Source organism: Motacilla alba, chromosome 1 (genome assembly GCF_015832195.1).
Source record: "Motacilla alba alba isolate MOTALB_02 chromosome 1, Motacilla_alba_V1.0_pri, whole genome shotgun sequence".
Classification (NCBI taxonomy): domain Eukaryota; kingdom Metazoa; phylum Chordata; class Aves; order Passeriformes; family Motacillidae; genus Motacilla; species Motacilla alba.
In genome coordinates, this window is record NC_052016.1 from 7590461 (window position 1) to 7662327 (window position 71867).

Consider the following 71867-nt stretch of genomic DNA (forward strand, 5'->3'; position numbering starts at 1 on the left):
TTTCCTTTTTACCTGTTTTTTTCTCCTCTTTCCTCAGTGTGTCCCTTGCCCCTGTTCCAGCAGCCTTGAAAATGCCCCCAGCAGCCAGGGGTGACACCGCTGTTCCCTTGCTCATCCCTCCCCGCCCTCCTCTCCTCAGGGATCCTCCAGCAGACAGAGAAATCCTCCCAGGAGGGAAGTGGCAGTCTGTAGGTTTGCACAGTGATGCATGAATGCAATCAGCCCGGCCTTTCCAGGAGCACAGGGAGCGTGTGGTGAGGGGGCGCAGCCTCCCTGGAGAGATTATACCTGAGACGCATTAGAAACGGCTGCGGGGAATTTTTAAACTAGCAATCAAGAGACAGCTTGGAAATGAAAATCAGTGATGGGCAAAGAGGCCAGGGGGAGGCAGGGGCTGCCCTGCCCCAGAGCTGGACAAATCTGAGTGAGTCACTGTCCTCTTAGCAGTGAGGGACGAGACCTGTGCTGGAGTGAGGGGGGAAACTTGGCTGGGAGCTCCAATGGCTCTGAGATTTCTCAGCTACAAAGGGCTGGTCTCCTCTGACCTGCTGGATGACAAAGCACTTCTCAATCACCTAAAAAACTCCAGACAAGGAGAGAGAGGACTAGGAGGGGGACAAAGGTCAACAAATGCAGCATGTTCCATCTTGGTGCAAGCTTCCCCTGAGCTTGGGCAATGGGTGCTCAGCTCTGGGAATTAGACACAGGTTCCAAACAAGCTTTGTCTCCCAGCCTGAAGATTGCCTGCTCTTCCCAAATGCACACAGGGAGGGGTGTGAAGTGTCATGTAAACTGGGTCTGCTGATCCAGAATTCTCTTGCTGGATAAAGCAAAGCAAGGGAGAAAAAGCCGATTATAATGCTGCCAAATTAGCAGAGCTTTACATGACAGGTATGGGAAACACCCGCAATCCCAATCCATACAGTGCAGCATTTTAGGAGTGGTAATTACAAACAGCTCTGCAGGATGCACTGCCCTCCCCTGCCTACACTCCCCTCTACTCTCATCCATGGCCTTTCCCTTCCCCCAGCTGTGTCAGCTCTGATGTGTGGTTGTGATATTTTGTGAAAATCCCTTTGCTAGGATTTTCTTCTCCTGAGAAGCTGAGAAGGCCTCATCTTCAAGTGTAAACAATTTGTTATCTGCTGCTGTGGAATGCAGCAGGTGCTTCCTCGATTGGTCAGTGTGGGATGTTTCTACTTGGTGGCCAATCGAGGAGGCAGCAGCTCTCGGACTCTCTGGGAGTCACAGAACTTTGTTATTCATTCCTTGCTATTCCTGTCTCGCCTTCTGAAGATTCTTTTCTCTCTATTCTTTGTAGTATAGTTATAGTGTGGTCTTTTTTAATGTAATATATATCATAATATAATAAACCAGCCTTCTGAAATAGAGTCAAGATCTCTCCTTTGCTTCACCAAGTCCTGACTGCCCTAAAGACCCATGGTAATACTGATGAGTAGCTTGCACTGCTCCACACCAGGAGGATCCTACCTTAGTGGCTTTTCCCAGTGCCGATCCACATTTTGGAAGACAGTCAAATCCTGGAGCTGAATCTGCTCCTGGCCTTGCTCTAGCCGTGTGGCTAAGGGCGATGCCAGCAGTGAATCTGGCTGGGAACAGCCTGCAGTTCCTTCAAGAAAAGGGAAGTTAAAAAAATCCCAGCCCGGCGCGGCGCAGGGGAGCCGTGCCCCCGGCAGTGCCAGCTGCACGCTGCCTGGGGCAGGCCAGCCAGCACGGTGGACAGATGGCTGCTGCCCATGTTAGCATGCTGCTCTTTCGAGGAGGGACTCGTGCTGTTCCTCCATTCACCTCTGCATTTCAAATATCAATTCTCCATCCCCTTCTGTGTTTTCAGCTTGCAGCTTGCTCACAAACCTTGGGCTGAACCAGAGACATCTCTCTCCCCAAGGCCAGGGGTGCCATATGGCACACTTCCAGCCTCAGAGACCAAACAGCTTGCTCAGGCACATGCTGGGGCATGGGTGTCAGGGAAGGGACCGCATATCTGGAAGAAGCCTCCCCAGCTCTGCTGTCAGAGGGTTATGACCTTATGCCTGCTCCTCACACTCCGCTGAAACGCAGTGCTGCAGCCCGTGGCTCCCCACGCTGGGCTCTCCTGAAGCCATGGGCGTGGGGCTCCCTGCTGCTGGATGTGACCTGCCCCATGCTGGGGCCCGGGCTCCAGCCTCAGGTTTGAACTGAGTTGTCTCCCAGTCCAGGTTTGGGAAGGTGTACAGGAGAGAGGAGAGATTCCTCCTTTGCTCCTCCTCCCCCTGCTGCCAAGGCACTCCACGCCTTTTGCAGTGACACAGAAAGGCTGTCTAGTGTCCATCAGCAAGAGATGGGACCCTGGCACCCATGTTGCAAAGCCAGAGCTCCTTGGAGCCCTGAGCAGCTGCAGAAGACTGCAGCAAGCCTATTTCCCTTCCCTCCTGGTTACACGAGCAGTCATGGACACCCTGTGGGGCAGGAGCAATGGCCTCAGAGCAGTGTGGCAGAGGGTGAGGGTACAGCATGGGCAGAGGAGCTGCAAGGCAGTGCTGGGGAGAAGTGGGACTAGCATGGAGAAGGGAGGAAGGGAGAGAAGTGATCCTCGTGGTGGGCTTCAGGACTTTGCTTGACACACGTTGGTAAGAAACTAAAAATAAGAGTGGCACCTGCAAAACGTGAGTGAAAGCCTGGCGTGAGGGATGAGGACTTGCTCAGTGATGTTGTGAGGGTTTGGAACCTTTGGCTGGTGGAACCCCAAGCCGTATTTAGGTGCCATAAGGGGTGTTAAGTGCAGTGGCACAGAAGCAGGAGGCTAATTCTCATTCTTCCACCAGTCCTGGGAACATGAAGCCTGGGCCTGACCTGGGGGCTGCCTGCCTCATGCATCACTCAGATGACAACAGAGTTATTTTTTCCCTGACAGGACCCAGAAACCAGGTCACTCTGCATGTAAATCTGTAACAAATCTGGCTGGGATTAGGCGGGCCGTGGAGAGGTGGCAACAAGCAGCATTCATCAGCTGTGCCTGCAGTGAAGGCTCTGCGCCGCTCACAGGGAAGGGAGCAGAGGCACATTCTTTCTCGAGCAGGGGGGTTGCTATGCCAGGAGCTGCCATCCTGGGCTGGAGGATTTGGGCCACGATGGCCTCGGCAGAAACAAACACTGCATTCCAGGGAGGCCAATCCTTGAGAGCAATTAAATAATAATAACAACATGATAGTAATAAGCAGATCAATCAATCCCGCCATGAGCTGAAGGACCCTGCAGGGAGGACTGGGCTTTTCCCAGAGTAAACTAGGACCAGCTCTTCTCCAATAAATACAAATAATACCAGTAACAAACCTCAGATCTCAGGCCAAACTTTGGCTAATGGCTCCCGTGCAGGATGTGGGATGCACGTGGGCTGGATGGACACGGCTGTAACTTTGCCTGTGCAGCAAACACTGTCCTGGGCTGAGGGGAGAAAGAAGCAGCATGGCTGCAGCAGGCAGGGGCTTGTGATCTGTTTCCTACTCCTCCTTTCTTCTTGAGGAGGTGAGCACAGGCGTATGGGATGATTACAAACCAAATCACATCTCTCCAACAGTGTGCCTCCCCGCTCCAAACTAATCAACTGAACCTTTAAGGGTTAAAGAATAGCAGCACTTGTCTCCATGGGCATTGCAAGACCTATTGAAAAATCCCGACCCTTTGGCTCAGTTGCTGAGGGAATTTTTCAGCTGAAAATGCCAGGGCTCTGGGAACGGTTAAACCCCACAAACCCTAGATTGCTTTTATGCCTGCCCCAGGCTGCAGCCTCGGATCTTTTCTTTTTCCCTCTGCAAACTGCTGGGTAATGAACCCTTGCAGCATGCCAGCTCACCTCCCCTTCTCCCAGCTGGCAGCCCAGCTCCACAGCCATGCCCTTTTGTTCCACCGGTGCTGAGATCTGCAAACTCATAGCTAATTACTGCATCTGGGGCTTCCAGCTCCAGCCACAACGCCAGGACTTTCTTCGGGCTCCTGATGGCCAAAGTTCATCCCCTTGCTTATTTCCTTACCAAAGACCATTATCTCTCATTTACATCTAAACTAGTTTTTTATACCAGTTTAAATGCTGCCCCTCCCCCTGTAATCTCAATGCAAATGAATTAAAAGTTCATTCTTCCGATGCTCAAATCCTGCGCACTTTCTTTTTCACTTCTTATTTAAATCACACACTGTTTTGAACTAAACCTTTTATTTCCTCCCAATTATTATTTCTGGTGTGTTTTCCAGAGCCTTACAACATGGCATCTGATTATACACAAAGCTTCGGAATAAAGCCCTGCTTTTTCCCTTCATTAAGGACACAAAGGATTCCTGTGTGAGCCAAGCAGCACTTTGGACACTAATACAGCTTTACACCCCAAATCACATCCTGGCTCTCTGCAGAGCAGATTGGGGAGTGGATCCCTGCCTCTCCTTGCTGCCAGCATCCTTTGCAGGCTGCAGCCAGCTCCTTCCCTCCTTGGAATGAACATCCGATTGAGCTGTGCCAGCGTGTTCGCCCACAAACTCCTGTCCTCTGGCTCTGCCTACCTCACAACCGGGTGTGTTTGCCAGCTAATCCTGCCTGCCTGGATCCCCTCTGTTTGCCTCTGTGTCACAAGTCCAGAAGCTTGGTGGGTCCACACAAGATTTTGCTGTTGTTGACCATTTCCCACAGAATGGGAGTTGCATAGAAAGCCTAATCTGTAAACCCCACAGCCCTTCCTGAAGCCTAAAATTAATGAACTTTGGGCCAAGTGGTGAGACCAAGGACACGAAGGCAGGCAGTGGCAGGACTGCTGGTAACCCCTACAGACAGTCACCACATCCCTCCTGGATCTGAGATCTTGTCATCTGAAAACTGCCTGAATCAAATCAGCAGCACAGGAAACCACTCTGTCTGCAGCACGTTTCCCTTATTTAACATCAGCATGCAGAAAGGAATAATGTATGCCATGTTTACCAAGCAAAAAGGGGAGAGCTTTCTATCAAAATGATGCATTACTGAGCTGATTAGCTGCACAAGAAGTCTCTAAGCAAATGGGTTTTATCCTGTTGAATATTCCAGCATTTTAAAAATAAACCGTTCATTCCTGACGAGTTTCAAAAATACTTCTGACTGGCGGTCACCTGGAACTGATAAACATTTAGAACCATGGGGGTTCAGGACAGATTTCAAAAGGAGTTCATAGGGTGTGAGAAGCAATTTGCCAAATGGACACAGGACAGGAATTGGATCACTGGTTTCCCCCAAAGGAGACTTTCAGTGTAAAAAGTTTTGTCTAACAGGATTTGCATGGGTCTGTAAGGTGAGGAATACTAGACCTGCAGCTCTGATATCATACCATGCTTCTCCTCTGGGACCTTGGGCAATTCAGATTATCCTTGCTGCTATTTAACTCTCTATCTGTTCAACTCTCTATCTGTAGAACTGAGGTTTTGCTTGCTGCCTGCAGTAAATATCTGCAACGTGCTCAAATCTGGGGGTTATTACTGTTAAATATCAGTGCAGCTTTCACCTCTGCTGCACTGAGAAGCCAGCCCATACCAACGATCCTCTGTCTGGCAGAGTGGGAATTTCATGGTACAGGAATGAGCATGGACTGAGAAACATGAGGAAAGCCAGAGCTGCTCCATACCAGGAATTTTTTTCATTAAATATTTGAAATCTGATGTAATTAGCTACCCTGGCCACTGTAAGCTTGCCTTAGTTTAGGAAGAGCCAGGCCAGGCCACTTCTTCCTTGAGTGCCAAGCTGTCTTTCCGACCTGCTGAGGAGCAATGCATATTCCCAAACGCCAGGCTGGCCACTTCTTCCATCCCATGGAAAGTAAAATTAACATCTGAATCCCAGTGATCCAGGTCAACCCGACCCCTGAAGAATATGCACCACCAGGGAGGTCATGAAAGACCACAAAAGCCATGAACAAAACCACTAATTGGCTTCTTTTCAGCCGTACCCCTGTGCCACCAGTCTTGCCCTTCTCAAACCACCCTATGCTGCCTTTGGACTGCCGAGACACAGCCTATTTTTGCAGGGCCAGAACAGTTAATGATACTTTGTGTTACTGATTCTGTGATTCATATTGTTTGTGCTGGCAGGGAATTCCCCATGACATTTTATCTCAGCCAGTCTACTCTGGCTGTTTAGAATATTTGGAATTATTATTTCTGGCTCACGGGTCCACCCTAGGTGGACCCAGGATTATTCCTGGGCTGTGCACAAACACATGGCCACTCTCCCCAGTGTCATTGGTCTGGAGTAGATGGGACATACAGGATATACAGGAGATATCAGGGGTGGTGGTTGGGGGTGTGCAAAGTTTATGGTAGATTGGGAGCAGACAAAATTAAGGTAAATGGGTTTTAAGGTGTTATCCTGGCTGTTCTGGGGCCAGTGAAAGGGGTACTGGACTGGGGGACTGGGGAGCGGAGGGTCCATGGAGTGAGGTGGGGAAGCTGATGGCTGGGCAGGGGGAAGGAAGCAAAGGGGCAGAGCAATGCTGGGGTGCTGCTCTGGGGTCTGAGTGTCCTCTGTGGGGCAGAGCTGGGCGTTTGAGCTGCATCTGGGGCCGGAGCGTGGTTTGGGGAGAGCTGTCTGTGTGTGTGGGAACTGGGGAGCTCACACCAGTATGAGGACACAGGGGTTGAGGGGCATCCCCTGCTCAGCTGTGTGCTCTGCTGCGGCTCTGCTGCTTCCCTCCATCAGCTGTGCACATTCATCAGCGCCCTGCACGCCGGCCCCTGGAGCTGCCAGGCGTATCACAAAGGGCACATTTTAAACACTGCTTTTAATCCCACGATCCTGCGCATTTAAGCCTGAACTGCCTTGCATTTGAACCTCTGCAAATGCCTCTTGCAGCAGCCCCCAACCCGCAGACCACTCCAGAGAAAAACTAATTAAAGCTGCCCGACAGGCTGCTAAATATTAAGAGCCCAATAACAGTGCGAGCACGGGGACATCATCATCTGAATGACACAAGCCGGTAGCCAGTGGTTGCTGACAGGCAGAGGGCCCGGGCAGGCTTGTGCCAGCCTTGCCCAGCCGAGCATCCCAGAGCTGCCCTGGGAGCGCCATCCGCCGAGACCGCTCCGGCGCTTCCCGCTCCCCATCCATCCATCCATCCATCCATCCATCCATCCCACGCCTTTCAGGGCCGGACTGAGGCTGGGCTCGCTGCCCATTCACGTCACGAAAAAGCGGCAGGGCCAGCTGGCCGACGTGGGCTGTGGGGTCCTGACCCTCATTTCTGCCCTTCCTCCAAATATTCTGCAATTACGCATCGATTGCTCGGGGCGGGAGAAGAGCAAACACGCTGTGGCTGTTTGCTCTCAGCGGCTGTGGCACAGGCTGCTGCTAGAGAAGAGAGTGGGTGACGGGCAGAGCTGGTGTTTTGGGGTTGTTCATATCATGGAAAGCCCAAAAGACCCTCCAGGATGACTATCCACAGGGACAAGTTCCAGCTAGTGTGAAACCACCCCCCCCCCCCCCCACCAAAACAACATCCCAGGCAAAAAGGAATTTGAAGGAGAAAAAGGGAATTTGAAATTCAGCTAAATCACACTTCTCTCTGAAAATTTCATTCCTGCAATTGTTCTGAGTAACACATACGATTACTCCAGCTGAAAGAAATGATAAAAAGCATTTCGTTTTCTCAGCTCGTTTGCTTTCTACATCTGGCAGTGCTTTGTGTGCAGACAGCCTCACCGTGTTCCTGAGGTAGAGTGCTTGGAAATGGAAGCTGAGGAATAACAGTGCAAGATGGATTTTTTTTAAACTGTTTTGCAAACGCTTCTGCTTCTAACGACCAATAGATGAGCTAAAGCCCTTGGCAAAAAATGATATTACAATAAATAACGCAGCAGTTTGCAGTGTTATTGTAATGGTGAGGAAACCTCCACACTCTTTATTTAATATCCAGGTACTACCTTGCAGTACAGCAGAGTAGAACATGCTGGCAATAACTTCCCCAAAGAAAAGCTGCCCTTTCAACCATTGCTGTCCACAGCCGTGCTTTCACCAAGGGGCTGGAAGGGAGATGAGTTTACCTTGGGTACTTCCATGGAGATTGCCACATGTCCAACCCCTCAAAGCTTCAAGTCCTCCAGGGGAAGAGGCATTAAATGAGCTGGGCAGCAGTGCACTCTCCTGATCTGAGCTGGTGCTAGGGAGATGCTCTGTGATTTAGGGGCCTAATGGCATGGTCTTCAGTGAGCAGGGTGCTCTGAAGGAGCCCAAGACCCAGCGCACAGCAAACTTGCACATGAGGTATGCCGGGCTGTGCATTGGCACTTGCAGCACACAGGCTGCTGGATGAGGATGTTGTGGCTCTGGGGTGATGTGTGGGTTCAGAGCTGTGGTTCCCACATGGGAAGTCTTACAGGAGTTCAGCTCAGTTTGCTGGTGCCCCAACAGTAAGGGAGGAGGGAGGATGAACACATGTGGAGTGAAGCTGTGTAGCTGGGGCACTTCAGGACCAGAGGGATCCGGCCCTTCCAGAGTCCTGTCCTCATCTTTCTCTTTGTGGCAAGTCACAAATAATAGAGGCACAAAGGAATGTGCAATTTGAAATGGCCCATAAGCATTTTGGTGTTAGGAAGTCAAAATTTAGGGGGAGTTATCTTTCACACTGGTGAAAAAAATAATAAAAAAACCTGCCGGGGAAAATTCGGGTGAAGTTTATCTGCCCTTTAATGTGCAGGTGTGCAAGATCACAGCTCCAGTCTCAACAAGAGGTCCTCTTACCTGCTGCACTCTCCCTCTTGACCATACTTATAACCACAGTCCCATCTCTTGGCTGGTCAGCCCTTTCTCCAGTGAAGCTGAGGAGCTGAGGGAAGCAGGACAAAACTGCTGGAGCCATTTGCCATGTGCATTCTCTGCACACCCCACACATCTTTATCAGTGCCCCCACACATGTACCAGCAGCACTGGGGGCTTGCACACAAGTGTTTGTTCAATCCATCCTGGCTAAATGATCACAATGCTCCCCACATATTCTCCAGGAGCTGTTTCCCATCCCCCTTCCCTCTCCTGATCCCACTGGATGAGAAAGCAGGAAAAAAGGTGGATGGATCTCAGGGACAGGGCTCCTGCTCTCCAGTCACCCCCAGGTCAGAGGGTGTTGGCAGCCCAGCACAGTCCCCAGTGCCTGCAGATCATGCATCATCCAGAGCTCTGGGATGAAGCCCAGCGTGCTGACTCTGGCTTGCTTAGAAATTTTTGAATAAAATGGCTTTTCCATGAGACAGTGCAAGCTCATCAGATCTGATCTGTTCCCCAGAAGAACAGCAGCTGCTATAAACTTTCACCGAGAAAAGGATGGAATTTCTGCCTAAAGCCAGAGCTGGAGGAAGATATAATATCAGGCCTGCCTGGCCAGTAGCCAAATGATTAGGACAAAGAAAGACTGAGTTCAAGTCTTTTAGCTGACCAGAGCTTGACTGGAACCTGGGTCTCCAACACAGTCAGTGGGTGCCAGCTCTCCAAGAATTGTGGTGCGAGACAGGGAAGGCAAAAGAAAGCAAGGCATGCAGCAAAAACAAAAGCAAAAAACCCCCACCCAAACACAACCCCAAAAACACATGCACAGACACACAAAAAACCCAAAACACAACACCCCCACAACAGAGAGAGGCTGGAAGCTGTCATCAACCAGGGAAAATTTCCAGCTATGAGCCTGCTCTCAGCTATCCTTATGCTGAACTGCTCAGCTAAACCCCCCAAGGGCATCTCCAAAGTCTCCTTTTCTCTTCCTTCTCCTTTGAATACATACATGGCATTCAAACATCATACATACATACATAAGCTGTAATCCATAGGACATATTCGAAGTATTTTACATACCAACTACTGTTTCCATTAAACCTTCTGGGCTTTGTGCAGTACCTGCTAGAACATCTGCAGCCAAGTGGAGATTTAACAAAACCCTCTTCGTATAAAAGTTTGAGTCACGGAACCAAATTGTGTTCCACACAGGGGCACAAAAATGGTACAAAAATCAAGATATTAATTTTAATGTGATCTTAAACATTGGTCCCAATTAGGCATATGCCCAAGTCCCATTGGAATTAAGCACATCATTTCTTTGCTGAGCAGGGAAGGCTGCTGAATCAGGACTCCAGACTGTAAAATTGCTCAATTGCCTTCAAATTTCTAGGGAAAAAAATAGTGTGCTCTGAAAGCAATCACAAAATACATTTGGTATTCAAAGAGTATAAGTGAGTGCAGGGCTTATAATTAAATCCTTATCTATGAAGCTGCTACTGAGTGACTGTACATTCTGGGTAATTTTTAATGGCCTAAAACTCAAAAACCAGCATAACCAAATTTTTAATTTTTTTTTTCGAAGACACAGCTAGTTAGCTATAATTCTGCAACAAATCCATTGCTTCAAAACAAGTCCCTGATCTTGCAAGCATGAATGCACTTAATTTTAACGATGCAGGAGTACCAGGGGGGAGTCATGGCAGAAGCTACCAGTGTTAGTATGGAGCAGCATGCAAAATATAGAAATAAAAATATATAAATACCTATAAATAAATAAAATAGGGGTGGGGTCGAGCCCTGAAACATGCATTGGAGCTCTAGCCCTCATTTTCAGTCCCACAGCTACTTCTGCTCAGGGCCTGGGAGAAAGCCCATGGCAAGGTGACATGTGACACTGGGAGAGACAGCAGCAGCAACCAGCCCCAGGAGGGCTGAAACTTCTTTCTCACTCTTTACCCCTCAACTCTTTAATTATGCCATATCTTTTAAAAAATAGTTTCACAACTCTTTTTACCTGGGTGAAAAACCCTGTAGTACAGTAACAACAGTCAAGTAAACAAAGTCCCACATCAAAGAAAGGATACAAAAGGCAAGTTTTCAAAGAGGGGTAAGTGATATTTTTTTAAAGCTTGGTGACTTAAAAGACAACTTGTCCAGTTTTGCTTCACCTTTTGGGGGAATTCACCATGCTTTGAAGCCAAACAAGTTTTACATCAAGTAATAAAAATATGAACTTAAGGTTCAAAAAGGAAACAGTGGGTTAGCTTGCTGGAGAAAGGCTCCTGTCTTTCCCAAAAGCACAGGGAGACAGAGGATGAGCACTTCGGCTGTGCCATTTTCTGTAACACTGTATTCTTTAAAATACAAATCTTGCCACAATTACAGGATCAAACATGAGGTCTTGCCTGAAATAAAAGGTCGCATGGCTCTAACTGTAAATAAGTGTTATAAAAAGCTCTTAAGCAGGTCAAAGCATAGCAGGGACACTCTCTGCAGACCAGCTTCCTCTCCTTCCACAGCTCACCCCACTGAGGTGGAGTCTTGGAGCCACCAGACAGGCTTCTCCTGGTGGTGTAAACTCTGAGGATTACACAGAGGCCAAAATAGCCCTTCTACTTATAGACAGGGTTTTTCTCAGGTCTCACTCCTGCTGCCCTGTCAGCCACCCATTTGTGTTCTCAGCTCCTTCTCCTGCCACTACCATCCCAGCCAGGTGAGCCAGGGGAGCTGGGTCCTCACCCAGGCACTACAGAAGCACTGCCCAGAACTCAGGGATGGCCAAGCTGTGCCACAAGGCCACTGCAAGAGAGCTGGGGGCAGGTTAGAATTTGTGTCAGCACCCTGGGGCTGGTTTGACATCCTTCGGCTCACTGCATGGCCATCAATTCTCCTGCTCACACCACTGCAGGACTTTGGGGATGCAATATCTGAGCTTGTCTTTCATGGTTCTGGCCTTTGTTTTTCTTCCCCTGGATGTTGCCTATCTGTACATTTTACTGGCTCCTGTACATCGGTTGCTAGGTAGCTCCCACTCCTACTCCCTTCTGTGTGCCCTTAACTTACTGCTGATCTCTCCAGTAGTTCCTGCATCTTTTAATTACATTAATACCTGCTGCAGTCAAATGAAAAGGCAGAGAAAAAAAGAAGGCAAAAAACGCGCTCCGGGAACAAGCAAAGGCCAGTCAGCACAGCAGGCTTCCATCTTTTGGCTTTATCTTAATCCCCCCTTCCTGCTTTTTCAAGCAGACCCCCTCGAATCCTTTTCCTTCTCTTGAGAAAAGCCCAGGCATCTCTTGAACTCATTTCTGCACTTTGCCTCAACCGTCTCCCCTGTAACTTATTCCATATGTTTGCTTGGCTTTGCCTTCTGCCACAGTTCCCTCTTTACTCCCAGCTCCCGAGCCCTCAGATCACATCACTGGGGCGCTTTGTTGACTTAATTGGATCATCACCCTGGCTGTAAAGCTTCCCCAGCCAACCCTGCTTCCCTCTCCTGGGCTGCTGCCCCCGCCCTGAGGCTGGAAAAAAATGTATTTCTCTGCTGGATGTATAAATAGATGATGTAGGTTAAATTTAAAATATATTGAAGCTGATAACCACAGGTGCAGGGGCTGCAGTTCATCCACTGCAAACAAATGGTACTTTCTGGCAGGGTGGAAGAGGAGGAGGGGACCCTGTGGCTTGGACAGTGAGGAGTGTTCTTCCCCTCCTGTTCTCCCCTTGCTCCTCTCCTGTGCTCTCCCCTCCATTCCCCCATCCCCGACTGCTTTCAGGCCTCTCCTTGTGCTGGGAGGGCAGGGGTTTCAAAGGCCCGTGGAGGAGGTCCTGGCTCTGCTCCAGGCTGCAGGATCAGCCAAAGTGCAGCATGTCTGCTGTGCAGGGTGCCCAGACGGGGCAGGTGTGGGGTCCAGCCAGGCACCTCCACCCAGCGGGTCCCAAAAGCTGTCTTCAAAAAACACGGGGTGGGGCACTATGGGAGATAAGATAGAGGTACAATGGAACTGATAAAGGAATCAGAAACCATGGGAGAGACAGACACAGATAACTACTCCCTGGAGTAGAAGTGACCAAGAGACATGTGAAACTTTGTCATGATTACCAGGTACTGATGTCATGAAGTATGTATAACCAACGGGAAATTGTCACCAAAAATAATTCCTATATAAGCACCATACCCATAATTTTGTATTCCCAATAAATTTGGCTTCTGATCCAGCTCATTTGTCCCTGTCTCTCCATCAGGACAGGGCACCTGTGTCCATCTAACTCACTTTTTGCCCGTCTTACACTGGTGTTGGGATTGGCTGTATCTTGACACATCAAACCCACATCAGGATGTACCAGTGTACCCTGAGCTGCTCCCTTTGCCTACTGCATCCCTCTGCACCACAACAGCCAGGAGGAGCAGCCATCACCCCCTCTCCTGAGTGTGGGCACCTTGGCCTCCCACCGTGGGAAGCTTGTGCTGATTCTGGTGAAAGGAGCAAGCAGTGGTGAGAGCAGCAGCCAGCACACCCCAGCCAGGAGGCTTCAACTGCTGTAACTCCTCCTTCCTCCCAAAATGAATGGCAGGTGTGGACTGTGATGGAATAGAGGAGTTACACGGCTGAAATGCTGATAAAGGCCACTCACTGGCAGGGAGGGAAAGGGGGGAAAGGGAATTTTAAAACACTGTCTTTCTGTGTTGTTTAATCCATGTCATGGCTTGCTGCAGGAGGAAAAGCATGGCAGTTAGGACTAATTTTTCTTCCTGCAAAAAATACTAAGAACCCTGGCTATGTTCATCGACAGTGGAAGTTTATCTCAGCTGCAGTGTCATACTAATAAAAAGGCTTTCTTGTTCTCATGTTTTACTTTATCACATGGGAACTTTGGAGTTGCTGTGAAACTCTGCGTCAAGGGAGCCCTGCTGGCAGCTGGAACCTGGGGGCAGTCGTTCCTGTCCCTCAGCCATGCAGATCTCAAATGATCCAGAGGAGAAAGCACTTGCCCTCCTCTCAGTCCAGACAAAACTCTCCTTGAGATTCACACATCTGTGTGCCTTCAAGCCTTGAGCCAGAGGCTGCCAGCTGCAAGACCTGCTCAGATCACACTGCTGCTTTGTTTGAGCTGTAGTTGAGCTGTGCTGTGGAGCAGGTCTCTTGCTTGGACATTCCCAGTTTCCTTGGCTGGTTTGAAACCAGTACACAGCTTTCTGCTCCCAAGTGTCCCTTGAAATGCTGCCCATCATTCCTGCAGAGTCCAGCTGAAAAATGAGGGCAGTAGAACCTCAGGGAGTTGTGGCTGAACCACCATCCCTGGAGGCATTCAAAAGCCATGTAGATGTGGTGCTCAGGGACATGGTTTAGGGGTGGGCTTGACAATGCTGGGTTAGTGGTTAGACTCGATGACCTGAAAGGTTTTTTCCAACCTAAATGATTCTGTAATCAAATAGGTGACTTTTCTCCAACTAGGCGCTGTAGACACCCTAAGCACAGTGATACCCACTGTCATATTATGGTTTTCTCCTTCCTGCCACACAATAGCTCTGGGCTGCAGAAAGCTCAGTAAGAAACCCACCTGACTGGACACATGCCTTTTCTGTGCTCCTGTCTGCCTGCCACCTGCACGAGCACTGGGGCTGAGAGGGTGTCCCTGGGCTTTGTGCACCATGTCCCTCCCTAAGGGCATCTTCCTGCAGACGCAGCTCAGCCACTGCTGCCTGCCACCTACGTGCTAAGCACTAACACATCTCCCTTGAACTCTAGGTGCTACTCAGGGGCAGGAGGAAAAACATGGGGGGAGGTTATGTAATCAGAACAGAAATAATTAGGTAGATGAAACCCTGAGAGAAGTAATCCATCTTTTGAAATGGACTGGCAGCTTGAAAAATTTAGGAATCTTCATCAAACTATTACAAGCCTGAAGCATGCATGTGCTTTGTTTTATGGGTTCTTAACACATGAAGGACATGCAAGTATAATTAAGGATTTGCAGTCCATCTTCTTGATACTGGAATCGGACACCAGAGACTATGATAAATAATCTGTAAACAATCCTTCAAAACCTAATAGTCTATCAATTAAAAAAAAAGTCTCTTGGCACATAAACCACTTATCCTCATAATGTTGTCCCCTTTTGATGCTGAAGGTCTGGATTAAAAAACAGAAAACACTTAAAACACCATTTGCAAAACATCCAAGGTAACTTTTATTAACTCTGTGCATAATAGGAAAGTAACAGGACTAGGAAATTATTTCACCTGATCAAAGGGTAGAAGAACATGGAAAAAGTGTGGTAAAGAAGTGTTAATTGTCACAATGTGGCAGGTGTGCATCAGACCCGTGAAAATACCTGTATGTCCAGCCTGCTCCCGACTGGCTGCTTGTGAGCACAAGGGTTTCTCTGTGTGGGTGGCTCCAGCCTGCCCTCCAAATGAGGCTGTTTGGCTTTGGCTTCACTTTAAACACCAGCTAGGGCCCACCTCACTGTGCTAGCAGAGCGATGCCTGAGGAAACACTATCTTCTCCCACCTTGGTGAGGAGAGGAAATGTGTTTTCCCTTATTTTTAAGCCTGTGGTTTGCTGAGCATACTTCTGACTTGTTCCATAATACTCACTGGCCGTGCTGGAATGACACAAGCCGTGTGCTGGTGCCAGGAGCTGCAGCCCAGCCAGCGGAGCCTGAGCAGCTTCATGTGGCTCAGCAGTCGGTGCTCCTGCTGGATCTGGAAGAGAACACCCTCAGTCACATTTGCAGCTCCCTGTTTGCAGCAGCCTGCTTTCTCAGGAGCACTGAGCCATGAGTTCCTCTTTCCAGAGGGACGAGATGGAGTGAAAACCAAACATACTGAAAACTGCACGCTACGAGATGTGCAAACGCCAGTGCAGCCAAAACCCCCTGTGCTGTGTAAGTTGCCACCTGCTTAAAGCCCCCTTGGTGGCCTGATTTGGCACAGGGTTGGTGATCCAGTGTGTTGGAAGGCAGGTCTCCTCCTACTCTGGGGCCACAAATCTCCCATCTGACTCCACATCCTTCCCATGCCAGCATCAGGTCAAGTGAGGCTTTGTCAGTGCTAAAGTAGCCCCAGCTTAGGAATTCCTTGAATGTTTGCATGGAGCAGTGTGTCAAGGGCCTGAGTGGCAACTATCTTCAGGAACTCCAGAAACCCATGACCCACAGTCCCTCCAGTCCTTCTCTCTCTTGCTCTGGGATCCAAATACCCCAAATTCTCCCCACTAGGCTCCCATTGCTCCCATCCAGCTTCTCTCACGCCAAACTTCCCCAGCCCATCCCTCCAAGCCCCTTCAGGCTCAAAGGTGTATACACCCCTCCCTGCTTGCCCAGCATGTCCAGTCTTGGACTCCCTTGGGCTTTGCAAAGCCTGTGTGGCCCCAGCTCCTGGTGTGCCTAGTCTCCCAGGGCTGCCAGCAGCTGAGGGGCTTCCTTGTTTAATAGTCACATCTAGACCCCTGCTTGTCCAAACAGCTGCAGCAAACACTCGGACACATTTGTCAAAACCTTGGGCTGCCTGGGAAAGCCTTGTTTCTCAAGGCTCTCTACAGTCATCCCTGTGAATACTGCAGGCAGCAGTTCTCTGCATCATGCCGTGCTCCTTGGAGCAATGGGAATGAGGTTAGGTTGGGTGAAATTCCCAGGGATTTCCATTTTTTTCTACAGCTGGCTCCAGCCCCTGGAATGCCGCTCCAGCTGGAAGACCATGGAGTTCACGAGACTCATTATTTCACTAGCTGGCCCCCAGTATCAGCACCAAGCCCCACCTACACAAGCCAAGTCATGTCCCTCTGCAGCCATCTCCCCTCTCCTGTGTTTTCCTCAGGCACTCGTCCAGCTTGTCCTCTTTTTGTGTTTTTTGGGAGAACTCTGCCACCATGGCAACAGCTGTGTCAGACAGACAGACACACACCCATAACACTGGAGCAGATGCCTCAGAGTTTTTGCCATTATCAAATCTTTTTACTTCTCTCACCCATTAACTCCTTCAATGCTGACATTCCTGTGTGTCCAGCAAAGCCTCTGGTTGGTCTGGAGACCAGTTTGCTTTGCTGTTGCTTGGAGAGGCACTGGAAGAACTTCCAATTTTTTTATTTTTCTTGCAAAGCTAAAATATGAAGGTTGATCTTGAAAGAGGCTGGAACAAGAGTTTTGAGGTTGGTAACTAGTGGCTTAACAGCATTCAATGGGCAGGAGTCCATGGATGTGTTTTGGCTTTGATAGTTATCCCAAGAGTAATGGTCCTTATGGGATTTTCCAACTGTAGGTTTATTTTAACATAGCTAAACCCTTTTCACATCATGTCTCTCAACAACAATTCATTTGGATGTACAGAGGGTTCAGGGACTGTGTGTCAGTAGTCAAAGCAGCCTTTTATCCATCTCATTCCTTATCAGTGCCAATTGCTGGCTGGAAGCTACAGGCAGCTTATTCCAAACCAATATGGAAAACCAGAGCAACCTCAGCCTAACAAATGATTGAAGACCCCTCTGTTGGTGTGGGACAAGCCAAGAATGAGGAACCAGCTGTTCTCCCTGCATTTCTCTTCCTCCAACATGTCTAGGAGGAGAGTCTTGCCTGGGGGTGCTGGCTGCAGCCCCCACAGTGTACGTGGGGACAGCTTTGCTGGATATATCTCCATCCCACCAGCGGCCAAACACCTGGGAAACCCGGTGTGCTTGTGCACTCTCACTCATTGATCAGGAAGTGGCTTCAGCTCAGGTTCAGAGGCTCAGAGGTCACTCTGGGCAAAGGCAGATGTAGCTCAGGGCACAATGGCATTTGCAGGGCTTGTCTAGAGAAGCCCAGAAAATGAGCTGAGGCCAGGGGCTCTGGCACTGAGGATGTGCATCTTCTGTGAACACAACACAGACAACAACACAAACCTTAAAAATGCAAATCTTTGGGCTATAAATTCACTGCTCTACCCAAGGCAATTGTTAGTTTTCCATATTTATTTATGATTCATTACAATCTGGATTTTTATAGATCTTCTACTCTGAGTTTTATATTTAATTGAACGAGAGTCCTGGTATCTTTCTGCATGTGTTTATGTGGTTTTCATTAACTACTGTGCAATCTAAGAAAGATATTTGTTAACCAAAAATAAGGAATGTTTGTTAATGTTTAATGGAAACAATAACAATAAAATTACACAATGATAATTAAAACCACCCCAACCGTAAAAGCTCCTTCTTAATGAATCATATTAAGGGAGGGTTCAAGCATGTATTTATGATCTGGGTTGTGATTTATGGGCTGAATCCTGCCCTTATATGTCTGCTTGAGGCTTTCACTGATTTCCATGGGGGCAGCATCTGCAGCGGAAGAAGGCAAATTTTGGATGTGTGCTGAATCAGTGCTGCCAGAAAAGAACATTATTTTACCCTGACACAGTATATGCAGAACTAAAATGTTACCCTCCTCCCTCACCATTAACAACAGAGAGAATATGAAGCACAATGTTGCTGTGTGTCCTGGCACTCTCCTGGTAGCTGGCTGTTTGGAGGTTTTCCAGGGATGTCCCAAACTCCCAGCAGTGATTTGTCACTAATTGTCACAGTGGACCTAAGGATACGAGCGGTTTGTGGGGGAGCAATAACTGATATTGGCAAAAACACTTTCCCGGGCAGTTTGTGGGGCCCAGACTATTGCACAACATTGCATGTTCAAGAGCTGGGTTCCCTTTTTATGCTGAAATTTCTCTATGCCACACCAAGAGCTGGAAAGGCTTGCAGCTGGTGCAGCCCTCGCTTGCTGTGCTTGTGAGGCTCGGATTGTGATTGACTTTTCCTGCATGGAGTAAATGGGCCTTAGGGCAAATGAGAATCAGACCCAAAGTGTTTCTAATTTGCAGAGAAAAATCAAGGAAGGCAAGGCAGTACTCATAAAACTAATAAGACATTATGGTGTGAATGATTTTTAATTAACCAGATATAGATTCTTTTTATCTGAATACTTTTAGGGCCCAAGTGGATAAATGTGCAAATAATATCACCGGGCACAGAGGTATTTGCAAGAAAAGACGGTCTTTAGAAAGATGCCTGATTTCCATCTATTCCACAGTGAGCAGAAGTGCAAACTTATTTAACAGAGCTCCGATGTCTGTGTGATAGAGCTGCAAACTTGCACTGTGGGGAGAATTTAATTTTCAAAATCGGCAAGCAGTGACCACAGCGTCGCACAGAACAGACGCCGTGCCTCCCTAAGGTTCCTCGTGCCTCTGCTCTGCTGTGTAGCTCCTTCTTCTCCCTCCCTCCCTCTCTCTGTCCTCTCCAGAAGCCACTTCGTCCTGGCTGTGTCCCCACCTCCCCTGGCTGAAGCGTTTTGCCGAGTAAGCCCCGGCCCAGAGCGAAGGGTGGGGGAGGATTCAGATCGTGCTGCTCACGCTCGTTTGGATCAGCTGCCAAAGCAACTCAGAGGCTTATTTTTTAAAAAATGGAGCCCCCTAATGTCTATTTAAACCAGAAAAAATATGCATCCCCTTCAGCCTTGCAGCCCAAGCCCTGGCCCCGCAGAAAGACGCTCTTGGCTTCTTCAATTAACAAACACGAAGCAAGTGTCCTCCTTTCCTGCACAATGACGGCTGCCACTATTATCCCTAGCCCCCCAATTATTTTTGAGAATCTTTCACTTAATGAAGTTTCTCTGCCTCCCCTTCCCAGCTCAACAGACTCAGGGAAGCTTGCTGAACCAATTTAACAAAATGTTGGGAAGAATAAAATGTGACTGCGTTCTCCTTTCTTTCTTTCTCTCGCCGTTTAGTCGGCAGCTCCCTGCTCTGTTCTCAGCTGTGTCCTTCACAGCAGCACAGATCAGAGCATGGAAATTCATATCTTGTGGGTGCCAGGAGATGTGAATCATGGAAATAGAGACAAATCCTTCCCCTTGATCACAGTTTGCCCACTTTTTCATTAAAAGAGAGCCTTTAAATAAAACTCACATCTGAACACCTCCAAAATTGGGAATGGGATCGAGGTTTTGATTGCAATTCTGCCATCGCCTGTGACAGTAGTGGGTCAAGCCTGGCTTCGAAGGTGAGCCATTAACTGGTGGTGCCCTTTCAAAAACCCTGCATAAATCAGGCTGGGACTACAGTGCCTCCAGACCAACTTACAGCCTTGCAACACCGTCTGGTTGCCATTTTCCCTCACCGCACCATTCCTCTTTTCTGCTTTTCCCATCCTTCTGTGGTCATCCCTTTATTTAGTCTTCTTTTTCGGCTCTGACAGGATTTCTAACGGTATTTCCACTGCCTTGCCTAAAGATTTTTCCTTTACAGATTGCCCCACTCTCTAGTAGCTTCTACCTATGATTTAAACAGCATTCATATAATTAAGACCAAAGAAGAAAGTCTGCTTAAATACATGTTTTAAAAAATATGCCACATTACTGCCATGAATATTCCATGTTGACAACACAGTGTGTCTTATTTAACACCATATCTTTCATGAAGTGAAGCAAAGAACTCCTTTGTCTTAACACACCCTCCTTGTTGATAATCCTTGCAAGGATTTGAGCCTCCCAAGAGCACTTATCACAATTCGGGCTTCCCTGGTTTGAAACAAAGGCCTAGGCACCCCTAAGGGTGAAATGGTTGTGGTTTCTTCAAGAGCTTGCCCTGCAGGGGCATCTAAGCAGCCAGGTCTGAGAAAAGTTTGATGTAGCCTAAACTGCCAGGCTGATGTGATACCATGAAACTGGGATTGAAATTTCCTGGAATTTCACTAAAAAGAATGACATTGGGTTAGGATTGGTGGGAATCAGTTGGCAAGCCTGGATGTCATTGGACTGTTTGGTTTCTGCCTGAATATTTTTCACCAGAAATGTCTCCTTCCTCGTGAAAAGACTGAGTTTTTCCTCAGAAACCAGATGTGCCACCTGCTTGATTTCCATTTGTGCATCTCCTCATGTCCTTGTTCTCTCTGTGGTCCATGTTCTGGGCACAGAGCCTGTCTCCATCCCCTTCCCACTGCAGCACTAACTCCTCATCCACTGCCATGCACTGATTTAAGCCTGGAGTCTTTCTGCAAACCAGAAAGTGGGGCAAAGCGTGGGGGCATGAGCTCTGATTAACTCCTGTCAGGACTGCTAAAAATAAGCACTTTGGGGTTATTCTGGCAGATGTAAAATCCCTTTCAGGAGGGAAAGAACAGAAAATTGCACTAATAAAGGTACAGCTGGGTGGCAGCTCTTTCCCTCCTGTCCCTGAGGAAATGCTGATGTCTTTCAAATCACCAAGCCACGCAGAGATTTCTCTGAGGGCAGGCTTTGACTCTACCTGAGCATTAACATGGACTACAGGAGAGAAAAATAAGAGAGGCTGAGTCTCCAGCTGGCCTTGTCAAAGTGTAAGGGACCTATTCCAACCTGAATCCATTTCTCTTGCAGTTTATTCCGAGCTCTGGCCACGTGCAGACGCTTCCTGTTGGCACCTTGGACGTGCAGATGCCTTTTGGAAAGTCGTGTTGGGAAGCTGGCAACCACAACAAGCAAGTGATCCAGCGCCTGGGATGCCTGTGGTAGGGTCCTGCCTCTGTTCCCAAGATGGGAGGCACAGACACTGAGGTGCTAGAGGAGGACCAGGCTGCCTGATGTGATTTTTGTCTGTCCTGGCTCTGGCTCTGTGGAGGCAGGGGTGGAAATTGCCCTGGGAGCTGGGAGCTAGAGGGGAATAAGGAGAAGGGAACTGCTGGCTGCCAGCTGAGCCCTTCCCAAAAAACACTGGTACCAGGAGAGCTGCCAACCCAGGAAGCCTCTGAGTGCTCCTACCAGGACAGGTGAAGCCCTCCAGGGGTGATCTGTGCTGCCAAAGCCTGTGAGGAACTCCAGTTTAGGGGAAAAACATGCTGGCAGAAGAAGGAGGAGAAAGCACCAGGAAAAGCAATCCATGACAAGCAAACTCTTCCCTTGAGCAGCCCAGGAGCCTAGTGCTGTGCTGCTCCTTGGCAGAGCAGAGGCAGGAAAGTCAATTTCGAGCTGGCAGTAAGTGAGAGCCTGTCCAGTCCACTCACTGCAATCACTTCCATCTAATGAAAAGGGTATTTTCTTCCTTTTTCTGCCACATTTTCCAGGGAATCTCTTGCTTTCAGCTCTCCCTGCTTCCTGGTTTGGTTCCTTATCACGCACCAGTCCACAGTGCATGATAAGGAACTCAGTGGGTGCTGCTGGGAATGGCTGTGGGATGGTCACTTGGTGGGCAGCTGCTCAGCCTCTCTCTTTGTCCCTGAGGAAAGCCAGGCTGCTCACCACATTAGCTCCCAAACCTATTGCTGGCAGCCAGAGACCCCCACAGGGATTATTGACTCTCTTTGGAAAGTGCTGAGTACAGGGGAGAGAAAGGAGACAAAACTGGAAAATTTTGTCTCTGTTTTCAGGAGGCTGATTTTGTTTTTGCTTTGTATTTCACACTTTGTATGTCCAAACTACAGCTCCCCTGCTTCCCACCACAGCACAGAGTGCAAATTTAACCCCTCATCTCCCAGCCTTGGACCTCTACAAAGCAGGGCTTTCTTGTCCAGGTCCTGACAACCTGTATAAATTTTGGGTTAACACACTTTCCTAACATTCACTCTGAGCTCTGTGGTGGTGAAGGACACAAATCAGGGTGTCAAGCCTTTTGCCTTAATCCCACAACTGTGAGGCCTCCTTCTGTCATCCTCACTACCAATGGCCATTTTGGGCACTGAAGGATGCAGCAGTCCTCATTAATTAGCAACAGCCTAATTCTCTGCACCAACCCTTATGCCTCCTCTAGCACTGTCCATTTGAGCACCAGGGGATGACAAGTGTTTGACAGTGGCTTTTTTTTTTTTTCCCTTAACAGCAGCATTTTTTTCAAGTGCAGAAATGAACACATGTTCAGTTCTGGGCCGAAAGTCGGGTTTTTGCTTTTTGGAAGTGCCTGTGGTTTGACTGCTGGCTCTACAAATGGGATTCAGCTAGCAGTGTCTGACCTCCCTCCGTTTCTCTGCCTGCTGCCTCTCTGCATGGCGCTGAGGAAGGACATGAACTCAGCCCAGCCCCCAGCCATGGGGACGGAGGAGGTCTGGCTGCCTTTGCTGCTTTCCCAGTATTGTAATCCAGAAATGAAGCACGGATCAGTATAGCTAAATAAAATAGTGCAGGAGTTGATTCATGTCCCCAAGACAAGGGACACTAAATAGTTTGTATGTTGGTATTTCCTGTAAAGCAGAGTGGCTGTGCATAAATAATACAGCCTTGGGTCTTCTCTGGGCCCAAAGGCCCTGTGGTCCTAAAATATGACTGTGACCCCTTGAACATTTTTTTTCCAGTTTAAGGCAACTGAAGTAATGGGAGGGCTGTGTTGCAGCACACCGGAGCTGACTTTTATGGTATGAAAATTTATGGCATAGCGTGAGGTACAGCTTAAAGGCCTCAGGTTTGCTGGGGTAGCACTGGAGATGGATAGTGGGGATAGCAGGAGGAGACCAGGCTGCTGCAGTGTTTGTCATCTGCTCTGGGTCAGAGTCAAGGAGCAGAGGTAAAACTCATCAGTGAATGTGGTCCTGTGCCCCATGCTTCACCCCAGTCCCTGGCAGCTGGTTTAGTGTTTTTACCCAGAGGCATCAAATGCAGCTGCACAGGTCACTTGATGACAGCACTTCCTTTTGCATCCTCAACATGGTCCAAGTTGCTTTTTCCAAATGTACTCTCAGCAGCTTTTGGAAAGCAAAAGGGAAAAACCCCTCTGCAAGCAAAGAGACAAGCAAAAGAATGGCTGCCAAACTATAAATGCTTTGGCCCTGCAGAGCTTTTGGCAGTGATCTCCACCAGCTGAGCTGATGGTGTGGCTGGTAGCTATAGCAAACCACCCTTCACTAAGCATCCAGAGATGTGCACATTGTCAGGGTCAAGAGGTGACTGTGGCCTCTTAGCAGGTGGTAAATGCCCTCTGTCCCCTGGGGTGATAGTGTGGCTTTCATCCTCATCTGCTCCCTGAATGCCCTGCTTTATCTATCCCAGCCTGGGGCTTCCTTTACCTCTTCTCTCTGCTGATGCTGGGCACTTCCCATTTCTATCCAGGCAATGCCAGGAGGAGGCTGGCACTGAAAACCCGTGTTGTCCTGTCAATGTTTACTTCTCCAGCATCCAGCTCCTTTGCTGCCTTTGAGATCCCAGAGGAGAAAGTCCAGGGAAAGTCTGTCTCTGCTGCCACTGCCCTGGGGCCAAGAGCAGCCTTGGACCTGTGTGACTGTGGCCACCACTTGCCCTGGGGTGTGCTGGGGCAGAAATGAAGGTTGTCCTTCAGAGGGTTAGAGCCGACCTGCATGGGGGTAAATTTGCACAGGGCCAGCTCAAAATGATTCCTTTTTCCCTGGCAAGTGCTGAGACCTCTGACTGAATCCCTGAAAATGCTCAAAGGAGATGCTGGCAGAATAGTTTCAGCCTAGCCAAATCCCAAGTATTTTCTTCCAGACCCATTTGGCGAGCCAGCTGAATCAGTTTTTGAAATGCTTTCCTAAATATTCAGCCAGAGGTGTGGAAAACTTTGGTACAAATATGAAAAAGTAAAGCATGCAAGGACTCTGATGTGTAGTGCAGCGTTCAGAGCAGCCATCCCCACCTGCCCTGGCTCTGCCTCACAGCCCCAACCTCTGCTTCCGCACACTCTGGGTATCCTTGACCAACAGAGTCAGCCTCTGGATGAAATGGCACTATCCCCGCCAAGGGGAAAGCATTCCAGAGGCTCGTTGTGACACTTGGTCATTTGTGCAGTACTTTTACGAAGGATGGAAAGTGTTCCACATGTGTTATGTATTATTATTAACTCAGAGAGTTTCTGGTTTCTAGTACCATGAGCGATAGTCACAGATGTACAAGGGCCCGCATAGTTTATAACAAAGGTAAGATAGAATATGGATAATCTTGAACTTTCTGTCAGTTATTTTTAATTCAAAACCAGATCTGGGACTGAGATTCAGCCTTTGCTGTTTAGTTATCCAAATAATAAAATTAAGACCAAAGCCAGATGAACTTAGGGAAAGTTAAGGTTCAGATCATATCAATGACTGTACCTCAGGCCCAAATTTAACATGCTGATACTTTTTCTCCTTGCTTTTAAACTATGTGAGAGACTTCCTCCTCCTTTTTACAGAAACCAGATGTGGGTTAGTTTTTGACTGGCATTTCATGGCAATGTGTATCCTGGTTTATGTGCATGATCTTTTTTCCATGAAACAAAAAAAGGAAAAAAGCCAATATTGCTTGCAAGTATTAAAATGGCAGCTGTGGATGGGAGCAAGATTCAATGCAATGGAAAGCAGATTAGATTAGGCGAACTGTTGAAAATTTATTCTTCTGGTTAATTTTATCTGTAAAATTGTCCTAAAGACTAATATTGTCAATTCTCATTTGGCTCTGTAGGACCCTGCGTGAATCCAAATCCATCCTTTTTTGGCAGGCCTTTTTATCACCAGTGGTACAGTGACATCTAAGTGTCAAGAAGATGGGCCAGTCGGAGCATAGAAAATTGATTTGAGCAGCACCATCCCCCCTTGGCTGGCTGCAGATAAACAGTTCAGCTAATACGCTGCTCCCGACCTCTTTGGGGCTCTATTTGAATATGATCTAATATGGCAGCTGCTTCTCTGCAAACACTGAAGGTAAAGTAGTCCCTGAGAAGTTCTGCTTTTCCTTTTGCATTTTTAAAGTTGGGGCAAACGAGTTAAAGAAAAGGCTTGCAACAATGAGGGCCTTACACACAAAAAAACCCCTTGTGCCATTTGCTGCTTAGTGATTTTTTAAAAATATTGAAAATACGGAAAAATTATCTCTGTCAGACATGAGGGTACGAGAGCACAATTAAGCTATCATTTTGTCTCTTTTTCTTGGCCAAGATTGCTTTCCAAACTACCTGAGTAAATGATATGTTTGAGAGATTGTTTTAGAAACAATTTGCCTGGGTGCTGACAGCTGCTCCGAGGGGCACGGGGGCAGCCCTGCTTCCTGCAGGAGAGAATGCAAGTTCCCATCTGCTCTGGGCCTCTGCCTGGCTCTGGATGAGGGAGCCACCGAGCATGGAGGGAGGCAGGAAATACGTAAAAGGCAGAGGCTGCCACTCGCCTCTCTCTTCTTTTCTTCCCTTTTTGAGATCGGGGCATTCAAGCGCTCCTGCCATTCATCTTCCTTCCCGTCTGCTCCCAGGGCTGCTGTGCTCCATGCAGCTCCTTCGAGTGCTGTCATCCCTGCAGAATCCAAGTGCCTTCCAGCAGGGCATTACACGGAGTGACTAACATCTGTCACATGTGGCTCATTCTTTCCCTCAATCAGCCTCAATCAGCTTTTCTGCAGGCAGCATTTCCTATCTGCAAATAACAGCCATCACAGAGGCTGGCAGGATGGTTGCTTTCTCCTCTGCTTCTCCTTTTCCAGCTTTACTCTCATTTTCTCCCGTTGCTTTTCACTCCTTTCTGTTTTCTTCATGCTCACCACCATTGCCATTACTACCATTATTTGCCTTTGTGCTCTGTGTCTTCAGGAAATCTTCTCTCCTCTCTTTCCTTATGCCATTTCTTGATCCTTTTCATATTTCTTTCATTTCCCCTCTTTCCACCACCCAGTCAGACCTTCACACGCCTTCTTCCCCACGTCCTGTACTAGGACACCTGGCCCCTGCCTCTACTGCAGGTAGAGAAACCTCTCAGCCTGCCAGGTCCCACCAGCACCTGGGAGTTATTTCTTCAGTCAGTGCCCTTTATACGCTGATTCAAACTAGAAGCCTATGGAAACAAAGGCACCCAGATCACACACATGATCCTACCACCATCTCCACAGGAGACCATGATGAGGAAGCAGAAGGCTGTTTGCGCCCCTCTCTCCACACTGGTTGCTTTTGGCAAGGGTTCTTGTCTCCAGTACCTTGTTCTTGCCCCCTGTAAAATGGGGGCAGTGCTACAGTCTGCTTGGGTTCAGTGTTTGAGGGTAGGAAGAAACACCGAGGGCAGAACAGAATTTGTAGAATCGCAGAGTCATTGAATTGGAAGTGACCCTAAAGATTCCCTAGTTCCAGCCCCCTTGCCATGGGCAGGGACACCTTTCACTGGAGCAGATTGTTCAGAGCTCCATCCAACCTGGCCTCGATCCCAAGCTCTTCTCTAGCCATGACCAGCATAACACTGCAGGTGGCCGAGTCGAGCTAACTCAAACTTAAATCTGACCTCCCATTCCAACCTAAGCAAACGCCTTGCTCACTTTCCCTGCCTTTGAGACAGAAAACATCACCTGAATTAAACATGAGAGCGGAGGTGCCCTCCCTGGTCATCACATTCAATCCTTACTGTGGGTGGACGAGGTGCTGTATAATCCCTTTCACAAGCGTATTGAGTTGGATGTTAAAAACAGGGAGTTATTATCCCTCCCCCTCAAAACAGCTGATGCTTCAGAATTTAGATGTGAGAGAAAGGAGCCCAAGATGATTTCTTTCTCAGCTGAAATTTCAGCAATAAGGGAGAAAATTTATCTGAAGACTCCAATATTATGTTCTATCTGAGCAGGCTGAAAAGTTTAGATTTGAGATGCAGGCCATTTTATTTATTAAAAAAATAGGCATATATGCATAGAGAAAATTACTGATTCAAGGGTGATCTGCACAGTTTTTTGGTTTTTTTTTTTTTTAATAGTATGATCTTAGATGGACAAATGGCAAAAGAGAGCCTATTTACTGGCAGATGTTTTATCCAGAGCATTGTCTGCCCATCTCTCTCATTTTGCAGAGACATGTGGTCCCACACCTGCCCAGCTCCAACCTATTATGCAGCATCTTATCACTGGCTGAGACTTTTGCAGATGGGAGTTTACTCATTTGTGCTGACTTTAACCAACGGTCAGACAAGAGGAGACAGTTTTAAAAACTCAAACCATTTTGTAATTCCAAACATTCTGCATCTATATTTGAAATCTTGTCTTGCTTCCAAACTTGCTTGTATCTCCTTTCCCCTGAAGGAGCTGAGTAAAAGCCCTGCTTGCTGGGCTGAGTCTGAAGGACATATCCTTCCTTTCCCTCACCTTCAGTTTTTCCATTTGGGGGGTGAATCGGTGAAAACTGAAATGTTCCTATGGCTTTAATCTTTGCTTACAAGCAGCATGTACTGAAGTACAGATGCCTGGCCTGTGCTTTAGCTCTACACTGTGCTTCCACAATCAGTGGGAATGGTTGTATGCCATCTCCCATCCCATCTCCTGTCTGCAGTGGATATAACCACCATTGATCTGGACTTGACATGTTTTGGGATACCAGCACCTGGAGAAGCAGCCAGTTCTGGGAGTGTCTCCTTCTGACCTACACAGCATTTCCAATGAGCTCATGCCCAGGAAAGTCACATCTCTTTCACTTAGTGCTGATGAAGACATGACACAGGTCATTGCCCAGTAGGATGCAGCAGTGTCCTCGAGCCAACTGGAGATGGTGGAGAGCATTCCCAGCCAGCCAGCTGGGGGATGCAGCTCTGAGCTGCAGCACACACAGGGGCTGCCAGCCTGTGGGGAAGCCCAGAGGCAATGAGGGGCTTGGAGGAGCCTCCCTCTAGCAGCCAGCATCTTCCCCTTCCTTCCTGGTCAGCTCTGGGCAGCTGGCCTCCCTCCCAGGGCTGATTTCTTGCAAGCCCTTGTGGTGAGTGGGGATCAGCAGCAAAGCAGTGCACTGGCTTTGCATTTTGGCACCTCATCCCTGGCATCTCGTCAGCTTGGCCACTAGCAATCTCACAGACGGCAGGGAAGAGCAGAGCATCCTCTGAGAGCTAAGGCTCCTTTTGGGCAGGTACCACTCCTGGCACTGCCATCAGCCAGGCTTGCCTGGGCACACACCAAAAGGCAGTGGGAAAAGCGTGGCTGCCTCTTGCTTTTCCCTTCCCTGATGAGTCTGTGCTGCTTCTGAAGCCAGGGTTTTACCGGGGTTGTGCAGATAACATCTCGATGGAGAGGCTCCTTCCTGCTGCACAGGGAACTCACCTTATTAGACAGATAAGATTTGTATTTATTGCTTGTTTGTCGTGTCAACAGAGGTGCTGGGGGTGGCTAGAGGGGTGTGAGCTGGCTGCTCTGCTGTTGGAGATGGTGCCACTCCTCCCACAGGCATTTAGGCTAAACCTGAAAAGGTGCAACCTGAATGTGCTGTCCCACATTCCCTCCCCTCACTCACATCCTAGGAAATCCTTATCAATAGAAAGAGCCCAAGGGATGCAAGCAGAGCTGAAAGGCAGCTGTTCTCTGCCTTTCCCGGGAAGCTGGGAGTCAGGACCATCACAGCCTGATCCTTCTCACACCCCTTGTGTAAGACGGTGTAAATCCTCTGCTTTCATGGAGATAGACCACCGCAGAGAAGGGACCAGGGAGGGCAGAACCGGGCTTAGCATGCTGAATTACACTGCCAGCACCACGTTCTCAGCATGACAGGCAAAGGGACTTGCTCTTACGCCTGGCTTCCCTCCTCGGCAGAAGAAAGGAGTGTCAGGGAAGGAAATCAGGGTTAATCCAGGCAGCCGGTTCAATGGCTGGCACGGGTAGGCGTCTGTCCTTTGTACTGTCAGCTTGCAGCAATATCACACTCATGCAGAGGGTGTTGCTCTGGGGCATCGGTGTAGAAAGAGCCAATCAAACCCTATTTATCAGCTTTGGCTTCTCAAAGGCCGAGCTGACGCAGCACCGGATTTTTATTTTACCGATTTAACACCGGGATTTATGGGTCGTGTACAACTGCACATTGCAGGGCACCATCTAAATAAGTATTTATCATGTAGGAAGGGGCCCTGAAGGCAAGCAGTGCTCAGCACCATGTAGCCCCTTGTCCTTGTGTCAGCTTCACACAGGCAGCCTGACTGTCACAAGGAGAGCTCACCCCTCAATTTATACTGCTATGGATGGGCTGGTGAGTGTTCTTTGCTGGGGACACGCAAGGATCAGTTCAGCAGCTGGTGGGCTGCTCTCTCTGTGAGCACCACACCTCGAGGTACCCACAGTTTCACTGGCATCCTTGAGCCATCTGCAGACCTGCAGTGGCCACCCCAAACTCATGGCAGTGATAGAAACTGCCCACAGAGCAAAAGCAGGTTGATGCCACTCAAAAACTCATCGTGTCTCCTGGTCTATCCAGGAACTGTGACTTGTGCACGAGCGATTGCTTTGTCCTCACTGTGCTCCAAGGAAGCACTTAACCACTTCTAGTCTGCGCTTTAGGGAGCTGTTCCCAGAGGAGACTGGGAGAGGGGCAAGAGAGGCTCAGGGAAAGCCAATAGGACTGGTGTGGGGGGTGGTGTTTCTGTGCCTGTCACACACACGTGCTGCTGATGCATTTTCCCAGTTACTCTGCTTTATCTGCTGTGTATCCCAGACTTCTCACTGCTGGCTGATGATGCTTGCCTTGGCATTGGGCAGGCAAAACATGAAAATTTTCATTCTGCTTCTGATATATTCGTGTAATAGGACTCAGTGTAGCCTTTGCTGTAAAATAACGGGTGGTTCACATTTCTGCACTTTTCTTTGTCTGCTCTTCTTAATCAGCATTAGAAGTGCTAAATTTCTTTCCTTCTTCTTATGCTCTTTGTACAACTTCGACTTGCTGCACTTTCCCCACATGCAGGATATAGTGGAACATGGAAGTGGAGACCTCTGCGTTAATCACACTGAAGAAAATAGGAGCATGGGAAATTCCTGTCTTAAAATAAAAGTATTCCTCTCCCTCAGCCACATCATTTCAATACTCTATTGCTCCAGCTTTCCATGCTTACTTCATCCTTTCTTCTCTGTTATTTACAAGCCTCGACCAGGATAGGAGGAAGAGGCATCTTGCATATTGAGTTTTATTTCTTTCCACAGATAAGCACTTATTTCCTTTATTCCACACTTTTAATTTTTTTTTTTCATTACCACTAAAGCTCTCTGTTCTCCTACTAATAAGAAATCCGACACCAAAATTTTGCCTTTCAGAATTTGCTTACATCTCGCATCCTCTCTGGCTTCGACAATATGACTCAAACACGGGATGGATTCGACCCGAAGCAGAGGAAACCAGATGTGATACCAAGACTCTCCCAGTGGCCGGATCTGCATCTCCGGTGGCAATCGGGATACTCCAAAGGCAGCTCCGGCTGTGCCCCTCCGCCAGAGCCCCGCGAAAGGGCAGGAGCGATTCATTAAGGAGCCACCGCCATGCGCTGGCGCGCAAGCCTGAATGAATGTCACCGTTTTCATTACGGAAAAAGAGAGACCAAAGAGAAAATGTGACAAAGTACATCTCGCCTGGCTGTTGATCTTTAAGCAACAGTGTGATTAGCAGCGTCTTCCCTTTACATTTCAAAGCGCCGGAGCACAATGGCAGGGAGATAAACATCCAGAGGTGCTGCCTGGCTGAAAGGCATCTTTCTGACAGCGCATTACGGCTCCTGCCTCCTCCACCGGAAAGAACACGAGGTTTTAGTCAACGATGAAAGAGAAAAAGCCACACTTTATCTACCATAAACAGTTGCCTATTTGTATTTGTTTTTTTCCCCAATGAGTTCCATCTCTGAAACGACGCTCCCCCGCCATCCTCTTGCAGCCGGGAGCCCGAAGCCGCTTTCCCACGGACTCCCAGGGCCCCGACTCCTTCTCAGAGGGAGCTGCAGCTGCTGGGGAAAATAAAACATCCCCGACTCCTCTCTTCGCCTGTGCCGGGCACTTTGCCTTTCTCCCCTGTGCCTCCAAGGAAGAGGCCGAACCTGCCTCCACAAGAGCCAGCACCCCTTCGTGCTTCCCAGTCAAGAAAACGCAAGCCAGCTCCCTTATTCAAGAGTTATTGGCTGTGACAGCTGCATCAGCTTAGACAGGATTAAAAAAAGGGAAAGGGGAAAAAAAAAAAAGGAAAAGAGAGAAAACCCCTCCTTTCTTCTGAAATTACTCGCAAAGTCACCTTTTTAATGCTAACACACACAAAACGTGCTCAGCCACTGATTTCAGCAGACCATATGCTGCCACTGCTGCCGGCCAGGTCCTAAGGGATGAATTTTTTTCCCCTTCAGCAAGCCTCCAGAAATGTCATAGAAATTTATATGCTTATTCACAGAGCCGATAAAGCAGAAAACCGGTGTTTCAGCTATTTTTGTTTTGCTTTGCAGATGGACAGTAAAAGACATAAATCTCCTTCCTGCCACTCGAACACCCTGCCTGGCTCCCTCTTTGTGCCGAACCACCAGACCCGCAGGACTCGCCTGAGGTCCATAAGCCAGCCTTCCTCTTCACTTAGAGAGGAGCAGAAGAGTGAAACACCAGGAATCTCCCAGGACATGACAAGTGCCTCCACTGATGAGCTGAGGCACATTTTTTTTTTTTTTTTTTTTGCACAGCCACCAAGGCGGGACAGCTTTTTTCTTACCATCTTTGATGGAGGAAGAACAGCAAGCTGCACGCCCCGGGGCTGATCCTGCTCCTACCCCTCCCCATGTTAGTGTCCCAGCTCTGATAAAAGGCACGCAGCTCTCCCATGACGTTATCTGATGCGTGCCCCGATTTCCAGCCCTGTGCCACAAACCTCCATAAATCAGCACAAAGCCCTTGGGGAGCCTGGCTGGCCCCTCCTGAAGTGCATACGGGTTGCAGGCCCGAGTGATATTTTAGACACGTTTGACATTTAACCTCAGGAAAAGCAATATAAGGAAGAGAGGGGGGACCATGTCTAAATCTTCCTCCCAGCTATATTTACAGCCACAGCATGCGCCTGCAGCCCATTGGAAAACGCGCCTTGCATGGCACATCACCAGGGAAATTTAGGATCAGCAGCCGAGGCCTGTTGACTTGCTGACTAAAGGAGGCAGCAGGACGGCTCCTGGCTGGGGGCAGGAGGTGGTTTTATTTCAGTGGATGGCGCTGCGGCCCCCAGGGAAAATCCGCTGGGAGTCGTCCCCTCCCTGATCCAGCATTTCCCACGCTGTTGCTGCGAGCACAGCTGGCAGCTTTTCCTTCTCCAGGCGGGGCAAGCCTGGCTGCTGCTCCAAACCCATCAGCATCAGCCTCACTGCCCCACCAGCAGGGCTCACTGTCCCCCACGCCGGGAGAGCCCCTTGGGGGCTGCCTGAGACCCGGAGCGGGGAAGGGGTGGCTGGGCCACAGCTCGGCAGCGGTGCAGCTTTGAGCCCTGTCCCTGGTGCCATTCCCTGGTTACAAACAGCCCCAGGTCGCAGCTGCTGGGATGGCTTGTCTGCACAGACACAGCGAAAAGGGGCTGCCTTTGACAGCCATGCCATGCTGGGGAGCAGAGAAGTTAGGAATAAACCCAAACCCAGCAGGAAGAGAAGACTGTGCCTCTGTGCCTCACAGAAAGAGCTCAGCAGTCTAGGCAGCTCGTCATCCTGGCTAATAACAGCAAGCCAAATATTTAACTAAGATCTCATGATAGCGAGGAGCTTGGCAGAAGGAGGCCTGAAGAAAGCAAGCACTTTCTCTCCAAAGCCTGTTCTCTCCTTATTTAAAAAGGAGGAAACAGGTCAGCTGTCGTATCTGCCAAGGTCAGAAGCTCAATTTGTATTTCAGAGCCCGGGAAAGGTGAATGCACCAGAGCTACATCCCTGATGGAAACAATCACTCATTCTAATAAGGCTGGCAGAGGCTGGAGCCTGCCTTGTTCAGATACAATTATTGCAGCCCGGGTGTCAGATTACTGAATCTATTAGCCGGGAATCAGCTGTTATTTCAGAGCAAGGCGCAATCCTACAGGCAGTTGTGATGTACATCATGCGTGACGCCCGGGCCCGGCTCTCCCCGCCAGCACGGGGGCAGGAGGGGGCAGGACCGCCTAAGCTGATAAGGAAAAAGCCCGTGGCAGTGGCCTCTAGACACCGCCACATCCATCAGATCGTGACACCAGCATTGCGATGATCGGGGAATGTCGCTGCCAAACGACTCTGTGCTGGGAGAGAGGAGATCCTGAGTTTGTTGTAAATGCAGCGCACGGCTCTGCTGCGGGCTGAGCGCGTCCCCTCCCACCGGCATCCACAGAGACGGGGCAAGGACCCAGTTGCCAGCGCTCCTTTTCTGCCCCAGAGGTGCTCAGAGAAGCCTGAATGGGGGAGGAGGGGACTACACACAGTCAGCTCTTTGAGTGGCAGCTAAAATAAAAAATCACCTTTACCCAAGAAACCCAAATTGTTGGCTAACACAACACTCTCACTTGAAAGCACGGCTAAAAAAGAAAAAAAAAAGGTTAAAAAAAGAGTCTGTGCTACTTTAGTAAGAATAAGCGGCGTGCCTGCATGGTTCTGGTGAGCCTCTGGGAACAAGCTCAGCCATCCTCCAGCACAGGGCAGGTGGCTCCCAGGGCCTGCTCTGTGTCTCTCCCTGGCAGCAGGCAGCTTTGCCAGTGACGCCCTCCCAGTCGGTTTTATCTGTCTCCTGTTGCAGAGAGGATCACCTTTTGCTCCTCAGTGCGAGAAACCAACCTCTATTTCAGCTCCATGCACATCCCTGGTTCAGTGGGACATATCCAAACTCCCCAGCTCAGTCTCATCAACGTCCAGAGGCTGGAAGTCGCAAAACTTGGCGTTTTATGCTTCTTGGTCCCCATTTTATTTTCCATGCAAACCAAATGCTCGCTCACTGGACCTGTGTCCCCCCAGGGGAAGTGCTGGGAGAAGGAATGTGACAGGAGGGAGAAGTAAAGTTAGAGACTCAGGGCTGTATATGTTAATTTGTGTGGTTTTCCCCTTTTGATTCTGCCTGTTTGTGCTGATGTGCTTTTGTTTTATTAACATGAGAAAGTGGTCATCAAGCTGAAAGGCCAGCTTTGGGACAGGGCTCCCATATGTGTGGGATAACAGCAGCGTGAATCTCGGAGTGTACAGGAATCAGAGGTGCCCACAAAGGCTCAGCACAGTGAGGTTAAGGCTGTGGGGAGGTGAGTTTAAAGGAAGTTGCTCCACCTACTGACGGAGTGATTATGGGACATGGTGGCATGGCTGGGAATGGCACATCAGACCCATCTCTGGAGGTAATTTCATTGATTTCATGAGAAACTTTACTAGAATGACTTGTTTTGACACCTGCTGTGAGGGACTGGAATGTCAGTCATTAATGACTCAACCAAGAGCCCATTTGTGAAGGCACTGGGTGCTTGGCTGAGGCTGGGTTTGCACCCCTGAGTGGCAGGAGGTGACTTTCTGGGTGGGAGGTGGTGAAGCCTCTGGTGTGCATAAGACAGAGCAGCTGAGCACCCACCACTGAGGGCTACAAGCCAGGCCTTGAGCCAGATGAAAAGCAGATCCTGTGGAGGCAGGATGGTGCTTTTTATCCTCACAGTTGTCCTCCCTTATTTAGTTGTAAAACTCCCCCTGGGAAAGGTCCTGATTCATCCCTTCTGTTGGGGCATAACTGGTTCCACTACTAAGAGAGACAGCTGTCATGTCTCAGGAGGGGTCATAAACCATCAAAGATGCCCAAAGCACCCCCAGAATTATTTCTAATTATTTCTGAGGCTTTCCACCAAAGGACTGAAAGCTCCCCCCCCACCAGGGGAGGCACCTGGGCATTCCTACCTTAACCTGAGTGTGTATTAACCCACTGAGCTTCGTGTTTTGGGGGTTTCTCTACCCTTGATTGATCAGGACTGCAATCATCTCTCCGACCAGTGGACATTGAAATTGTAACAAGCAAGTCTCGTTGCAGGATCCATGGGCTGTGATACCTTCTGCCACGGGGTGGTGGGACAGAGAATATGCCTGTTTCATGGCAGGTCCTTCTGCCTTAAGCCCTAACAAAGTTTAGAGACTTGGCTGAAGTGCTCTTTCCTGCTGGCAACTGGCAGGCTTTGATCTAACCAGAAGGAAAAGGCAGCAGAACATTTCACCCAAAGCAGGAGGTCCTGGCCCCACAGGTTTAGCTGTTCACAGGACACATCCCTGCAAAGGCAGCAACAGGACCTGGGAAAGCAGGTTACAGCTCTTTCTCTTGCTGTACTTGTGCACCGGAAGGGAAATACCAAAATCTAGAAGATTAGGAGTTACAGGAGCTTTTCTTTATTAGAACAAGATTTCCCTGGATGAGGAGACCCTTGGGTGGTCCCAGAGAGTGCCATGCTGTGCACCACTTGTCTGTCCAGCAGAACAGCGTGAATCCCATCTCAGCCAGCTGGGACTCTTAGGGGATAATTGACCATTCTGCATTACTGTGTCCCTCAGGGAAACTTCTCTCTGCAGCCCAGGCACTTAGCTCTTGGCTTGTGTCCTGAAGCATGAGGGCTAATATCCCCCACACATTTTTACCATGGAAATGAAAGAGAGAGGGTATTTTTCGATTCAATGGGAAACAAGTGAATAATAATTCTGTGAAGCCATGTAGTGGAAAGAGAGACTTTGAGCGCAACAAGAAACAGGATTTTAAAATTTCATCTGCACAGCAGAAGGTCCTGCCAATTGAACCGTTTCCAGTAAACAATCTGCTAAGTCTGACAGTTTGAAGGAATACCAGACTGCCAGGAGTGAATAGGCTGGGATTTTTAAGAGGTTTATTTTTCATCCGAACACTTTTGTTTGTGAGCAACAGCTCAAAAAACCCAAAATGCATGTGCAGCAGCATTAGCAGCCAGGCTGAGGGCTTCTCTCCCAAACAGGGCTCCAGCAGGAGCAGAGTAAGAGGGCTGTGCTGGCCACACAATGTGCCCTGGGCTGCTTAGTGTGCAAGTCTGTGGCACTGTGAGTCTGCATCAGGAGAGCCCCTCTGGTGCTCCCATACTCCCACAGAGAGGTTTAGATCTAGCTCAGTTTGCGTCCCCATATTCTGCTGCTCTCTGTGTGGGAGCACCAGCTGTCTTTCTGAGGTGCTGGTCCCCAGAGGGATGGGGGCACAGGAGGGGACGCAAAGGACTGGCTGGAGGGCAGGGGTCTCAATCACAGGACTGGGGCAGGCCCAGCAGGAGGATGCTGCTGGGTGTATGTTGGGATGGAGAGAGCTCCTATGACGTGGCCACGCTGGGATGTACAGCTGTGACACACCACAGCGCTGCCTGCTCCCCGTGAGGGGGGCTTTGCCTCTCCAACAAGGGAATAGGGACAAGGAGATATGTCACTGCCAGTTTAAACACCTCTGCAAGGAGGTATTTAACCTGGGCAGGAGTCCCCCTGCCTAGAATAAACAAGGGGGAGAGGTTAAGGGATTGAGCCTCCAAGCAGGACAAAGACAGCAATGGCTTTCTGTGCATAGCTCTGTGTCAGTGAGCTCTAGGAAAAGGGTGGCTGAGAGGAGGGGAGGTGCTGGCTGGCATTCTGGGGGACTTGGAAATGTGCAGTGTGGGACAAGAGATGCATAGTGAGCGCCTTTCATGAACACATCCCAAGCAGCATGCAAAATCAGGGGCTGTTTTGAATGTATAGAGCTATCCATCTCACAGCCAGGTCATGGAGCTGGGCAGGGAACAGAATGGGATTGTTTTGGGCATGGAAATATTGACATCTCAGCAAGTAAAGAGGAAAAATGTTTTGAGGTCTTGAGAAGAGTTACAGACTCAGCTGTGATTAAGAAAACAGCTTGAGGTCTTCTTTCCCAGTTTAGTCCCAGTTCTGCTCAAATCCATTAAGGAATGGCCCTGACTGTCTTGTTTGGAGGCATTCACATTCAACCTAGACCCTCAAGAAGGTGGTAAACCCCTTAGGGACTTCTCAGATTTTCCAGCTAAGCAGGGGAGTGATAGAGCAGCTTTGGGCACCTGGCATCCAGCCAGGGTCATGCCACCACTCTAGACTCCCACAGGTTTCCTATGTGCTCTCTTTTGTAGAGGGATTTCTGATTGGATAAGCAAGTAGTTCCTTAATTCCATCCTTTTCTTGGTGATAGTCCCACCTTTCACTAGAGCAGCAAATCAGTGGATCATGAGAATTGTCACCTTACTTTTTCCAAATGCAGTTTAACAATTATGCCCCTAAAACCACAACACAGAAGGGTTTTGGTAATCATTTGCATTCCTGAGAATTAAATGTAAAAAGGCTGACTCGTCACAAGCCAGCACTGAGGAAAAGCATAGCCTGTGCAAGCAGAGATGGCTAAAATGCACACGAGGATAACTGCATTGCAACAGATGCCTGGAAATACAGTGGGGAGATTTCCTGGTCCAGAAGATGTTCCTGGTCTGGCGCACAGGGAGATGGGGACCATGTGCTCCTCTTCAAGCTGATTTTGCAAACGCCAGGGCTTCCTTCAGTGCTGCTGCTGGTTATCACCAGGAGAGCCCAGCTGCAGCACATCTGCACAGCTCACCTGGGTTTGGTGTTTGAACGGGCCAGCAAATAACTTCCTCAGAGTCCAAATGTTTGCTGTCCCATTGCTGCAGTCCACAGGGAAGAAACTGACCTTTCCTGCTCAGAAATACTTGAGAAGCAAGGACTGGAGACTAGGAGGGGAGTGAAGTCTGATGGAAACGCTGATGTACAGAAGACTCGAGCAGTATCATCTGGAAGAGGTGAGAGTAAGGTTGAGATAACAGATCATTTCCAAAGCTTCCTGTGAAATGGGGACATTCTCAGCTCTGAAGCCCAGGAAAATGGGGACATTCCCAGCTCTGAAGCCCAGGACTGGGTCTTCTTTCAGCTTGGTGATCCACCTCCCTCCATGGGTGAAGTGGCAGCCCCATGACCTGCCACCTAACTCTTCACCTTTCCCTGGAGAAGTGAGGGCTTGGAGCCATTGGCATCACAGGAGAAGACCTCAATGGTGACTTGGAACAGTCCTTCCTGACAGTGTAAGACCAGTGTGGGAGATGAGATCTGGATGAGAAGTCCCACGCCTCCACTTTAACACACCTGCAGCTGCCCTCTCAAGGCCTGTCATGGCCACTTTATGGTGTATGTTATCCTACTCTTTTGGGATTTATTTTTGCATGCTGCTGCCCTTCTTTTATGCTTCAAACATTATGGATGAAACAAAAAATACACTTGGCTGCAGTACACTGCTGTAGATGTGTTGGGATTTGACCTTCCACAACTTAATTTTCAAAATGTAGGACTTGGGGGGGGTGTCTCTGTTGTGCCTCCCCAGAGGAGGTACCAAGATAATGACCAGCTTGCAAACATGCCAAGAATTAAGCAGAAAGATTTAGAGAGAATTCCCTGAAATGAAACAAGGTGAAACTACTGGGCACAGCTTGGTGACATTCTTGGGACGTTGTCACAGGAGACAGTGGTTTCTTGTTCTGTGTGAGAGATGGACCAAAGCCAAATGGCACCTGCTGGCCCCTGCCTTTCTCTGTCTCCACCAAAGGAGGAAAGGGGCTTAAAAGATCCCAAGGCAATGCTGGGGGCCAGGGCATCTGTCACCAGTGTCTGCAGTGTCCCATGGCAAGGAAGAAGGTGGGACCTGGGTGCAAGTCCAGGGGAGCCTGCCCTGTTCCCTGCCAGCCAAAAGACCAGCCACCTTCCCTGAGAGCACCTGGGCAGTCTAAAGAGTGCAGGGCAGAGGCAGGGCAGACTAAAGAGAGGATGGCAGCCAGAGGGGCTCTAGGGCCTGGAGATGGTCATGTTCAGTCGAACCTCCCCTCCTCACCAGCTACTGTGCTGACAGTAACCCCAGCAGAGGGGCTGCGTGTGTTGCCAAGGGCACTGAAAAGCATAAAAGTGGGAGGAAAGGAAGGACAAAGAAGTGAGTAAAGATGGCTTCATGGCAGGAGCAGTTGCAGTTTCCTCCCTGCAGAGGAAAAGCTCGTCTCAGGCTGCCCTGTCACATTGGCACTGGTACAATCTCAGTAGTATTACTGAAGAGCCCTTTGCCTATCTAGGCCAGTGACCACCCCTATTTTACAGAACTAATGAAAATGGAGATAATTTTTTTTCCAATTTACTTCCAGACTCACTCCTTTTTAATGTTTCCAATATGAATAAACACAGCTTTCTTTCAAATGTATTAGACACCACAGTCTTTCAATGTTGTCAGTCCATCCCTGGGCCCAAGTGTCATATATCAGCATCCCAAACTGTAAAATCAGTTAACACATCACAACACTTTTTTGGAAAGCTGCTTTCTGTGATCACCAGTTCACAGGTTTCTGGCCCATCTCTTTTAGGTTTTTCTTTGTAACAGGGATGGCAAGACAGAATTCTCTTCCAGCAAAGGAAAGCTGATTTCTTGCTGCCCATCAGTACTATTAGAAGGAAAACCACAGCAAAGCATAGGACTGGTGGTTTAATCACAAGAATTGACAACCATGAGTCACAAGCAGCGCCCGGTTCTCTGCAGGGATGCCCTGAATCACCCTCCTGAAGGCGTGGCAGTGTTGCAGCTGTGTGTGGGCCAAAGCATGAGAAGCAGGGAGTCGTCAGACCAGGGCTGAGTTTTCAAGCAGGGATCTCATCTCCTTTCTGTTTTCCCGACATCACTTAACCAGGACCTGGCCCTGCAAATACTCGATTGCACAAAGCTCTTTACGTCCTTGATTAGCTCCCCTGAACTCTGAGGGAAGCTGATGTGCTGAAGCACGCCGAGGCTTGGAGATGACAAAGGCAAACAAAGAAGTGGAAAAGCTAATGGGTTGCCTTCTCTCTCCTGCTGCTCTGTGGAAAGCTTTTATCTGTTGGACTCTCCCCTCTCCTTCCTTCACAAACAAGCCTTAGGCCAGAGAGCATCTCCACATGGGGAAAAGTGCTTCAGCAGCAGAGGTGCAGCAGCAATGTGATGATGGCAGTGCTTTGACACAGCTGCACCAGTTAAACCCTGCTGGTAGAATCCCCACTTCTCGAGCAAAACTTCCCCAGTGCTAAAGCCTTCATCTGGCTCAGACATACTGCACTCCAGCAGAAGAGGTGGTATTTATCCACACGGGTTCCCAGAGCAGCAAGGAATCCTGTGGATGATGGGAAGGAGTTTATTTCTGCCCCCACAACAAACACAACATGCAAAACTTGTGGAGTACCAAGGGGCTTTTCCAGCTCCTGTTCCCTGTCTGGGTTTCCCTGGTGCTCCAGAGGCAGTGCCATGGCGATGCCTGCACAGCTCACCAGAATTTATATCTGGGCTCAGTCAGCACACAGACTCAGCCCTCTCCAGCTCCCTCATTATTTACTGCATTCTGCTTGCTGACTTAATAGTGTTTTGTCCTGTCCTTGAATCCTGCATGGATGGATTCAGAAAAAAATCAATGTGCCCTGACCAGCAGGCCTTCTTCCCACAGCACAGGGGAATTTCCAAACTGCCACCATTTTTACTATTTATTTGTTTCCTTTAAGTTATTAGCATGATGGGGCTAATTGTGATGTTCCAATGCATTAAATCTTGCCTTCCATGCTCAGAAGTGTGGAAGCAGTTGAGGAGGAAAAGAGCAGGAGTTGTAAAAAGAGAGCAAAACTAAAATAAATAAATCACTACCCTCCAAAATGAGAAAAACTGATGCCTGGAATGAAGCACTGCCATTGTGATAACAAGGTACTAATGCAAAATGAAGGAGCAGGAGCAGAGCAGCTGATGAGTTCTCCACTGTGGCTTAATTAGGCAGGCAGGTACAACCTCCCCATCACCACTGACATAATTAGCAGGCACTGGTGAAGAGAGAGCATCAGTGTGACCAGACCCCAGGCCAGCCAGGGCTCTGCTGGTGCAAGGTTTGGTTTATCAGAAGGGTGTGGACCTGTCCAAAGACTGTGCTAGCACCATGCTGAGCCAGAAAGGTGTTTTCTTCACATTCACGTGTGACATGGCTGTGCTGGCAAAACTTTAAAGCGCCACCACCTCACTCTGTGGCCTCCTTGTCCCACCTGAGCAACACTGACAGTGAAATGGTTGGGGGGGGCTGTGTGGTCTCACCTGCTGGTGCAGCAGCTGGGACTCTGAGTGTTAAAACATTTAAATATGACATTTAACAATAGATGGACTCATCTAGTATTCACAACTCTTTCATTCAAAGCACAATATTTATAGTCACTACATTGCCTTAAATCTAGAGAGTAAAGGCTGTCTTCAGACAAGGTTTACAGACTTGGGACATATGGGGAAGCAGCAGCATATTTTCAGGGGATGGGATGTGGAGGCTTTGCAGCTCTGCTTTGGTGTGGAAACTGTGCCAGTGGGGAAAATCTGGAGAGCATGTTTCCCAGAGTGCCCACCTTTGGGGGTGGAGAGGCCCTTGGACATCAGGGCTCGGTGTTGATTTTGTTCAGAACTGCTTCAGAGCTTCAGGCAGCTGCATGAGGCAGTGTCTCAGCCTGTCTCTGGGCCTCTTACCTGGCTTTTCAAACTCAGATTCAGCCTCCTGCTACAGAAAACGTGTGGCACTGCATGCAGGGTGTTGTGTGTATATCGTGAGCTGCTCCTGCTCCTTACTGTCCCACCAAAATAAGATCTTACTGCCAGTTGCTGTTCCACACCTTGTCATCCTGCTCTGCACCCCAAAGCTCATCCAGATTTACCCAAGGAGGAGAAAGCAGCAGCACTGCCACAGGGAAATACAGCAGAGAACGTTTTAAAGAGGCAGCAGATGCACAGTCAGTGCCAGCAGATGGTGGGTCCCCTGCCAAAGCAATTGTCCCTGTCAAAGTCCTGGGACTGCCTGGAAATAAGGAATGGGTGGCTTTCATCTACGGGACTCATGCCTTTGGTTCTGGCAAATATAGGGTGTCTGAGGTCAGGAGTGTGCAGAGTACCACTGGATTGACAGGCTGCTGTTAAACTGATGGATCCCTTTGCCATTTTGCCATGTCCCTCTGCTCTTCCCCCCACCCCTAAAAAAAGAAAAAGGAAAAAAAAAAAAAAAAAGGAAAACAGACCCAAAACCTTTAGGAAACTTGTGCTCCTTTCAGCAAGCAGTCAGAAAGAGCCAAGGCATTCCTCCACAATCCTCTGAGTGCAGCTGAGGAGGAGGCAGCAGCAGCAAGGCGAGAAGTGTTCACCAGCGCTGGTGGCAAGGCAGATTCCTCACTGGCCCCTCCTTACACCAGCACCAAGGTGGGCCCAGGAGCTGTGCTGCTTCCCATTGGGGTGTTTGCCATCCCCACAGCACAGGCTGCCAAGACCTTCTTGGGACACCAGGCAGAGTCATGGCAGAAGCAGGGGTGTGCTTCAGGTGGCAATAAATGGACTAAAACCTCCTCTCCTCTCCTCTCCTCTCCTCTCCTCTCCTCTCCTCTCCTCTCCTCTCCTCTCCTCTCCTCTCCTCTCCTCTCCTCTCCTCTCCTCTCCTCTCCTCTCCTCTCCTCTCCTCTCCTCTCCTCTCCTCTCCTCTCCTCTCCTCTCCTCTCCTCTCCTCTCCTCTCCTCTCCTCTCCTCTCCTCTCCTCTCCTCTCCTTCCTCACGTGCTGCTGAGCTGCTGCTCTCAGGCTGGGATAGCTCAGACATGTGAGAGCAGCCTCGGGGAGAGGATTTTTCTGTTCCCTGCTTGAAGTGAAGCAGTGGCAAAAGCAACCAACTGGTACAAAAATTAATTAATTAATTCCCTATCCCTGAACTTTTAGAAGAAATGTGAGATTTTTTTTTACTTGGCTGAGTCTTGTTTCAGCAAAGAAGTTTTGGCCACTGGAGCACGAAGCAGATGAAAGGCAAGGGCTGGGATCCATGCCGAAGCAGCCTCCATGCTGGCGTTACAGTGCTGAGCCAATCCATCTCCACTGGAGTTCACAGCCTCTTTGATCAATCTCATCTTTAAAAAAACCAACGCTCCGGAAGGCTTGGGAACTGCTTAATGTTCCTTCATTGTTTTTCAAGCCATTAAAAGCAGAGGTATTAGCTGCTGCATACTTTTTGTCTTGTTTGGAAGTAAAAAAAGAGAAGAAGCGGAATGCTAAAAGCGCAGATTAAAACGATTAAAAATAACAGAGCAATGAAAGTCAAACTGTTGGCTCTAAAAATGTTGATGCCTTGCATTGCTGTAGGCATTATATTCATATGAATGAGAGCAGAGGGCCCTGCTACCTGCCTCTGTGATGAACTGTGTGTGTCATTGCATGTGGCTGTTGCATTAAATCTGGGAGGATTGCCTTCTGCTTGTGCGGCAGCCGGCGCTGCTTCCTGGGTGATACAGCATGAGGTGATTCCTCGAAAAAGAGACTCACCTGGGACCAGTTTTGGGGCACAGGAGGGATTTTTTTTTTTTTTTTTTTGTACTTTTCTATTTTTTTCCCCAAAGAGTTCTGTGAATTGCTGGTCTGGATGGGCTGCCAGGTCTCAGATCTCTCTGCAGAGGTGCCCCAAGCCCTCCTGCATGTGCTCATGTGGCTCATAGGTGTTTTTCTCCTGAACTGGCCACAGCTTTGTGAACCCACACATGTGCCCAACCGGTCCTGGCCGGAGCTTCAGGAACCTCTGCTGCAGTCTCACTTTTCTTTCTCTGTTGAGACCTTTACCCTAGCAGCAGATCATCTCAGCGACAGGGTTATAGGTAACCAGTCCAAAGCTTTACTTCTATTTGAGCCACAAGAAGGAGTGCTCATATATCTAGCAAGAATTAAAAGACCATGCGAAAGCTGGGGCTTTCCTTGTGAAATGACTGTGTGGGTTTAGGGTACTTCTTTACTAATAGTTTTTACTTGCAAGCCAACTACACCTTTAACAGCACTGTGGAAGATCTGGGTAGGTTTAGAACAGGCATGCAGGCTTCCTGCTTGTCCTACACAGGAATTCATGTGATGAATTCACTCTCAGTGGCTGCCAAAGGCTGCTTCTCCCTGGCCTTCACTCTGTTTTCTGGCGGCCAAGCTGGTGCACTCCTGGATTTTATGGCATGTTTGACTCAATCCCATCCTTCTGATGGGATATTAAGCAAATATTTTTTGACTTCTTCCCTTGCCACACCATGGTTTCTAATTCAAGAAACCGATGTCACAGGAAGATGAGTTGTCACATGATCAGATCATCACTGAGGGTGCCAGGACCAGCCTGCACCTCAACTGGCAGGGTCAGCCCCTCCCTTCCTGGGGGCTAACACTTGTAAGCATAACAAAACCTGCTTAATTTTGAGAGAGCCTGGGTGAAAGGTATTGCTGGCTAGACTAAAATTTGTCACCATTTACTTTCCAGCATTTGCAGACATGAACATTTGTCTCACAACGGGGTCCGAAGCTGGGGTAAAAGTAATTTCACCACAGGTAAAGGTGTAGGTTTTCTCTTCATCTGGCACACTCTCACAGTTTTCTTCATCCCCTCTGCTGTGTCTCCTGAAAGGCTGGTGCTGAGCCAGAGGTGAGAAAAGGCTGAAATTAAAAGAGGATTTGGATGCTTTGTCAAAGCTTATCAGAACTCGGCTGGTTTGCAGCGCGAGGCCACGGCGCCAGCCCTTTCTTACGAAACTCTGGCTATTTCTGGCTGCTCTTTTTCAGCCTTCCCAGATGTGAGCAGAGCTCCCTGCATGCTCCTGGCACCTCTCCAGCTGGTTGCTGGCAATGCTGTGCTGCTGAAGCCAGAATGGCATCGTGTGGAGGGGCAGGGAACAAGGGGACCTGGCTTGCTGGTGGAACTGGATTTGAATGCCTGAGATGCCTTTGCTGCCATGGAGGAGTTACAAAGATGGTTACACACGCAGACCAGGCTGTCCTTCAGCGTGCCTGAGGAGTGTAAAGGGCACAGACAGGTCATTGGAGCCTTAGATAAAGCAGCAGTCTGTTCACTCTGTTTGAACTGACCTGTGGTTTCTCACACGAGGACAGGAAGGGGTGCCAGGCCCGGCAGCAGTGCCTGTTGCCAGAAGCCCTGCTGGGTCTCAGTTTTATAAGCAATCCCGCACTGCAGCTCATGCTCCAAGGGCAGTGCCACAGCCCTGTCCCCTACTCCCAGGCCATTGTCCAGGCTTGTCCCACAAGCACAACGTGCTCAGCTTGCTGTCCAGCTGCCCCTGAGGCTGTGTGACAGCAGCTCTCAGGATGCTCCCGGCACAGCGGGCAGGCTGCAGCACAAAGCATGTCACAGACGCTTGGCTCAGGCCAGCATGCAAGATTTGAGAAATGGAGCCCCTGGAAGATCCTGGAATCTAGTACCTCTGAATTTTGGGGCAGCCTGAGGAGATGTGGAATCCAGCCCTGATCCAGGTCCATGGGTATATGGCAGCAGCTATAAACGTTCTTAGGATGTGTGGATTACAGTCTGAATGTTAATGTGGCCCTTTTCTTCCAAATGGAGAGAATCCTGGCTATTGCAGAGCAGTAGGTTATTAAAATTGATTGGATTATTATATATTGGACATAACAGCAGCTGGGGTGTATGGCAGGGCAGGTAAATATTCCTATCTGAAAGCGTGGCTTCTTCCTATTCATCAGTAAAAGCATCTTTCTGACATTTCTTCTGGAACAGCTTCATAACGATACCCAGGCTTCTCTGTGGAAGCCCAGATATACAGCAACAGCTCCCAGAATGGCAAATCTGCCTTGTTCCTCCTTTAATTACCTCACTGCTAAGGGAAAAAAAAATGACACACTTTTCTTGCAAGTGGAGATTAAGCAGAAATTCAACTCCAGCTCGAAACTATGGCTCCCAGCTCTGATTTTAAACAAACAGCAAAAGAAGTTCCTAATTCCTAAAGCCAGCATCCTCAGGCCATGTGGAAGTTCTCCACATCACTAACCTGATTTCCCAAGGTGATGAGTTGTAGAAGGCCACCCAACCTGACATGAATTATCTGTTAAAAAAAAAAGGAAAAAAGCCTTTCAGGGACTGATCCCAAAGTATGCAGTTTTATTCAGTAACAGGTCCAGTGGATCTCAGCTGGTGACCAGCACTTTGGGTCAGAGCTGAGAGGGATTTCTGCCAGACCCAGGATTGCTGGGTGGGTGCTTGGGGCTGGCTCAGACACTGCCCCAGGGTCCAGGTGCCCCATGAGCCTGGAACTGGGCCCAAACTGACCTGTGGCTCTCTGGCTTCCAGGCTGAAGGTGGCTTGCTAAATTATTACGCAGTGGAGCTCAGTTGTGGGTTTGCTGCAGAAAGAGACTGAAACAGTTTTCCATCCTGCTGGACAGTGCGCAGCTACTGGAGCACATCCCACAGGAATGGAGGTTACTCTGCTCCTGTGTAAATTGCAGCATCCCCACAGAGTCAGGGACAGAGTATGAGGGATTTGACAGTTTTAGAAAGAGAGAATCACTTGGGGATGTGAAGTCCCCACATGAACGAATAGCTAATATGCTAATATTATTTAATCACTGGTTTATGTTTAACCACTTTGAGGGCATTTGTGCTCCTCCCCTTAGAGAATGGTCCTTGAGTCCTCCAGCAAATGATACTCAAATTTCCCTTCCCCATAGAGATGTTTCTTCATGGAAGTGACTCTATGAAACAGATAGATATTAATGAATTTTTTTAGAAACAATTTCTGCATACTTTTTTCTTGCCAAAGCTGTTTTCTAGTTTAAACTTCAACTGAACTGAATAATCTTGGCTTCCTACAAGCTGCATTTCTCTGTGAATAAATAATTTTCCAGTTCTCCCTCCTTCAGATCTTCTGTCCCATGGTATGCTTGGAATATCTCTGCAGAGATGCATGGCATCATTTTCCATATGGATCTGCAATCAGTTCCTTTATCGTTTGGCATAAACGATTGCACGAAATTAGTGCCTGAGGAAAGGGAGTGTGAACATTCCCTAGCACCCCCCCTGGGACTCTGCAGCGCTGTCATCTGGGCCACCAGCTCTCACCACAAAGAGTTTCTGCCTCTTGGTGTGTACAGCTCTTGCTGCTATGGGGAGCGCTCTCAGCGTAGGCAAAGGCCACCTCCCTCCTCCAACCTTGTCACAACGCCCTCCCTCTCCTCCCGACCAGAGATGCCATCCCTACCACCCTGCCCGGCTCCTGGCAGTGCGGGAAGTCCAGACACAGCTGCTCCTCTTGATCCCAGCCTCACACTTGGCAGCTCAGCGTGCTGGTTCCCTCTGAGCCATGCCATTGGGCCAAAACACACACACTAAGTTTTATTTTTAATTCAAAGCTTTTCCTAGCAGCCAAAGTTGTGTAATTCTGCCCTTCCCTTTCCCCTTCCCTCTTTTTTTTGACATCAGTGCATGCTCAGGTTACATCCAGCCCGAGCACAGTGTGCTATGTACCAGTGGCTCTATTTTTGCACCTCCTCCTAGCTCAGCTGCTGGCTCCGTGGTTTTTGATGCCGTATGCAAACTGCAAAAACAAGCACCCCTTGTAGCCCAGAGCCACCCACAGGCAGCAGCTCCCAAAGCCCTGCCTGAGGCTGCTTTGGCCTCTCTGCCTGCCCCAGGCTGCCGCTGCAGCTCAGCCGTGGTCACAGGGTTGTCCTACAGCACTGCTGCCCTCCAGCTGTGTCAGTCTGGTCAGCATTGTCCCCCCGAGCCCAGCCCCAGTCCCCAGCTCCCTTAGGTGACAAATGCCCCTCCTTGGAACAGCTGTGCTTCTGCAGGTCTGCGCTCATCTCCTCTGCAGATGGAGGCATGGCACCCTCTCTGTGATTGCTGTGCAGAGGGGAAACCCGGGCTAGCAGAGACATCAGATGCTTTTTAAACTTCCCTCCACTTTTCACACACTTCTTGAATTATCCTTGCTCCCTAGCGGTCACGGGCACGGCGCAGACACACAGCCCTCAGCCATCCCTCCTCCACATCCTAGGGTACTCCAGCATTCCCCACCCCTTGGGATGCCCAGGACTGACCCCTCTCCCGACCTTCCAGCGCTGTTTGTGCTCCTCTGGCTGCCTCTCCAAAGCCCATCTCCCAGTGCCAGGCTACAGTTTTGGGCTGCCTGCCCTCGGCAGCCAAGACCACCCGCCTGCCACCCCCGAAGGGAAGCGGCCCCAGCCTCCCTCCCCTGGGGCTGCAGAGCCAGAGACCCTTTGAAGTGACACCAGCTACTGCTGCCGTTGAACTGATGACTCCAAAGTGCTCGGCACAGGGTGGAAAGAAAAAAATGGCAACTGCAATGTAATTAATGCTGTAACAACTTGTTTCCCCCTTGGAGAATTATACCATTAGCTGCTTCAATTGTGCATGAAATATAAATTACATTACTCAGAGGCATCATGTCTAAGCAGATACAATCCTAAGTGACACGGCTTGCCACAGTGTATCATGCTCCCTGGTCAAAATTAACAGAAGCCCGGTTGCCTGAGGCTAGCAGATATTCATTCAGATATCAAAGTTATAACCACGGTAGTTCAGCCGCCTCCCTGCCTCAGGGGATTTCCCAGGGGAAGGCAATGAAACCAGGCTCTATCATCTGATGAGAACAGCTCACAGGTTTGAAAATTGCTGGTGTACCCCTGGCAACTTGGCGTTTCAGAGCCTGGTGCTTTAACAAACCGGGGATGTGGTAGCATCACCATCCTCATGCACGTCTCTGATTTGTGTGTGCCTGATTCCTGTTTGATGCAGCCAAAATCTGACCAGGGTGGTGGAGCTAAACATTATGAGAATGGATGGCAAGGACCCAACAGGAGGGCTGCGGAGCTGTAAGAGGAACCCAGAGGTAGGAATTTCCCCCTCACTCTGAACCAGGACCCTTCTTCTGCAGACAGGAAGCTTCAGTTCTTGTACTTGGCTCCTCTAATTTTGGGGTTAGCAGCTGGCTAGAAGACACATTTTATTCTCCTCCAATGCCCATCTATAATGAATGATTGCAACCCCGCAGCCTCGATTAGCTGTGTTTGTGAAGAATAATTTGCTCCACTGTTGGAATAGCATCACAATTTTTTTTTCCCTAGTCACTTAAAATGGACTCTTATAGCTGCAAATGTGAAAACAGAAAGGGAACTGCAGTTAGTCTTCTCTGCCTCCAGAATAGCTTTGCCTTAGTTTGCCTTTGTGAAGTGGAAATCCTAAATAAATCTCTTTCTTGGGGAAAAAATATGAGGAATAAAGGATAGTCTTGACAGTCTCAGAATCAGAGAAGATTTCTGTTTCACTCTGTGTCACTGTTTTCCAGCACATCATTCCTCAGCGTGTCCATACATCCAGGGCTGCCCCACCCCAGGTGCAGAATCTGGCACTAGCCCTTGTTGAACTCTGTATGGTTGGTGATTGCCCACTCCTCTAATTTGTTGAGACCTCTCTGCAAGGCCTCCCTGCCCTCCAGGGAATCAACAGCTCCTCTCAGCTTTGTGTTATCTGCAAACTTGCTCAGTATCCCTTCCAGTCCTGCATCCAGGTCATTTATGAAGATGCTGAAGAGCACAGGGCTGCGGATGGAGCCCTGCAGAGCCCCACCTGTGACAGGTCACCACTCTGTCACTATTCCCTACAACCCTTTGTGCCCAGCCTGTGAGCCAGCTGCTCACACATCACATGATGTGTTTATCCTGCTGTGTGCCGGACATTTTGTCCAGAAGGTTTCTATGAGAGGCAGTACTGAAAACTACTGAAATCCAGAAAAATTACATCAGCTGGCTTCCCTTGATCAACTAGGTGGGTTATCTTGTCATAATAGGAAATCAGGTTGGACAAGCAGGGATTTCCTCTCATGGAGTAGTGCTGGCTGTGACCAGTCTTTTGGATGTTTTTCAACACCTCCCAGAATAATCTCCATAGCTTTTCCAGGCACTGAAGGGAGACTGACAGGCCTGTACTTCCCAAGGTCCTCCTTCCTGCCCTTCTCAGCCAGCATCTCCTGAAACAGGGCCAAATCCTGCAGGGTGCTGTGTGCCTCTGGCTCCCATTTAACTCAAAGGGAAGTGAGGATGCTCAGCACTTTCAGGGCTTTTTTTTGGCATTTCACCAGTGGCGTTGCCTGAGAACCGCCAAGAGAGCCATGACAGGTATCGGTTGTGGTCTCCCATGGTGGGGATCTGATGCTGTGGAGAAGAAGGCTCAGGCTAGGTACCACCCACAACACACACTTTCTGAGTCGCAAAAACTGCAGCACCAATTTCTCTGCAGGGCCATGTATGAGAGGATTTTGCCAACAACATTACGTGCAGGGTGGTGGCTCAGCATCAGATTGAACAGTAGGTGTTGACAGGTCTTATCCAATGCAGCTTTTGTTTTTTGGTTCCCTTGACCTCTGCTCCTCAGTAAAGCATGAAGAGTGCATGAGAAGTACCGTGCTCCAAGCTGGAAAACCTGTCTGTCAGAGGAAAGAAAATGATCTTGGTCCAAACTAACTTTGGAAGGAAAGGTTGTTTTCTCAATCTCTTGTCTGGCTCAAAATCCAGTCAGTGAAAATTTCTTTGCTCCAGAGAAACTGTTACTAAATTCAGTCAAAAAGTAAAACTGGGATATTTTCAGAAGGAAAACTCTCATCCCCTTTAATCTATTTTTGAGCTTTGAGTCAAAGTGCAAGACACCTGATTTTAAAAGAAGGAAGTATTTAATACAGAAGCAAAATGACTGCTGAGAACTTTGCCTCCTGAAACACAAATTGCCATCAGAGTTCATTTCAGGGGAGATGCACCCACTGCTGGTGTATTCCACGTAACCACAGCACGAGGGTTTCCTGCTTTCCTGCTCACGCCTGAAGGCTGTACCTGAGAATGTGCAGTCACAGGGAGCTGGAGGCTTTAGCTCAATAATGGGGCAATCCCAGAGCACAAATGCAAGCTGCAACAGGGGCACCCTGTGCAGGGGAAGACCTGGATATATCTCTGACAAATAGGAGGCGTTGCCAAATGCTGAAATGCCATGAAACCTCTTCCTTCCCCCAACTGACTTCTCTGCAGCAGCCAGAATGGTGGCAAAGGTTTCTGAAGAAAGGGAAAGAAAGATAAAGAGAAAAGGGATTTTTCTCCCTATAGATTTTCAGCAGCATTATCCTAGAAGAGGCAGGCACGGGACTTGCTACATGCATCTGGAGAAGCCTTCCCTGCCCCCACAGCAACAGCCAATGCAAATACACCTGAACATGTCAATATTCACAACATAGTCCTTAAAAAAATAGCTGAAGGAAATCAAACATGCTGCTTCCTGAGAAGACCGGGGAATATACATTCCCAAGTGCTGAGCAAGATCATCCATTATACATTTCTATCTATTCAACCAACTGCCTGCACATCCCCCGTGTGCCTAGACAGGACAGATGCCCTGGTTCTGTATCCAGCACAGGAGAATTGCATCCAGCAAAGAGGCACCCCTAGATCTGTGGGTTTGCTCTCCTGAAATGTTAAAATGCCAGCACTCTTTCAGGAACAATTTTCTTGGCAAGGGAAGATCTTGACTGTCGATTGCACTTCGGCAGCAGCCAATATAGGAAGTAGCAGTATAAATTCTTATTCTCATTAAATGTGTCTGTCTGACTGATGGACGCCAGTAGAATTACACAGCGGATCCAGATTTGTGGGTCTGACAGTAATAAACCAAATTTTCATATAGAATACATGTCTCAGAGGGGTGTTGGACATGCTTTATTTCTGTGAGTTATAGGCACTGCGTGACACAGGAACGGTGCTGGGCACCACTGAGTGGAACACTCACCAAAACCAGCCCAGCCCTGATGAGCAGAGCAGCGACCTCTCATTCACACACTGCTTTCACTGCCCAAGAAATAGGCTCATCCAGTGCTCCTGCTCATCCAAAAAACCTTTCACTCCAAAAAAACACGCCCTGTGTGCTGAGACACTCCTACACGCTGCTGCAGCAGCCTTGGTAGGAACAGGCAGAGAAGGGAAAACCAGGCACAGGAGCGTCTGAGCTTCTCTCCCGAATCCACCATCACTTCTCCAACCCCTAGTAACCTTTCCACAGAGCCACTATGACCAGGCAGGCAGCCAGGAAAGTGCTGCAAAGGTCAGGGCACTGGCCTTTTTTCCTTATAAAGCAAGAGCGAGTCAAAGGTGTAGGTATCGGGTCTGGGATGTGGCGGGTCATTGTATAACTGTGAGGCAGCCAGGACACCCAGAGCTTTGTTTTCCAAATTGCTACAGCAACGACCAGGGTTAGATACCGGAGCTGTTAATTCATCTGCATGGCTGCCAGTGGTGGAGTGGTGCCAGAAGGAGAGGTCTGCAAATTTCCCCAGGACGACTATTTATCAATACTGCTCTCTGTCCTGCTGTTTCAAGTGGGTTAATAAAAGACGTAAAATATTTCCTTGTCTTACGTTTGCACATTGAGCTTCTCGTTTGCATACAAGGCTCTTTTCTCTTCTCCTGTCTCAACTTTTCCCCAGCAACCCGTCTCAGCTTTTTCCCAGTGATCTGTTTCTCCCTGCTCCCATGCAGCCACCCTGCTGACCCTTCATTCTGGGGTGTGAGGTGCTGTCCCTGCTGCTGCAAGCCCAGGGGGCTGTTTTGGACTGTTGTCTGTTCAGTCTCTCTCCCAGACACTAGATAACTCTCAGGAAACCCTGTACCAGCTCCTGCTTGCTGGCTTTCCTTGCCATAGTCTTAATTTCTGTCCCTGAACTGCCAGGCTGCTGAGCCTCATTCTAAAGTGCTTCCCGTGCCCCCTGTCTACACCATGTGAGCATCCCTGGTCCAAAATCCTATTTGCTGCCACAGTTGTGAGCTCCTCTGCTGCCTTGGATTACTGCAAGTGAATCAGCCAGCAGCAGCTTTGCTTTTAAAGCCCTCTTGAAAGCATTTTCTTCCCCACTGGAAGCGTCAAAGGAAATTCCCCTTGATGAGGTTGCTGGCCCTGGAAAATCAGCTAGGAGCATGCCAAGCAGAGGGCTCTGGTAGGTCTCATGTTTCAGGACTAATCCTGGGGTCCATGGTGGAGGAAGGTCCTTGGGAAGGTGGCTGAGTGGTTGGGCTGCTCTACCCCAGGAGCCCTTGAAAGAGGATTAGGTCAGCGCACTGAACAAATGGAGGGCGAGCAGAAAGCTCAGTCATTTTGGGATTGCTCACCACAGCTGCAGACAAAGAGATGAGAAGAGGGATTTAAAAGATTATTCTGAATGCAGGCCAGACTTCAGGAGAGCAGCTAGCTGGCGGATGGGATTGTAGCTCCCTCCCACCATGCCTGATCCAGCCAGACTGTGCTCACGGATGAGGTTGGGCATATGTGATTATATGGAGATAGGGGGTCCTATTTGCTTTTTGAATCTGTTTTTGGGGCAATTTCTGGGTTGATTCCAGTCCTATTATTATGTTTGTTTGGACTAATATTTACCAAGAAGCCGTCCCCCAGTCCCAGCCTGTCTCTCCAGAAGTGCCTTTGGGGTTTCCACGCTGACAAGGCTCTCTCAGGAGCTGTAGTAAGTGTTTACCCACATGCTGGGGCTCCACCTTGCCTCAATTACTTGGAAGATTTTGCTGTTCCCAAAACGGTGACCTTTCTCAGTCTTGGGGCTGTATGGAGTTTTATATTGTGTTTTAGGATTTGCATTTTTATTTACTATGTGTTTCATTGGCCAGCTGTTCTCTAGCACGGATTTTTAATGCTTTGGAGGAGATTTCCTCAGTATCCCCTCTTGTCCATGTCCTTTAAAAGTAATATTTGATAAAACTAAGCTGTTTTTTGTGCATTCCCCAGTTGATTTCCCAGACTGATCACATGACTTCTAATGCCTTATTCCCATCCCCACATCCTATATTATTCCTACAGGCCATATAGTCTGCTGCTCTGTAGTGTGATAACAGATATCTGGAAAGAGAGAAACCAAGAGGGAAAAAAAGAGAATATTGTATATATCAAAATCACAAGACCTTCCCCTTAATTTCTTGTTCAGAGAACCAGCAGTGGTCATTTGCCAGATAAAAGCATATATTACAGCACTTCCCAGAGATGCCTGTGCTGCTGATCTGGAAAGCCACACTGAGCTAAGACTCATTAAAAATCTCTCTTGGCAATTTCAGATTTTGCATTGAATAAAAGGTCATGATTCCTTCATGTCAACAAAATCCATTTCTGAGTATTTCAATGTTCAAGGAGGTTGAGACCCAGGCTGAACCAGCCTCCAGCCCTCACACACTGTGGATGTCTGTGCCCCATTCCCAAGGCAAGCAGCAGCACCAGGCAAATTACCTCTGTGAAGTTCAGTCCGAATTGTGCTCCCCTGTGCACAGCTGTGATGAATTTCTTTCACACTTTCTTGGAGGCAAGGAGAGATCCACAAATGCCTCACTTCCATTTCAACCAGTGGTCCCTCCAGCCCAGGGGATTGTCTCCCTGAGGTCTTGTCTGTGTGGGCTCTGCTCCTTCCCTCTTGCAACCTTCCACTCTCCACTTTCCCACTGAGAGGTGGTCACCTTCTCGTCCCATGGGAATCAGAGATCCTTGAGTGTTTTCCTTTGGCCTTCAATCTGAAGAAGCTGAAGCTCAATCTTAAGAAATGTGGTGCTACACTTTTGTTTTGGGGCCCAAGTGTTTGGGGTGCAATGCAGATCCAGCAAAGTCACAAAAGGTCACACCAATGACGCTGAGAAGATGCAAACTTTGTCACTGGTGGACATGAGAACCTTGCCACCTAGAATGGGTGAGTCCTAAATATTTTCAAGAATCCAACAGGAAAGGCTTGTTTATTGAGTAAAACCTTCCTGTAGGAGCAAGGGGAAAAGGGCATGGCATGGGTTTGCTCTTGGGACAATTGATGTGATGTTGGTCTGAAGGAGACGAAGCAATTTCACTGACATTTGCTCTTCCTTCCCACATCTTGCAAGAGTTCAGACAGCTGCAGCTGGAGCTGTAGGACATTAAAGGACTCGGCAAATATCATTACCTAAATATGGATGAATATATAATTTCTGGTTCATTCCAGCCTCCAGGGGATGAGTGAATTTGGTTTCCTACTGCACTTCCTGTACTTAGTAGGAAAATGGAGGCTGCCATCACGGAGCAGAGTCAGATCACCATCCTAAAGGAGAAGGGGTGGCAGCCTGCACCAGCCGAGGCAAGCAGAGGTCATTGCCTCCTGCCCCTGGCCATGAGTGCTTCAGGTATTTCTGATGTGGCACCACACTTCCCTGCTGATGTTCCTCCAGCAAAAGCTTCACAGAACTGGGGATAGAGGGTCTGGACAGCCCTCCAAGGGGGACAAATAGACAACCAACACCCTCAAAGCCTTTGTTGCCCGTACGTGGAGTGGGAGGGGGTTGATGGTGCAGTGTACAGGAGGGATGTAGGATCGTGGCAGGAGCAAGCACAGGAGGCAAGGAGGAAAAGGTGACACTGAGAAGCAAGAGGAGCTGGGAGGGACCAAAACTTTAGCTTTAGGAGACGGAGTGTGAGGAAAAGGATTTGCTGAAAGCTACATGGCACCTGGGAAGGGAAAGAACCACAGAGGTAGCCCAGGGCCGAAAGGCAGTCTCCTCTTCTTGGCTTAGTGTCTTTTTTTGGACTGAATCGAAACCTGAGCACTTTGCAGCTCAAACCCACCCACACAGTGTTAGCTAAGCTTGTGTAAAGCTAGATCCAAACTCCCCAATGCTGAAGATCAGATGGCTTGTGCAGATGGCTAAATATAGGGGTGAGGAGTGTCCAGCTTCAGGGCACCTTGTTGCGGAGCTCACGCCCTGTGTGTCAGCAGCAGCATTTTCTCTGCTCACACTCTCCCTCAAAGGACATCTTGGCCTGGCTTGCATGGCATCCCTCAAATGTTTTGGAAGCATGAGAAGGCCATGGTAAGGAAAATGGGAAGGGGCAAGAACAGGAGAAGATATATATTGGGTGAAGGACAATTGTGCTGACGTCCCAGACTGACAACCCACTGCCACCTGACCCCGTCAGTTCTGGAAAGTGTGGTCACCCTTTTCAGTGTCCTCAGGCAAGCTGAGCTCCTGAGGGGGCGGTGGCAGGCACCCAGTGCTCCCAGGAGGCCAGACAGTTGGAGGCAGGAGTCCTGGCCCCTGCTCTTGGCTTGGCTGCTCACCGGGGGGGTGCACTTCCCACCTCCTCTCCTGGCACTCAGAAAGGGGAAATTTATGATCCTGACCTTCTTCCTGCTGTCAGATCAGCTGATGAAAAAGTACTATCTAGGAATTGATTAGGGACTGGTCCAAATCACTGCTATAAATCTAAATGCCCCCAATCAGAAATTCCAATATAAAGCTGAATTTTAACATCGACCCTATCTATAACAGGTCAAATCTGGATTCTCAGTTTCCTCTAGAAGAGTCTAGTTAAACTTTTTTGAGTCCAGCTCCTAAACACATTAATAGCAGCAAGTGGATTTGTGATCTCCAGCACTTTTAGAGTTAATGGAGAATAAATGGACACTTTCAAATAGATTCCGGAGGTCTGACCATAAATCGTCTGTATGATAAAAAGCAAATATAAATTTTCAAAAAAAATTTAACCTTGCATGGTGTATAAAGAGAATACATAATATTCTTGAGCATAAATACATCTCAAATCAAGCCCATTGTGTATACACAGAATATGTAATGGGTTTGCTTGAGACATTTACCTCAAGCTGAGGCTAAACTGGCAATCTTTTCATGACCAATATAGTTCTCTGCAGCTTCCTCCATGCTGGTGTGTATATCATTTTTCAGGCCCAGTACAGACTGTCCTGGAGAATACGTAGATGTGCAAAGGGTACATGACACCTCTCTTACATGACAGGCTCTGGAGTCAGCTGTGGAAGAGGCTCATGCAGCCAGGGAGGACAGAGCCTGTGGTCAGAAGACTGGAATGAAGGGGAACACAAGCCAGCTGGAAGAAATGGAAAGGAAAGACAGGGCATAGGCTGGAGTTCCAATCAACTTTGTCTGAGAGCTTAGGATAGGGATGAGAGTCAGCAGCAGGAGCCACACTGATCAGATAAATCTCAGGCACTCCAGGTCTAGTCACAAGGAAGGGAAAGATGTGGTGACTGCAGGACACACAGACAAGGTCACTGCCCTGTCTTTGCACCTGACACCATGCCCCTGGCACACACAGTGCTGAGCCATGCACTTCAGGCCAGCACCTCCAGGGCTGGGCAGCAGGCTGCAGGGCTTACTGCCCTGACATGCTGATCAGAAGTGCTGATCCAGTCTGAGGGAAAGAAGCTGGCCTGGAACTGACAGCACCAATGACCTCAGTCATCATTCACCTGCGCAGTGAGATGGCTTATCATGAGATGGAGACGGCTGTGCCTGGGCCAGGAGCTGCAGGGAGCAGCAGTGGAGCTGGCCTGAGGAGGCAGAGATCATGCTCCTGTGTGTGCACACGCTCATGCACACAGACACCTCCTGTGCATGCTGTTTGTCTCATCTGCAGGTCAAGAGTTCAAGTCAGACAATCAGACTGTTATTATCATGTTTGACGTAGCGTAGGGTTCACTGGCTGTGCCCACGTGGCAGTGCTCTGTTATCAGAGTAAACAAGTGGCTAATTGTTCATCTGGATGAGAAGTGGAGGCACACCATCCCCTCTGAGTTTTGCTTAAAGCCAAACATGGGCAGCTGAGAGGGAAGGGGCAGAAATTGGTTCCAGCTCCTCCTCCCACCAGCACTCTCAGAGCTCTGGACCTGTTGGTCACAGCACTGGACCCACCTGCCTATGTGGGGACAGGGCCATACAGGGTGTGTGAGTTCTTTAAGGACATCATCACTCACTAGGAATGTCTGTGGCAAATCCTGCCTAAAAAATGAAACAGGTTGGTTCCTCAGTGCTGGCCTCTTGCTTGAAGTCTGCTGCTTCTTTAATGTTAGCAAAATCCATCTCACCTCTATACCAACACCCTGTAAATATAACTGCAATTCACAGGAAACCACTGCGTGCTGGAACAGCCATGCTGCACACAGAACACCTACTTCAAGAATTATATTTATTCCCTGGTTCCAGTCACAGGCCAGAGAGCAGGTTTATGAAAGGTTAATGCCCCCTTATATGGCTGCTGTCAGTTCTTACTTCCTCTAGAAGCTACATCTTAGTCATTCTCCTTCCACTCCCTCCTCTCCTTCCATCCCAGAAATGCAGCCCCAGGAACATGAGGGGGAAGGAGGGAGGAAATAATGCCAGTGTCCCCAGCTGATCCAGGCAGTGCAAGTGCAGTAACACCAGTGGCATTAGAAGTGCCTGGGACTGCTCTCACCGTGCTGTGGTTCCTGGCTTTGGCCAGGTTCACTCCTCCAGCAAGTCCCAGCAGTGGCAGTCCTCATCTGAAGTCTGAGTGTAGATTCCAGATCCAGTTTTGTCCTCTGATAGAGCAGCCCTGGGCTCCTTCACTGGCATAAGTTGTTCTCCCTAGGTTTTGAGGGATGTTCACTTGAAGATCCTCTAGCCACTGGCATGCTCAGGTGGATGTGGAGCCATCCTGGTGATTTCAGACCTTGTTCCTTGGGACACACCTGTGTACGTGTAGGTGTACATGGCAAGGGAATAAACACTCCTACAAACTTCCCCCCTTAACCCTTACTTTCCTCACTTGTCTCCCCCAGGTGACATTGATAGAATTTAACATTGTGGCATGGCCCGTTAGTCATCCTGCCAGACTGGTAATTTGGTCAAATGACAAACTTTCAATCATCTGAACAAATGGCTCTTTCAGTAGGGCATTTGATCAAATGATTAAAACTAAAAGGCATTTGGCCACATGACTGAAGATGTGATCATGGCTCTGGACAGGTGCCGGAGCAGATTTTTATAAAACAATCAGACTGGAGTATAATTCTTCATGCACCGGAGCTTCAACACGAGCAGGTCCTGCCTGCTGCTGATGCTATGAAGGAATGCGAGTTTCCCTGCCTTCTCCCTCCTTGTGACCTCTCTCATGTTCAGTTTGCCTGGCTCTGACCCCAAAGGCCTTCCAGGCCCCCTGACCATGGGAGATGGGCTGGGAGAAGGTTGGTCAGTGTGAGGAGGGACGAGGCAGGTGGGAGGATGGAGCAGGGAGTGGCAGCAAGGCTGGCCATGGCATGGTGCCCCTGGGAGAGACCACCTGGCCACCCCACATGGCCTCAGAGTATTCTGTGGTGCTGTGGCTGCATTAGGGGTCCTTGGAGGGGAGGGCATCACAACAACCCAAAGGAAGGGCTGGGGTCCTGCTGCTCTGCGTGGGGAGCAAGCATGGAAGGAGCTGAAATGTGGCTCTCTCTCTCATGGGCAGTGGAGAGTCTCTGGGGAAATAGGCATTCAGAGGTGTGTCCAGGGTTTGATCTCTCCCCCAGAAACCTTCCTGGGCAATTTGTCCGTTCCCAGCCCGTCCCAATTATTTATGACAGCAAGATAAACACTTTCCAGGCAGAGAGGGGACCACAATCTCTCTTCTTTGGAGCTGACGAGCTATGACTGGAGAGAGACAATGTTTGTGGTGAAGAGCTTCCTGTAGCTACAGAGAGGTCAACAGGATGCTTACCAAAAATGAGGTTCAGTTCATTGAATTAATGTAGTTGAAGCAGGGAGCACAGAATATACAAGTGAAGAGAGGACTGAAGCTTTTAAGCAGCAAGCACTGTGACGCATTTAGACAGTATTCCCAAATCACTATACTTGATGTTTTTGCCAAAAGCTAAACCCCCTCCCAAACCCCAGAATTCAAGAAAACAACGTAAAAGGGGCTATTTCCTGGCCAGACTCATTGCCCTGTTCAGATTTTCCTGCACATTCACAAGAAATGTGACCTTTGTATGCTGTTGCTGGGGGTAGGCCTGGTCCTCAGAGGGATGGGAAAGTGTGTGATTGCTGGATGAAAGCAAAAAGGAAGTAGCTCAGCCAGCAAAAACCCTGGAGGTGTTTCCAGTGCTTACTGCATTTGGAAGACCCAACAAAACCATGCCTCCCCTCCTATGGCTTCTAAAGGCAGTTTTCAGCTTTCCCTTTTAACATAAGGACACAAAAAATGCCTCACTGGGTCAGACAAGCAGCCTGTCATGCCCACTGCTCTGTCTTAAGCAATTTAAGGAGAGAATGTGAACCTAAACACCCTTTGTTTTTGTTGTTTGACTTCAGTCCCTCCACCTGTAGGTATGTTAAGAGTGATGGAGGGCACATCCCTGTCTGCTCCTTTCCTTTAATATCTGTTTACAGCACTGTCAGCCATGGCCATGTCTAATTCTTTTCAAGAAAAGGAAAGGAGAGATCTCAGCCTCAAACTCCCCTGTTTTATATTATGCCCATTTATTCCAAAACAGCCATTCCAAACATTCAGATGGGGGGACAAGGTCAGGGAGTGCTCCAGGCCGAGGGCTGCCTTCACTTGGTGTCCACAGTGCACAACCTAACAGGATCCTTGTCATGATCAGGAGCTCTCAGGAGAATGGAGGAACAAAGACAACTGTATTCCTCTCCACCTCTGTGTGTACTTTTGTGTGCCCTTTTGAGGAAAGCCTTTTTAAATTTTTTTTTGTTTGTTTTTTGTTTTAGTCCTTTCTAAAGGCAGACATACATGACAAGAGGCTTTTAACTCAATGGCTGGAAGTTTCTATTTCTCTGGGGGATTGCAAAATTTCCATTTGGGTAAATGAGTGAAATTTTCAGCCACTTGACTGACAACAGTGTTTAGGGAGAAGGAGAGCCTTATCTGCTGGAGCAATTTGATGAATTTACCATCAGAATGACTAAGATGTAGATCCACATGTATGGGAACTCCTTTCTGCCTAATAAATAATGCTGTCTCACTTGCCCTACCAGGGCAGTGGGAGAACTCATTAATTACTGAGTCCGGAAATCAGAAGATCTTAGTTAAATACTAACTCTTCTTACCTTCTAAAGCAAAAGGCTGTGTTTGGTTTGAAGTTGGCCTGGTTTTTTGGTAAAAGCACAATCAGGATTTTGTCCTGTGATGAGGCTATTCACACAGCTACTTGAGGCAGGTATAAATCATATGGACTGTGCATGGAAAAGGAGAAATCTACTCTATGCAAAATTAATGTTGGGCTGGCCCAGCAGAAGCAGCACACGTAGCAAAGGTGAAGTACACAGTCTTAAGGGGAAGCTGTGTGCCTGCCCACCTGCTAAATTTATGTCTTTCACCTCTAGAACTTCAATTCATGCACAGTGCGAGGTTGTAAGTGAAATGAATTTATTGATGCCAGTTCATTCCCTAATGGGTAAGAGTTCATGTCACAAAATCAGCACAGATAATTTGTCATGATTGGAAGTCTCTTAAAAAGAGAGGATCGAGTGTGCAGGGGTATGGAGGAATTAGTCCCTGGCCCCTGGGAGAGATGGCAGAGCTTGATAGAGAAGCCCGTGCTCCAACAGAGGAAACAGAGGCAATAACTAACCCTCCCTCCCAGCCCCTCACCCCCTTGTGAACTGCGTCAGAGAAAGTTCCTGGGCTGCAAGTTCAACAGTAATGAGAAACAGGCCTCCCTCATATTGTACTTCAGCCTAGGATGGGAATGGGATGCAGTGGTTATGTTAGATCAACACTGAAGTCAGTGGGAAAACAACACCAGCAGAGCAAAACAGAGGCAACAGACTGTGTTTGCAGCTGTGCCAAGAGGGAAACGTCACCTAATGACCCCTAAGGGCTTACTGCAGGGGAGATCCTGCTGACATCTCTGGTGGGTCTTGACACTGTTCCAGGCAGGACTCTCTGTCTCCCAGCTGAGCCTCGGGAAACTGGTCTTTCACTCCCCTCTTTGGCCTCCCTTTCCATCCCTGGGGACAAAGCAGCCAGGAGATGCTGACGCATACTGCAGACTCTTGAGCAGGGGAATGCCTCAGAGCTGCCTTCACGTATTTCCCCTCAGCTAAAATCCTCAAAATCCTCCAACTGATCTGTACCAAATGGCCTGGGAGTGCCTCCGAGCAGCATTTTGGATCACTGCCTGTGAAAACTCCTTGCTCTGTCTAGGACACCATGGTCACACGAGTGTCACCTTGCCCATACCATGCCAGGCTGGAGGTGGATCTGCCAGGATAAGCAGGGCAGCACGGGGACAATAACATCAGCTAAGGAGAGCTTGAGACTGGGACAGCCCAGATCTCACCACAGACCCTCCTGTGCCTCTTCTAACCTGTGCAGAGCCATGTGGTTGTGACCACATGTGCCCTAGAGCCAGGGTGGCCAGGGTAATTCTTCATGACACTGCCTGGCAGAGGCAGGGCAGGGATCTGTGACATCAGGATGCTGTTTGCTGTCCCACTGACTCTTCAATCTCCAGCAAGTAAATGACCTTTTGAGGTGAAGTCACTCTGGTAAAGCTGCAGTAAAAAAAAGAAAAAAAGAAAGAGAAAGGATCATTAGGTACCTGATCAACTGATTTTCTGAAAAGTTTGAAGGTGCAGGAAAGAAAGAATGAAATGCACATTCCACCCACTGCCACCTTATGTCTTTGACTCCAGTGCTCTGCTTGAGCATTACAGGAGGAAAAAGATTCCTATAAGATGCCCAGTATCCTCTGACCAAAAGTTATTCATAGAAGAGATGACTAGAAACTGCTCTTCCTGTCCCCTGGCAAATTCTGTATTCAAAAACGAGGGAAACAAGGAAATAAAAAACCCAGCCAAGGAAACAAGCCTCAGTCAAATTTGATTCCAAAAGAGAAGGAAAACATAAAGATAGAAATCTGTGTCTCTACTGCAGGGCTGAAGTAGGAATTCCCTGAGACTTCACATAGTAAGCTGGCTGTCTGCTGCTCTCTCCAGAGCTCTTCCAGGGCTCAAAGGCTGGCCAGGAGGTCCAGCAGCCAGGAAGCCCTGGGAGGTCCCTCTGCCAAGGAGCCAGGAGACTGGGGCTTGGCAGACTCCATCCCCTGCCTGCCATCTCCCCACCAGCCTGCCAGGTGGGCTGCTGGGGGAGGGAGGTAGGGAAGCTTTCAAAAATTGCTTGGCAAGGAGGATGTCATTCTGCATCTGCCTGGTTTCTGGGAGGATCTCATCAAAACTGACACCTTTCCAGTGGGTTTCCATGCTGGTGTATTAGATTTTGCAATGGCAGAGGAGCATGCCAGAAAACTGCTGACTGGCTGTACCGTGCACACTGAGAGCCAGCAGCCCCATCCATCTGCCCAAGGAGCAGCCAGAGAAACCTGGGGAGAAAACTCACCCACCCTGACAGCAAAGCTCCCACAGCATTCAGCACTGGCTTCTTCAGGTGTGGGCAGAGCAGTGCTGGGGATTTTGGGAAGCCTTTAGCACTGACTTCTTCAGGTGTGGGCAGAGCAGTGCTGGGGATTTTGGGAAGCCTTTAGCACTGGCTTCTTCAGGTGTGGGCAGAGAAGAGCTGGGGATTTTGGGAAGCCAGTCATGGCCTCAGAATGCTGCACCCTGAGCCATTGTGTGCAGGGGTGGCCATTAGGCTTTACTTTATGCCTGCTCCTCTAGATAGCCCTGGGCCTGACTGTTGACCCAGGTTCATTTCCAAGCCCTCCCCTATCAATCAGACATGCACATATAGTGTTCCTGTAATGAATCAAGCTGCCTTGGTCTTGGCCTCAATCAATCAAGCAAGACTGTGTGCCAAACAAACATTCATCTAGGCTGGAAATAACAGGTGAAAACAGCCCCAAGCACAGCCTGTGGGGAGCAACTCCCCATTGCAGCAGCTCATCAGAGAGCAGAAATTTTTTGGTGTGCACAGGTGTCTCAGAGGCATGAGGCAGCAATTAAACATGGTGAGAAAAATTATCCAAACTCAAGTATTTTCTAATAAAAATGAGTGAAGAGAAATGTAATGCTATTGGCATGGAAAATTCAGAAGGCATAAAAAGCTCAAACTCTGTGGAATTCCACCCAGTTATAGAAAAGCAGGAACTTGTGTTCTGCTTTTAAGACTGTTTGAGAAAACGAAACTGTCGGTTACCCAAGGCATCTTCAAGCCAATAGCTGGAAATGGGCTGCCCAGATAATCCGTGTAACCACAAATTTCTGCTAAGGTTTTTTAAAGATACTGGGGAAAAGAGCTGTGCAGCCACAGCAGAGGTGTTCCCTGCTCCTGGAACGTGTCAGGGTGATGAGCCACCATGTAACCTGACAAAGACTGATCTACAAGATACAGCAGAAAATCCTTATTAGGCACCAAGCTTGCTTATCAAGCAGCTCAACAAGCTCTCCTGAATCACGGCATGGAAACTTAGCAGAAAATGTGTCTTTGTGAACCTCTTTTTTCTCCCCCAGCTGTGCTGAGCTGACCGTTCAGGATGCAAAAAAAAAAAGAGCAAGCTGCACTCAGTGCTTGCTTCAGACCCAACCCAACCCATCTTTATCAGCCCCTTCCAGATGTTCTTGCAGCTGTATCACATCACCATCGCCTCAATTCGATGTGGCACCAAGGCAGATTAAGGGCTACATTTTTGTAGGCCTTGCTGATGCTCTGTGCTCTGCTCCAGCTCGCTTCTCAGCCTCTTTTTTACACACTGGGGTCTTCAATTACTTTTCCAAATGAAAGGGAGTCATGGTACTTTAATTAAACATTTAATTGAAGGGAGAAAAAAAAAAAAAAAAGAAAGAGGGAGGGAGCTGATGTTTGCCAACGAGGAAAGGATAATGGTGAGAGATTGCTGCTTCTGAATGAAACCTCACAATGCTGCTCTCTGCAGCAGGAGGCACCCTGGGCTGGGGCTCATGTATCAAAGTACAGCTCAGCTCCTAATCAATTAATGTGTCTGTTTCAATGGGAAGCTTTTGTCAAGCATTGTTGGAAATGGTTTCTAATTTTCCCTTCAGTTTTTGGCTGGCTTAATTAAACTTACGCCCCCTGAACCCTTGTGTCTCTCCAAAAGCAGACTGGTTACTGACCTAAGGGATTTTAAAAAATAATTTCTATGTTTCCCTGGCCACCTTCACTGAATTAGTGAATCCAAATTTTTTTTTTCTTTTTTTAAAGGTTCATCCAATACTGAGGTGATTCTGCTCCCTGCCCCTCCAAGAGCTGGCAAAAACACTTATCATCTTTCCTTTTCTGCAGCAGCCTGAGAACTGCAACTCTCCAGACTGGAGTTTCCCCAGATTAAGAAGTCATGCAAGCCAGGGCCTCCACAGCAGAAGGAGGATGTCTTGGCACTCCTTGCTCCTTGCCCCTTGCCCATGGGTAGGATTGCCTGTGAGAACAAACCCACTCACTCGTATAAAGGTTCATGGGAAGGCTCATGAACTCAGGCTCATAAAGGGCTCATGAACTTGGGGCACAAGTTTGTTTTGGGAATGAGTGACCTAAAGAGGTCTGGTTTGCCATCAGTTTGTGTCTCAAGAGCAAGAAAGCCCTGTGGATTTGTAAATGTCTGTGGCAGACAGAATCACACAGCGGCCTCTCCCTCACTGGAGAATTTGTAAAGTCTCTCTTCAGTTGCCTGGTCTAAAAAGACTCAGAGACCTAATTATATTTGGGACATCTCTCTCTCAAATTCAATGGAAATCTGCTAATAGGCTCTGAAGTTATGGGAAGGTTGAATGAACTAACACAGAATTGCAGGAAGCTCCTCTCCTTTGGAAAGCAGGCTAAAAATGAGCTTGAAGCCTGGGTCCTGTGTCCGTCATTTCTGCCACCCCCTCGTTATTTACCTGGGGGCCTGAATGGATAAAACACAGGACCCATATTCGTCTGACACTGTCACTGCAGGCAGTGATTACCTTTGAAATTTAGGCTCTGCCTGGTGTTAAAGGATGAGAACATTCACAGATGTCAAAACACAAAAGAAGGCTTCCACAAAGGCAACATCCCGCGCGGCAGGCATTGCCTCTGCACAGTCATCCTCCTTGTCAGCGGGAAAGCAGGGGCTGAGGGTAGGCAAAACTGGGCCACTCCAACAGCAGTGACTCAGGGGGGAAAGAATACAAGCCTGAGATCAGAAAACAGACAGTGAGTCTGATGAGCAGGGTTGCCTACCTTGTTCTCTCCTCCAAGTGCTCTGAAAAAACAGCAGGACAAAAAGTGTTTCTTGGGGTGCAGCTGACTAAAAATTCAAGAAGGAAACATTCTTGTCTGCCCACAAAAGAGTATGAAGGCTTGCTCCTGTCTAGGGCACATTCAGAGCTGAAACCTCGTTGTTTCAGGCTCTGTAGTGGAAAAGCAGTGGAAGTGCATCAACCTGCTGGATTTCCCACCCCCAGCAGGCAGGAGAGCTACTCACAGCAGGGAGCTAAACACGGTTTCTGTTCCTCATCGTGACTGAGCTGTGGATTAGATGCAGATTAACCCAGCGACCTGCCATCCACTCTCATCCATGCTTAAGAATATAAGCAAAGGGAAGCTGATGATTAGGGGAAAGAACAGGGGAAGTTCAGCTCAAAGTTCAATGTCATTGAAAAAGCCCATGAATGCCAAAACCAGAGTGGGACTGGTTTTAGTGTCCACAAACATATGCAGAGCCCAGAGTGGCTGGGTCATTCTCCTGAGGGTTCAGATGAGAGCAATAAAGGAGGGATCCAGCCTAGACTAAGGTATCCAGCATGGGAATTCCTGTGCTCTGGTTTTGGTTCCATCACCAGCTGGCTCAGGGACAAGCCATGCCACTCCTTCTTGCCATACTTCCTTTTAGCCATTTCTGAAGTGAAGACACTGAAACATCCTCACCACATGGGGATGTTCCCTGCTTTGTGTGTGTTTGCTCTGAGTGATTGGGGATTTACATATGCAAAGTGCAGCAGGGAATTAGGAGCAAGCATCAAGCAAACTATCTTGCACAACCACGCCTGAGTGTTGTGTGGGAGGAGGAGATGGATGGGAGACAGACTTGATTTTATCAAGATAGGAATAAACTTAATTTCTAGGACTGTTTCCAATAAAATAAAGGCAATTCTCTCTGGCTTATAACACCTTAATAATCACTGTAGATGTGACACAGAATCAATCATGCTTTTATTCTGTACTCCTTTTTTAGGTTAGGAAAAGCAAATCTGTTCAAGCAACCCTTAGAATGAAATCCTTTGATATTGGCTGTTGTGTTTTCAGGTAACATAATTCATACCGGCTTAAGAATTTACTCTTTGCATGCACCTTATCCATACCTGAGGAAGACCTAGAGCAGGTGGGGAAAGCATGAGGAAACAAGATTCCCTGCATGATGCAAGGCAAAGGGGTTGTCTAGCCTGCTGCTGCTTTCCACATGAATGGATTTTATCCAGATACTGCTGTTTATTATTATTATTATTATTATTATTATTATTATTATTAGTCAGAGAAGAGCACAGGTGTAGGAGTCTGGGTGCACCAGAGCCCTGTGTCTCAGTGATGGTGTTTCTGTCTGGGAGAGCAGCAGTCAGGTTGTACACCCAGAGCAACCTAGATGTTTATTTTGTCTTTCTTTTAGGACAGTTGCAGAATACAGCACATTAAAATACATGTTGTAATGTGTCCTCTCACTTGCTTTAAGACACCATTGAATGAACAAGCAGGTCGGTGGACATTGGCACTGAGAGAAGCAAAATGCATGGACAGCAGAGAGAGGAGGAGTTTCTCCCTTGGTTTGGGATGTCTCCAGTGTCCAGCAGTGGCTGAGCTCACTCTGCAGCACGGCATCCTGTCCAGTGGCAGCTCTCTTCTCTTCACAATTCCCTGTTCTCACTGACCTGCAGGAGCTGAATCACCTAAGCAATCCTTCTGTGCTTTTGCATTTTGTTGGCTGTGGCCAGAGGGTTTCAAAAGTTATTACAGGGAGAATCACACACACGATGTGCTTACATAAGCCTTTAAAAATCCTGCTGCTGCTATGCTTATTACCATGGATAGTCCCCTTAGCTGAAAAATGAGTCATAATTGTAGAAAACAGTGCAGAATTCGAACCTAAGCCATTAATGCTAATGTAATATATGGTGAGAAAATACTATTAACATTTGGATGGATGAGTTACAATACTCTGATTACCACACATTTGCATTCCTTAGCTTCTGTGTGATTACAACCTCAGCTTTGAAGCTGTGCTACCACAAAGACCTCTTTTGCTGTTTCGATTTGTTTGCTCGGTGTGTGCATATTTAGAGCCAGTGCTGGTTTGCTGTATTAATAATATTGATTGCACAATGATTCCTGCCGTGCCCAACCGAGGCGATGGGGAGGGAGGACAGATGATCCTAAAGGGGTGAATTCCCTCTTAGGAAGGGGAGTTCTGGGGATTTATGGAGCAGCCGCCTCGCTGAACTGTGGCTGTTTAATAGCTCTTAAAAGGCTCAAATTCAAGGTAGTGTCCCGACTTCCAGGAAGTTCAGCGGAGAGAGAGCAAAGTACCTCTAGAGGGCAATTCATTCCATGGATTGCGGCCGCCTCTGGCGCAGGAGGCTCCGCTCGCGCTCCAGGTGCCGGAGCTGCAGCCAAGGAGCCAAACCTCCCCGAGGTGACTGTGCTCAGGCTGCACAGGGGATGCTGCTTTCCTCTCCAGTCAGTCAGCAAAAATGTTCCTGCCCACCCACCAGTGTTTTCCTCCAGGTTTTTCCCTATGAAGAATTTTCTTGTGCCTTTTCTGTCAGTGTGAGGAGCGGGAGGATTCCCGTGGTGGTGCTTTCTCTGAGACATGGGCTGAGAAAGTTTTGGTCCCAGGCTCTCTAACTATGAGCAGCAGCAGTGTCAAAAGGCAGCAAGATAGATCTACTTGCCAAAATAATTGTGGTCTTTCTGGTGCTCTTTGTGTGAAAAAAAACCATAAGAAGAGATCAGATGGGCAAGTGGTGAGGCCAGAGATTTTGCCCAAGTGTGAAGGATCTGGCAACCTCTGTACTATTGGTATTTTAGGATCTAGAAAACAGCAAGCTAAGTTATAAATTCCCTGAGCATCTTGAGGACTCCCTACTGCACAACTTTGATGGAAAGTACCATTTCTTATATTCTGCATGTGGCTTACCAGTTTTCCCTATGATTTTGCAATTACAGCCAGCCTGGAGGGTCAAGTTCAGCTCCCTCTTAAACTGAGAACAACTTCTCTGAGAGGTAGAGAAGGTGCAAGCAGAAAAGAGTGGCTGACTAAGAACCTCTTGGGCTGTACCTGTGCCTGGAGGACATGGGCAGGGTTAACCAATTGCCATGGTGGGGCTGCAAGGTGGGGCCCTGCTCACCCTTTGTTTTGGAAAGCAAAATAAACTGTGTTGGCAGACTGAGAACAAAGTCAGAGTATGCTGTGGCTTTGCAGAGAAGGGAGCTTTCTACCCATGCAGAACAAAGCACATGGGTGCCAAGGTACACACAGGGAAAGCTGAAGGCAGTATCATGATGCTGGTCTGCCCCAGCCTTGGACCTGACCAGGGGAAAATGCTTACTTTTGGTTAGTATATGGAAATGTGTGTGTGAGGAGAGGAGGAAGGAGACAATTCTGTAACCAGTATCTATATTGCAGTTTTAAATTAATGGCAAGTTGTCTTAATCGTGGGACAGGTGTTCCTTTTTATTCTCACTCCTGCAGCACAATAAATGAATGAAATAAAAAATGAGTAAGAACTTGAGCCTTCACATAATGGATATCGTGGATACAGCCTCCTGTAAATTACATTCTGGACACCCAACAGGTAAAGTCTCGTATATTACTGGGATACTCACGTGTCCCTTCAAGGCTCTCCTACAGCAAAACCCTGAAAAGTTAGCACACCTTCTGCAGGTTGGAGAGAGTCTGATGGAGGAGGAAGAGCAGCAGAGTCATTAGGGAACATCATTAGAGGCTTAAGAGCTAATGATCCAAAGCACATTGACATTAATGTGACTCTTTTTTTTTTGGACTTGAGGCACCATGGCATGTGAATCCTTGCTCGTGATATTTAAAATGTCTGGTTTTCATGCACGATTATCTATTTTGGAACAAGAAAGGGTTTTTTTTTTCTCCTCTGTAGAGTAAAAAGCAAACAAATAATCCCCTTGTGCTGAACAAATCGAGTCCTATCACTGGAGACAAGATTTCTTAGAATTGCTCTCATCATAAAATCTGCTGCTTCATTTTTTCCTATGTTTATAAAGGAAGTAAGCACTTCTATTAAAATTAATAGAAATTAAACCTTGCCTGCCTGGCCAGTGGAAGGGAAAGCCAAGGCCAAGGGAACTTCTAACTTTTTCATTACGCTTTTCCTTCTGTCACAATAAAGCCACAAAATGCTATTGTTGGGACCTCGGCTGGAAAATCAAAATATTCTCCTTGGGGGATGCCGTTTCAGCCTTCAGAGGGGAAAAGGGCTGGGGAGGCAGCTGGACTCACTGAACAGGGCCATGCAGGGATTCCTGAGAGGGACTCAGTGCCTCCTTGTAACTCCACGTTAAGATTTACTCTTTGCTTGAAGGAACAGTCCCTGTGCATTCATTTTGACCTGGTAATGGCTGTGTAACAATCTGGGATACTACTTATTTATGTTGCTCCCTGACAGCTTAAAAATTCATTAATGTCTCAGCAATATATTCTGAGCAGACTTCCCTGAAGAGATGAAAAACGGGGGACACCAGCTAATGAATTATCAGACAAATACTCTGGAAGGAGGGCCTGCTCTCCCCTTCCACACTGTTCCTGTGCCTCAATGGAAAGGGGCTTGGGTTTAAAGTTTCTCTTTTTATTTCTGTTTTTCTGCAGAATGTGGGAGCAATGGAGGCAAGCTCCCCATCTGGCACACACAGTCCATATGGCAGCTACACAATCTCCTCCCCTGCGTTTCAGAGACTTCTGAACTGGGAGGGCAACCCTGTCTGAAACCCAGCATGGCTACACAAGTAACTTCCAATTCCCATCCTCTTCTCCCTCCCTCCTGAGCAACTTATTTGACGGTGACAATTTACATAGGGAGGTTTTACAGTGTGGACTAGGATGCCCCAGGGACTGATTTAAGACTCACAAATCCATTTCAGAGCCTTTGTGCTGAAAAGACTGTGTGGCAGATTCAATATTCAGCTGTGCTCATCTAAATCCAGAGGTGATTTGGGGGAACAAAACCCTCCAGATTTACCTTGGTGCAAGACAGAAAAATAAAGGTGCCTGCCTGGACTCGTAGCCACTGCACCTCAGTGAAAAACACCTTGCACACAAAATTCACAGTACTTTTTAGCTAAAGATAGATGACAAGCCTGCCACTATATATGCAAATATTGTAGAATGCAGGAGATTCAACAACAAACATTTTTTTTCTGCTAAGTTACCTTTCCCTTCTCAAAAAATGGCAAATTTAGAAGAAAATGAAAGCTGGACCAAATGTTGTCCTTGTAATTTCTATGATCAGGTTATGCCAGGTATTTTCCCAAACAGTTCTTTGCTGTAGATTGCATGCAGGGATGAATGATCCCCACATAAGACACATTCATTTTAAAATTTACTGACAGTGAAAAGGCAACACAGCTCAGAAAACACTGACAACGCAAAAACTAAGAATCTGACTGAAGGAAAAGACTTTAATTAAAGTTATGGAACACTTTTTAGTCTTAGTTACATGGAAATAGTGAAATGTGTACTGGGAAAGACCTTTCTCAGTACACCCTTCCCAGAATTTTTTTTGCCAGGGAGGACCTAAAGCATCATCCTGTTTGAGGCTGAGACAGCTGAGAGAGAGGAAGAGAATTCCTTGCCTTTATCA